This window comes from Euprymna scolopes, chromosome 46 (assembly GCF_053919585.1).
Source record: "Euprymna scolopes isolate OS-2025 chromosome 46, ASM5391958v1, whole genome shotgun sequence".
NCBI classification, from domain to species: Eukaryota; Metazoa; Mollusca; class Cephalopoda; order Sepiida; family Sepiolidae; genus Euprymna; species Euprymna scolopes.
In genome coordinates, this window is record NC_136527.1 from 66,998,191 (window position 1) to 67,070,279 (window position 72,089).

Consider the following 72,089-nt stretch of genomic DNA (forward strand, 5'->3'; position numbering starts at 1 on the left):
TAAATAATATATTCAAATTTAAAACAAAAAAAAGTAGTGTTTTTTAGAAATTTACCTGTAAAGTCCGAAGTTTAAAACCCTTTTTTTTAAAAACCCACGTTGTTTTTTTTTGTTTTTTTTTGTTGTTTTTTTTTTAATGTAACCTTGGTCCTTGCACCTTTAATGAAAAAAAAAATTAGGGCTTGAATGACATTTTTCGAGGAGTTATAAGCTTCGAAAGACGGGGTGGAATTATTCACTATTTTTCACGAAATTTCTGACACACCTCTGTCCAATTGATGTAACCTCAGCTGGGGCTGTGGCTGTGCTACTGAAACAATAATAGTTCTACCGATTCAAATCTTACAACTGGGAAGTACTGGGCATAAACAATTCCGTGCTTATGGGGAAACGAGTTACTGGTTACTTTTAATGCATCAAAAACCAAGCTTCTATTTTTACATCATCAACGCTCTGATCCACATCTGGCATCAATTGAAATGAATGGCTCTCGTCTTGGGAAGGCCTCATGTTTTGATAAGCTTCTGGGCTTGACCTTTACTCCTGATCTTAAATGGAACACGTACATCAAATCTGTTGCCAGTGCCGCTGGGAAAATGGTAAACTCCAGTAGATATATCACTGCTTATGCAATTCTCTATCTATATAAGAGCCAAGTACGTCCAAGAATGGAGTACCGTTGCCACATCTGGGCAGGAGCTGCTAGCAAGGACTTATCCTGCCTTGACAGAGTTCAAATTAGATTTCGTATCCTCATAGGAGATGTCCTTTCCCTTCCCTGCAACCTCTTTCTCACAGAAGAGATGTAACTAGTTTGTCTTTGCTTTAGCGTTATTTTCATGGCAAGTGCTCGACTGAGCTTCAATCTATGGTCCCCTTCTCGCCAAACTTTCACAACAAAGGATCAGAATAAAATCGGTACCATCGGTTTCAAATTCAAAAAGTTGATCTGCTTTAACGGATTCTCCTAAGTCTATTAATGCATGTCTCAATGGCAAACAATGGCTCGCACGTTGTGTGAGTTTACTTCAGCCCAATATTTATTAATGCAGCGCCGCAGCGCCGTCCAATTGATGTAACCTCAGCTGGGGCTGTGCTACTGAAACAATAATAGTTCTACCGATTCAAATCTGACAACTGGGAAGTACTGGACATAAACAATTCCGTGCTTATGGGGAAAGGAATGACTGGTTACTTTTAATGCATCTAAAACCAAGCTTCTCTCTTTACACCATCAACGCTCTGATCCACATCTGGCATCAATTGAAATGAATGGCTCTCTTTCTCACAGAAGAGATGTAGCGAGTTTGTCTTTGCTTTATCGTTATTTTCATGGCAAGTGCTCGACTGAGCTCCAATCTATGGTCTCCCCTCGACAAACTTTCACAACAAACACTCGTCTAGCTGAAAACACTATCAATAATTCCAGCCTCTCGTTATCTGTGCCTAACCATAAACGTAGATTCCATGAACAAAGCTTCTTTCTTACAACTGCACCCCTGTGGAACTGTCTTCCGTTTTCCTGCTTTCCAGCTGACTACAATATTGTTGTCTTCACGTCCAATGTAAACAAGTTCTCGATAAGCCGTTCCCCTTAAGTTAACAAATTTATTGAATTTCCATTACTGACAATTACTATATTGTCCAATTGACTACTGTACACTCTTTAACCCTTATCCCCGAGTGGCCCCTTGCCCTTGATAAGTGTAAAAACAAAAAAAATGGTATGTTTTGTTTCCGTTAGCGTTATACTTTCGCTTAAACACCCGCTTATATCTACAGCTTTTCCTTCAATGTCAGTTCCTTAAAGTCTCACACTTCAATGCATATAGACTCATTCACCATAACGATCTGTAGTTTTCTTAATTCTTGCTGATGTGCAAGGTCTTTTTGCCTGCGAGTTGTCATCGAATCGTGTCACTTTCTGCAAGTCGTCGTCGTCATCATCATCATCATCATCATGTCTTGATGTTCGATTACCACTGAAAATGGGTTTATAATTTCCTTCCGCCTTTGTTCATCTACTAAATCGATTTTTGTTGTAGATGGCATGCATCACTGCTATATAATACACTCGATTTCATTGTATCATAGTCTGTAGTCCTTAATCCAAATACCATGAGTACTAAAATTCATACACATGTTTATTCATCATCAATAAATGTAAAAAAATATTTAATCCACCAAGCAATTTGTTCTCTTTCCTTCCACAAACATAGCTATGTACAATTCATGGAAATTGAGTGGCTCGCCTTACACCGGAAGTTAGAAATAAAAAAGAATGTTGTTTACAATCTAAAAATGGCTCACAAAAGACTTGTTACTAAATGGTCTTTTACTTTTTTCTGTAAATTATTTGTTCCGTGGTGAATAAAATTTGTTCTCCTTTTTATTTAAACCTGAGTTTGTAATTGCTTCATATGCTGCTTCGTTTACTTCAGTGCAGTTTAAAAAGTTTATGCAACCAATTATTTAACCTGCTGCTATTATTTTCGTATTGTCATCCAGTCCACAAGATGACAATCTGAGTCAGCAAATATGCAGATCTTTCCAGATTTCGTAACTCAAGACACACTTAATAAATTATAGAATAATTTGAAACATTGAGTCTCATACAACCTTCAAGTGTGATATTTGTTACATTTATTAAATGCGACAAATTATTCAGTCCACCAAGTCATTTGTCCCCACAGAAACAGCGATGTACATTTCACTCTAAACATGGCTCACAAAAGTTGATATCCTTATTTATATCATAGTCAAGGCTAGTCATTAATCTGTCTTTTACAAGTTTGTGTAAATTATTTGGTCCATAGCGGCATAAATCTTATTTTTACTGCATTTTTAAAGTTTATACTCCCAATTCTTGAACCTGTAGACACTAATTTCTGCTTGTCATTTAGGAGTTGACATCCTCAGTAAATATGCAGAACTTTCTAGAACCTGTAGATTCATTCTAGATTAAGAAATACATATTAAAATATAAAATTATTTGAAACTTTGAGTCTCATACAACCTGCAACTTTGATATTTCCTCTTTTGAAAACTCACTTCCAATTGTATTGTTTCTTATCCTAATACTTTTTTATTGATGATTCAATTTCTTCTAAATGATCATCAGGTTGTTCTCATCGGTCAATAACCTTTGTTTGATAATTATTATAGTCAAGCATCAAATAAAAACCTTCATTTGAAAATAGATTAAAGATGATAGACTTCGTACTAGAAGACAGATAACCTTGTTTGAAAATTAAAATTTATAAACTTTATAGTGTTGAATAATTATTAGTCAAGACTCATTCAAATAAAGCAGACTTTGTTCAAAAATAAATTTCAGATTGTACAATTCATAATGAAATACAGAGTATTTAAAAATAAAACACACTTAAGGAGACTTTTCGTTCAACAAAGACACAAAGATGTCTGCACTTTATTTACATTACTAGCGGGGGTACCCGGCGTTGCCCGAGTGTTTGTTTCCGGGACGGGGGGGGGGGAGGAGTTTTAAAAAATGTTATGGTAGGTAAGTAGGAAGGATCAAACCCGGAGTCATGAGTAAAAGTAGGAAAATAAAGTGTGAAAAAAAACAAACATCTGCAACGTTAACAGTTCGGTCACCAAGAAAAGTACATTCCAGTTGTTTAGGAAAAAAAAAGACTACGGTAGGTCGGCGCGAACGTGAAAATATAATGTGAATTGTCCAGCACGCTAACAACTACGCCACAGAGCACTGCAGCTTAGTTTAGTGATTTTAAATAACTTCACATGAAAGAACTACGAAGCCAAACCAGTGTTCTCTTCTCAACTGTTCCTTGTGAACGATCCCCAAACGGTGTTAAGTGGTGGCAGGGGGAGGAGGAATTTATTAGAGATAAAATATTTTACCACTTCCATTGATCTTAACCGATTTTGGCCGTGACTTCTCAGCAGAAAAAGTATAGAAATCTAAGATTATCGAGGTATTTGAGAAATAATAAGCCTATAACACACCTCAGATATTGTTCTGCCGTTTGTGCATATTATATTTGCATGAAATATCTTGATTTTTAATCCTATTAATGTCAAAATCAGACGGGAAAAAATAAGTTCATTTTATTTATATAGAGATGAGACTGTACATGCATGTAATATAATTGCTTATGACAACGAAAAATAAGAGAGTTTCATCAAAATAAGAACAAGTAGAAAACTACAGTTAAAGGGGAATAACTCTTAAAAGTAGTTTATAAATTCTTAAAGAAAGACAAATCTAACAACATTGATAATTTAAACATTTAGGAATTTTATTTCCACACTATTATTTCGGGTCTCCACCAATATAGTGTATCTCTGTAAAAGCTAAAAAGAATGTAGCTTACAGGAACATAATTTTGATAATGTGTTCACTGGTAATATATTGAAAAAGACGACACAAATACTTAAAAAGAATATAGTTTCTCTCAAACATTTGCATATGTTGCAATAATTTTTAGTTGTAAAAGAAGAGCCACATATTTGACAAGTACATGGTTTCTCTTTTTTTTTACTCATCACTTTATTTAGGTTGAAGACGGGACATTCAACCTGCCCCCAGATATATACCTGCTGTTACATAAATTCAAACTGAAATGTCTTTATAAGATCCTTACTTTTCATTCAATAGCAAATGTTTTAACCTCTTTTGAACTTGGTTATCATATAATCAAACCGAGTTCAATTCCTTCTAGAATTACTGGAATGATAAAAATCTTTCTAAATGTCCAGTTTCTTTGCATGTCATACATAATAACTTGGTATATCGTTATATAATCATTTTCAGTTCTGTTTCACTCAGCATCGAGTTTTCCTTTTCCTGCCCAATATCATTCTATCATGGTAAGTTCCCAGAACTTGCTGTTGCATTCGATATTGAACTTTGTTCAGATTGTCCGACGGAGTTATTTACACACACGATTGTGTCATATTATATAGTAACGGTGTTTCATCAAAAACTTACAGCTGGATGTCATCTGATTCACATTAATTCTGCATGTTGTCATTATTCAGATTACTCATCTTAAAAGCATGACTCATTTTCATTTTTATTGTCCTATCATGGTAAATAGCAACGGTTTCAAGATAAATAACTCAAGTAATTGCATAGAAATAATGGATGCTGTTGACATTTCCAACTGTTCTTTCTTCCAGCATTTCCAACTGTTCTTTCTTCCAGCAAAACCTTACAGCTGGATGTCAGGTGATTCGCATTCTTTAATTCTGTGTGGACGAACATTTACAGATTACTCATCTTTTAAAAACACTTTGGTCATCAAGCCTTGATCGTGATCATCTATTTATGTGTCCATACATGAGGTTTCATTGAAAATAAATAGCAACATACTTCATAAGAATATGGTTTCTCTCACGTATGCATTCACACATGTTGTAACATTGTTTTTGTGTGAAAGAAGAGGCAAACACTTCACAAGAAAAGCAGGTGGTTGACTATTTTGTTCGTGAGCCTAGGCTCAGATTGTAGTCACTCCCTTTTCTGACATGGCGCACATACTCTTTCCTTATTTTTTCGCTCATACTTTTTTTTATTTTTCTTCCTTTGGAGATTGTAATGCTGGGTATGGGGCAGCCAAACTAGCTGCCAACATTGCCCCACTTTTCATTGAAACCAACCGAGAGCTCTTTTTAGTATGCATTTGCATATGTCGCGATACATGGTGTTTCATTCTAAAAGAAATACCACAGATTTTACAAGAATATGGTTTTTCCCCTGTATGTGTGTGCATATGTTTCAACATATGTTCTTTTCTTGTAAAGGAAGAGCTACACACTTCACAAGAATATGGTTTCTCTCTAGCATGTGTTCGCATATGTCGGAGCATGGACCTTTTTATTGTAAAGGAAGAGCCACATACTTCACAAGAATATGGTTTCTCTCCTGTATGTATTCGCATGTGTTCCAACATAGAATGTTTGTGTGTAAAAGAAGAGCTACATACTTCACAAGAATATGGCTTATCCCCAGTGTGTATTCGCATATGCTGTACAACAGCATGTTGTTGTGCAAAAGAAGAGCCACATACTTCACAAGAATATGGTTTCTCTCCAGTATGTGTTCGCATATGTTCCAACACATTTTGTTTCCGTTTAAAAGAAGAACCACATACTTCACAAGAATATGGTTTCTCTCCAGTATGTGTTCGCATATGTACCACCATATTTTGTTTCCATGAAAAAGAAGAACCACATACTTCACAAGAATATGGTTTCTCTCCAGTATGTGTTCGCATATGTACCAACATATCTTGTTTCCGTGTAAAAGAAGAACTACATACTTCGCAAGAATATGGTTTCTCTACAATATTCATGTTGTTTCCTTCTGCACGTATTTATTTCTAAAAGAATTACAAAAATATAGTTCTTCTCAAGTTTTAGATATTTAGTTAATTCTTGACGTAAAAATATGTCACATCTTTAGTACAATTTGCCTGTTCGTAGTTTTCCATATTGTGCACTTGTAGAATAATTGGAATCAATTATGAGATATTCACATTTGTAGAAAGAACATTTTAGATATGTTTTAGTGAATTGTTTAGAAGAATTGTGTGTTCTTCGATGTTTCAGCTTTTAGATTTATGAATTTGAAAGATTGACCAATCTATGCAGATCGGTTTAAATAGAATAAAATAATAACTTTTATACAACTAGCCAGTTGATACTTAAACTCTACATAAATAATAAATAATCAAAGATTTTTATCCAATTCTCAAAACTGACGATTTGCAATATCAAGCTACAGACATATTATTTAGTATTTACAATATGTAGTCTTTACGAATCCCAATATTTACAAATGTATGATTCTTCCGTTTCAGTCTTTTTGACTTTAAACAATGTACATAAAAAATTGCAGCATATTTTTTCAGAAATCGTTTCCATATTTCAAATCTCCAAGGAATGTACATCTGTTCGAATCTTTAAATACTCATAAATGCGAGATATTCTGAAAAATAAAAAAATATATATGTATGCATGTTTATTGCAAATAAACTTATTACTCATTGTGGGTTAAAAGACAACATTTCTATTATATATTATGTACAATTTTATTATTATTTTGTTCCCCAAATCATTATTTAACAAGCTTACAATACAAGTAACATATTTGTTGAAATATTTATTAATTGTTGTAGACCCGTGCTAAGGGTCAGAATTGAAAGAAACCATAAATAGTGTAAAGTGTATAAAATATTATATGTGTTTATCATAAAGAATACAGAAGCCATACATGTTTGTAGCATGCGTTTAAACATGGTATGAATGTCTCCATTTAGTCTCAGAAACCAGTGGTTAATTCCACTTAGTACTCAAATAGGGGTGATTTGTACCCCACAACACCCTTTCCTTCCCCTGGGATGATCGTATAGCTCTTTTTACTGGGGTTGATCTCTTTCGGGCTGGTCAGTTTCCTTTTTCTGGAGGACTGGCATTGCCTAGCTACTTGTGTTACCAAGTTGAACGTGTCATATATCTGGTCCATTACTTCTTGTTTAGCAGGAGGTTGTCTTTCGTGATCTGTGATATGTTTTCAAATTTGGTTTAAATAATTCTTGTGAGTATATTTTGGACCTTCCATAATGTAGACCATTCACTCAATCCTTTTCTGAATCTTTCCTAGTTCCCACATCATACTATTATTTTGTGTAAATGGAAAAATACCTTTTCACCAGGTAAATACCTCTTTTTAGGAACTATAGTATTTGGCGGTTTCACCTGTTTTGGTAAAAGTTTCTTGAAGACCAGCCTTATTTTCCTCGCGAACATTAACTCTGCTGGCAACATCTTCACTGAAGTGCTTTCATTTGGTGTAATTCGGTAAATTTGTAAAAACTGCTGTAGCACCTTTTCTGAGGGCGTTCCTTTTGCCTTCAGGGCTCTTTTCAATGTGTCTACAAACCTCTCTGATTGACGGTCTTATCGGCAGTGATAGGTGTGTGTTGTTATGTAGTTAACCTGGAAATCCTCGCAGAAGCTTTTAAAATTTGCTGAAGTGAATGATGTGCTATTGTCTGACACTAGACCATCAACCACACCAAACCTAGCGAACAATTCGTGAAGAACACTGATTATAAAATCCATCAGAATACCTCAGACCATTTTGAAAAATGTCTACCACTATTAAATAATAGTTTCCACCCAGTGGACCTGTGCAATCTACGTGTATTCTTTGTCATGGGTGGTCCGTTTTTGGCCACGTACTAAATTGTATTGGGGTCGATTTTGACGCCAATGTGCATCCCTTACACAAGTTTACCATGCCTTCTTTATCAGTGTTCATACTCTTCCAGTAAACGTCATGAGGCTCTTCATTCGTGTAGCCTCAGGGTTCCCCGTAGGGAAATCCTTTAGAATTTTCTTTTGTAGTGTAGCTGGGATTACTACTCTTTCTCGGTACCTCATTGCACATAGAATAAGCTTCTGCCGCCAATTTATCTGATTGAACATTTTATTTCATTTCTTTGATGAAACTATCTTCTTCAGCCTCCCTTATTATATCTTCCAAAGTAACTGGTAGTTTCTTGATCGTATTACATAGTATTTTTGTATAGTCCTTTTCACTTTGTAGTGACACTATTACTGTCTTCTAGCAGTTTCCTTGATTTCGGGATTAATCGCGACAATCCGTCTGCATGACTTAACTTTGCAGATGTAAGAAATTCCATATGTAAATCGGAATTCAGTAGAATGGCCCCCATCTGTGCAATCTGTTGGCTGTGTAAGTTGGCAGACATTTTTAAAGCCAAATATGGTTATAAAAAGCTGATGATCAGTTTGCAATTAAAATTTATGACCGTGTAAAATCTGTGGAATTTTGTAACACCGAATATGATTCCCCAGTGCTTCATTTTCGATTTAGGAGTAATTCTTCTTGGCAGGCAGTAAAGTTCTTGACGCATGGGCGATCTGCTTAATGGACCCATCAGACATCTTGTGTAGAATGCATGCCCCGATCCCATAAGAACTTGCGTCAGTTGCGACAATAATATCTTGTTTCCGATTGAAATGAGTCTGTGATAAATCTGACGTTAATACGTCTTTTAATTTCTTAAACGCTGCCTGGCACTCAGACGTTCAGTCCCATTTTTTGTCCTTTTTTAATAGTACATTCAATGGCGCACACAATTCATGCATGTTCTTAACGAACGTCTGATAATAGTTCACGAGCCTTAAAATAACTCTGCAATGTAGTTACATTATGAGGTTCTGGCATGTCTTTTATAGCTTTGGACCTGTCGGTATCAGGTTTCCTCCCGTCCTTATCAATGATATGATATGACCCAGGTATTTAATTTGTTCAAAAACACCCTGCATTTTGCTTTCTTTCAATGTGAAGCTGGATTCTTTTATTCTGTCAAACACTTGAAATACATGATCTCTGTTATTCAACATTTTAACTTCACATAAGAATATCATCCAGATAGCCTATTGCAAAATCCAAACCATTTAGCAAAATATCGGTTACCTGTTGGAAAATTGCAGGTGCTACTTTTATACCAAATGCTAATCTATTCAATTTATAAAGTCCTTTGTGCATTGAGATACACAAAACTTTCGAGCTATCTTCATCTACTGGTCTTTATAGGTATGCCTCGCTTAAGTCTATTTTGGAAAAAAAATTTCTGCTATTTAACATAGCGAATATTTCTTCTGGGTTTGTGAGCAGGTCATGATGGTCCTTGAGTGCCGCATTCAATCCAGTCAAGAAGTCTGCGCATATCCTAATCTCTTTAGATTTTTTTTTCATGTATACGGTGAGGACGGCCCACTCACTATAGTGAATAGGGGTAAAAATCCCAGTGTTACATAGTCTTTCCAATTCTTCTTCAATTTTTTCCCTCAAAGCAAACGGTATGCTCCGTGGCTTTTTGAATATTGGTTTTGTTTCATCCAGCAATTGGAATCTCGCCTTTATTTTAGTGCAGCATTCAAGCTTTTCAGAGAGACAACTTGGGAAAGATTTTTTTTTAGATATTTTTGGAGTTTGTCACCTTCGACCGTTAGGTTTCTGACTTTGAAACAAAAAAAACTCATTGGCTACTCCCATAATTGAAATTCCTGAATCCAATCGTTCATGTTTGTTGTGTTCCTTAGAACGAAACTTTTAGCTTTTTAGTCGTTCTTTTTAGTGACACATTAATAACCACCTCACCCTCAAAATTTTTTTTTTTTTACCAGTTACCGACCTTGAGACTTTATTCGTCTTCATCATTGTGGGCTTTCCTGTTCTCTTCCACATTTGAAAATTTATCATTAATAAATTCGACCCTGAATCGAGTTTTAGTTTTACTTCTTTATTTCTGATTCTCACTGTAACATGCTTCTCTTATGTTCTCTATTGGTGAAGGATCCATTTCTGCAGTTTTTACGTAGCTCTTTTTTGCTACTTTTGCTCTGCAATATGAGGCCTTGTGCCCCGTTCTCTTGCATAGGTCACATATTAATTTCCATTTGGTACTGACATGCATTGTACCCATGAGCTCCACATTTGATACGAGGGGTCCTAGGATTTTGTCTATCCTGATAATTTTGTGAAGGGTTCTTTTTGCCTCTTGGTTGCTAATTGCTGGCCAGCAGGTATCCTTTAGTTTTGAAGCATATTTTTTTAATGTGAGCGATACCTGCTTCCTCTGTGTTTCGGGAATCTTGCGTCATTGCCACAAACCGCTGACAATCTTCAGCCAGTTTCTGAAGCGTCAAATCAGGTTCTAATTCCAATTTATTTAGAACACGTCTTATATCGGCGTCTTTTGTGGCTATCAAACCTTGTGTGAATATGAAGCATTTGAAATTCTCCGCCATTAATGAACACAATTTCAAATTATCACAGTTGATAGTGAATAAAACTATAGATGCAAAAGTCGTATAGTCTTGACTCTCCTGACATGTAAGTTTCATGTATTTCTATCTTTTATGGAAAAGGCTTTGTTTTGGACAGTATAACTCCATTAATAGTTTGAATGCATCGTCAAACGACAATTCGTTGGTTTTTCTTGGTAAAATATAGTCCAACCATTTGTTATGTTCGGATGTATATAACTTCCATAGCAATAAACGAACCTTCTTTTGATCAGTCCATGCACTGAAATCAATCTTAAAAAGGTCTTCAAATCTTCTGAAATATGTCCCAAACGTTAGGTCTTCCTCAGAAGCAGTGTGAAATGTATCAATAGCTGACCAGATCGCATTTTGGAAAAAAAAGCTGTGCTGGTTTCTTCTCCACTATCCTTATTCACTAAAACTTGCGTTATCAACCCCATTTTTTTTTCATCTGACTGGTGTTGTTGCTCAGAATGTAATTTTTTCAATTCCAATATTTGTTCGATTCCAATATTTGTTCATTCATTTCTTTCTTTTCTCTTTCCTGTTTTTCCTCGAAGTATTTCATTAAATCTAACAGCTTTTCCAATATACGTTCGTTCATTTCTTTCTATTCTCTTCTATGTGTTCCTCGAGATATTTCATTAAATTTAACTGTTTCTCTTCATTTTGTTTCTGTATTGCCAATTGTTTCTCTTGTATAGCTAATTGCTCTTCTCGGAACCTTTTTTCAAGTTCTAATTATTAACTTTGTTGGAATTTCACCATTTCCCAAATTTTTTTTTGTAAAATCGTCCATTTTTTTGTCAGAAACAACAAAATTCATTGATTTACTTTTTCTATAGTACCAACTCAAAAGAAAACAACACAAATTTACAAAATTCGTACCTGGTTATTTACGAATATTTATTTACTTCCCTATGTGGCAATTTTCCTGAGAAAATAATTCTGCGTTTTTCATTTTTCAATTTCTGTAACGTATAGGTACTGCATTCAATTCCTTGTTGATTCTACACATTTTTCCTCTTCTTTTCTTTAAAGAGAATTAGTTACTTATGTGTGAAAGAGAGTTTATAGTATTTAATATTCGCTACTCGTTTCGATTTCTGTGCGAAAAAAATGTACTTTTATTTAGATAAATAATTAATAGTAAAATAAATGTACTTTTATTTACAGAAATAATTAATAGCAAAATAAATTCGGTTCTTATTACAGAAATAATTAATAGTAAAATAAATTTGGTTCTTATTTACAGAAATAATTAATAGCAAAATAAATTCGGCTCTTATTTGCAGAAATAATTAATAGTAAAATTTGGTTCGTTAACAGAAATAATAAATAGCAAAATAAATTTGCAATTGTCTGGAGTTCTATTTCAGCCTGTAGTTTACGCTTTTGGTAGCTATTTTAACAGCAAGATAAGGCTTTTTGATGACGTCTTTGTTATATTCTTTTTTTTTTTAGCCAGAATTCTTGTCCTTTTTCAAAATGTTCTTCATCCCGTGTTTGTGGATTTTTATGCTCAAATGTTTTTTTCCCAATGTTGACAAATAATTTTTCCCGTTCTTCGCCAAACTTTTGAAAAATAAATACTTTTGACGCTTTGAATTTCCCCCAAGTGTAGGAAAAATTATTTCGAATATCCACGTGTTCTTTTTCCTTGAATCCTTTTGGTCGTCAAATGTTTTGAAATGGCTGTTTACTTTTTAGAGTGAGTCCTTGCCTGAATATTCGTCATTCAGTTGTTGTAAGCAATTGTTAAGACTGATCCGGGAAGTTCTTGAATCATCCTTGTCGCCAGTTGTTGTAGACCCGTTTTAGGGGTCAAAAATGAAAGAAACCGCAAGTAGTGTAAAGTGTATAAAATATAATATGTATTTATCATAAAGAATTCAGGGGCCATTGAAGTGGTATGAAAGGTACGAGTTCATAGCATGCGGTTAAACATGGTATGGATGTCTCCATTTAGTCTTTGAAACCAGTGGTATGCATAGGACTGGTTGATTCCACGTAATTCTCAAATAGGGGTGATTTGTAACGCACAACATTAACAAAGTGAGTTCATATTTTATATTAGACCATGGAGAAAATAATTGTTATTTTAATTATTTACATAACTTTTTATAGCAAAGAAAATAAATTCTTTCAAATATTTTGCGAAAGGCAGCAAAGCTTTATTGATTATCTTCAAAAGCGAATCATAATTATCCAATTTTGTTTGCAACACTATTCAACTAATGTTATGCAACACTATTCAACTAATGTTATGAAACACTATTCCACTAATGTTATGCAACACTATTCCACTAATATTCCTATTTACACTGCCTCCCCACGGGACTGAGTTAGACACCTGGGTCGTTTTTTAACGTGGAGAAAAGGAACAAAAATAAAAATTGTCTCAGTCGTGAAGGATTTCTCCTCCACTGACAGAGAACAAGAAATTGAAGTGCAGCATCTGAAGAACAGATACTACACTTTGATCTTATGAAACACTATTCAACTAATGTTATGCAACACATATAAATCTGACAATTCCCTTTTAGCGCTCTTGTTTCAACAAATTAATCGATAAATATTTGAAAGCTAATTTTAGTGACACTGCTAAAATCGACTTTTACTTAGCATCTTAATGATGTTTACAAAAACAGTCAGAAGATGCTGAATGGCAACGTTTATATGCTACAAAATCAACATGGAACAACACTAGCAAACAAATAAAATAATACACTTTTGTAACAACAGGAAACAGTCACGAAATGAAATATTTTTACTAAAATAAAATTGTTTTACCGCTTCAAAAGACTTCCAACTTTTATACACACAAGTGTATAAAAACATATTGTCGTTTATCCTGCCATTACGCAATGCATCAATTCACTCAAATTCTTAATTCATTCCCACCAATGTGATTTCATCAAAAATAATTTGTTGAAGTAAAAATGCACTTCACACTTTTAACAACTCCTACTGCTACTCTTATATCAACAACTGTGCATCGTTAGATCGATTTCTTGAACAGACTGTAACATATACTTTTCATTTTTTTCTTCATCTACTTTCTTCGTGTCTTTTTATTTATATTACTTGTACATAATAGAAGTGTTTATAATAATTGTTCTTATTACTTTTTGTAAGTGTTATACCGCTTAAAATTCTTATTGTTTTTTGTTAATGTTATTCTCCTTAAAATTCTTTTTTTTTTTTTTTTTTTGTTAATTTTATTCCCCTTAGAATTCTTATTGTTTTTATTGTTAATGTTATTCTCTTTAAAATTCTGATTGCTTTTTTGTAAATGTTATTCACCTTAGAATTCTTTTGTTAATGTTATTCATCTTAAATTTCTTCTTTTTTTTGTTAATGTTATTCACCTTAAAATTCTTATTGTTTTTTGTTAATGTTATTTACCTTAAAATTCTTATTGTTTTTTTTTTGTTAATGTTATTCTCCTTAAAATTCTTATTGTTTTTTTTTGTTAATGTTATTCTCCTTAAAATTCTTATTGTTTTTTTTTTAATGTTATTCTCCTTAAAATTCTTATTGTTTTTTGTTAATGTTATTTACCTTAAAATTCTTATTGTTTTTTGTTAATGTTATCCTTAAAATTCTTATTGTTTTTTTGTTAATGTTATTTACCTTAAAATTCTTATTGTTTTTTTTTGTTAATGTTATTTACCTTAAAATTCTTATTGTTTTTTTGTTAATGTTATTTACCTTAAAATTCTTATTGTTTTTTTTTGTTAATGTTATTTACCTTAAAATTCTTATTGTTTTTTTTTTTTAATGTTATTCTCCTTAAAATTCTTATTGTTTTTTTTTTAATGTTATTTACCTTAAAATTCTTATTGTTTTTTGTTAATGTTATCCTTAAAATTCTTATTGTTTTTTTGTTAATGTTATTTACCTTAAAATTCTTATTGTTTTTTTTTGTTAATGTTATTTACCTTAAAATTCTTATTGTTTTTTTGTTAATGTTATTTACCTTAAAATTCTTATTGTTTTTTTTTTTTAATGTTATTCTCCTTAAAATTCTTATTGTTTTTTTTTTAATGTTATTCTCCTTAAAATTCTTATTGTTTTTTTGTTAATGTTATTTACCTTAAAATTCTTATTGTTTTTTTGTTAATGTTAAAACAAAACAAAAGATATAAGCCGAACACCAGAGAAAAAAGCTACGAAAATTCTCTCACTTGTGCATTGTGACTTAGCAGGTCTGGTCAGCCCGATGGGGAGAAACAATCTAAGATACGTTTTGAACTTTATTGATGATTTTTCCAGTTTAATTATCATTTACTTTCTAAAAAACAAATCCGACACTATCCTCGCCACTAAGAAATATTTAGCTGATGTTGCCCCGTACGGTTCAGTAAAATGTATTCGCTCAGACAATGGGACTGAATTTACTAGTAAAGACTTTGAATTTCTATTAATTAACCATCGTATTAAACACGAGAAATCGGCACCATACTCCCCCTTCCAAAATGGCACGGCTGAAAGGGCATGGCGAACCCTTTTTGAAATGACAAGATGCCTGCTTATCGAATCGAAATTAGCACATAGTTTATGGACATACGCTTTAATGGCAGCAGCATATATCAGAAATAGATCGTTCAATAAGAGGCTAGAAAAAATGACGTATGAAACATTTTGCGGTATAAATATATATATTATAGACGTATGAAACATTTTGCGGTATAAATATATATATTATAGAAAATACTAGTAAACTAAATACTAAAAGCGAAAAAGGTACTTTCGTAGATTACGATAAATATAGTCTGGCATACTTAATCTACTTTGCAGCTAAAAATGCCATAAAAAAGGTTAGATGTGTAAAATTCAATGATACATTATATATTAAAAATGACGATCCAGTGAATGAAAAACGTGAAATATTGCCTAGCATCTTAATCGATCACAATGAAAATATTAATAACAACGACAATTACAGTACTTCTGACGAAAACAGTAACCAGACACATCGATACCCAATAAGGGAGCGAAAAAGGCCAGACTTCTTACAAATTGAAAAGATACAAGATTACGCCATGGATTATTGTTATTCGTTGAACAGCGCACCGGAAAGTTATAATGAGGCGATTAATTCACAAAACCACCAAGAATGGGGACAGGCTATGGTATCTGAATTGAAAGCTTTATCTGAAAATAACATATACGAAATAGTGGCAAAACCAACAGATAAAAATATAATTTCTTCACACTGGGTTTTTTCCAAAAAAAATCACAGCTTCTGGCAGTGAAACTTTTAAAGCAAGATTTGTAGCGAAAGGTTTCTCACAAATTCCTGGAGTGGAATATTGTGCAACATTTTCAACAACGACAAATTTAACGACAATTAGAATTTTATTACAACTTGCCACGCAATACGATTTAAAAATACATCAAATGGATGTAAAAAATGCTAATTTAAATGCTCCGATTGACTGTGAAATCTACATTTACCCTCCAGAGGGATTTAAAATGAAAAATAAAAATTGAGTGATGAAATTAAATAAATCGTTATAAGGATTAAAACAAAGTGCATACAATTGGAATTTAACACTCCATAATTATTTAATAGAACAAGAATTCAACAATGTCTCGTAGACGCGTGCATGTATACCAAAAATATAGGTAATAAATTGTTGATTTTGTTTTTTTGGGTTGACGATATATTACTCGCCTGAAATTGTGAAAACACTTTAAGAGATGTTAAAAATGAATTAAATAAAAAATTTAAAATGGCCGACCTTGGACGACTGTCATGGTTCCTCGGTATAAAATTTACCTGTGAAAATGAAACTATAACTATGAACCAAACATGATACATTGAAAAAATTCTGCTCAAGTTTGGAATGCAAGATTGTAAGCCGCGTTCAACTCCCGTCGAAATTGACATAAATAAAAATATAGGGACTGAAACAAAATTCATAGATAACCAGATATACAGGAAAATGGTAGGAAGCCTCATCTACTTGATGACCGCAACAAGGCCTGACATATGTTACACTGTAACAAAGCTATCTCAAAACTTATCGAAACCGACAATTAAAGACCTTAATCGTGCAAAACAAATCCTTCGTTACCTAAAAGGAACCAAGGAACAATCTTTAAGATTTAAAAAATCCACATATCCTCTAAATTTAGAAGGCTTCTCGGATTCAGATTGGGCTAACTCTGATAGAAATGTATAGCGGGGTATTGTTTTAGACTGTCAAAGGCTGGACCTATGATCTCTTGGAAAACTAAAAAGCAACAAATTGTGGCACTTTCTACTTGTGAAGCAGAATATGTGGCTCTTACTCATTCCGCGCAGGAGGGATTTTTCTGAACACCCTTCTAAAATTTATTTTAAAACCAGATCTAAGTAAAAAACCTATAGTAATTCATTGTGATAATCAGAGCAGTATCTTATTAGCAAATAATTCTATGATTCATCAAAGGTCGAAGCATATTGATATCAGATATCATTTTATAAGGGATGAAATAAGAAAAAAATCTATTACTCTTATGTGACGTCTGAGAATAATATAGCCGACATTTTCACTAAACCTATAAAAAGAATAAAATTAAGAAATTTTATAACCGAACTTTTTAGAATCTAATTATGAATAAATCTCTTTTCAGAAACATAAAAGGAGAAGCATGAAGAAGTTAAAATCACACCAAAAAAAAAAAAGAAGAAATTGTAAATTGTCCCAGGCACGACGTTAAACTGCGAGCATTTCTACCTTACTAACCAAATTAACCAATTAATACCTAACATAATGTTTCCAGTTTTTGTTACAAAACAAAAAAGCCACTTGTTAAAACCCTTTTGTAAACTTCCTACTTTGTCAAATAGTTCTTTTAGTGTCTTTTTTTGGCAAACATTTGTTAAAACAAAACAAAAATGTATATTTGTGAATTTTTGTGCATATGTTTATATGTATTTGAAAAGTATTCTATTTGTATGTTTATATATATTTGAAGTGTTTATTTTTATATGTATCCCCCCCCAAAAATGGCTTCTTTTTGCATACATTATACCAATATATTAATTCTTTCTGACCGATGAGAATAAAGACAAATTCCAATAAAACCAGATGAAAAAGAAGAAAAAAATTATTTTATTGGCGTTCTTTTCTTTGTTCATTTATTTTTTCTTTTTCTTTCTTTTTCTCAAGTGAAACAAAAATTGAATCCGAAAGGATTTTTCCATTATATCAAAAAAGGGGGTGTGTAAAAAGTTTTTGACTTGTAATGGGGGTATGAGACGAATGGATTCGCCAATCATTTTTATAACCAACAACTGTGCTAAACAACAAATCAAAACGTCACAAAATTATTATAAAAATCGTCGAATTTTAGATTCAATCAGTTCGCCATTTGCTACATCACGGACCGCATTTAATTCTTCGCCGCCATCTTGGTTACTGATCTGAACTACGCCGCCATCTTGGTTACTGATCTGAACTATGCCGCCATCTTTGTTCAACATAATATCTCAGAACTTAAGAGGTTACCTACGCAACAGACCGCATTTGATTCTTGGTCGCCATCTTGGTTACTCATCTGAACTACGCCGCCATCTGTGTTCAACACAATGTCTCAAAACTTAAAAACGTTATTCTTAAAATTCTTCTTTTTTGCTAATGTTATTCACCTTAAAATTCTTATTGTTTTTTTGTTAATGTTATTCTCCTTAAAATTCTTTTTTTTTTGCTAATGTTATTCACCTTAAAATTCTTATTGTTTTTTGTTAATGTTATTCTCCTTAAAATTCTTCTTTTTTTTTGCTAATGTTATTCTCCTTAAAATTTTTGGGGTTTTTTTGTTAATTTTATTCTCCTTAAAATTCTGATTGTTTCTTTAGTTAATTGAAGTTCTTGAAATTCTTGTTTTTTTGTCAATGTTATTCTCCTATTTTGTTTGTTAATGTTATTCTTTTTAAAATTCTTATTGTTGTTTGCTAATTTTATTCTCCTTAAAATTCTTATCGTTTTGTTTTGTTAATGTTATTCTCCTTAAAATTCTTTTTTTTTGTTGATGTTATTCTCCTTAAAATTCTTTTTTTTTGTTGATGTTATTCTCCTTAAAATTCTTTTTTTTTGTTGATGTTATTCTCCTTAAAATTCTTTTTTTCTCTTGTTAATGTTGTTCTGCTTAAAATTCTCGTTTTTTTTAATGTTATTCTCCTTAAAATTCTTATTGTTTTTTTTTTGTTAATGTTACTCTACTTAAAATTCTTATTTCTTTGTTATTTGTATTTTCTGTAAAATTCTCAGTTTTTTTTGTTAATGTTATTCACCTTAAAATTCTTATTGTCTATTTTTAGTGTTATTCTCCTTTTAAATTCTTATTGTTTTTTGTTAATGTATTTCTCCTTAAACTTCTTATTGTTTTTTGTTAATTTTCATCTCCTAAAAATACTTAGTTTTTTTAATATTATTCTCCTTAAAATTCTCATTGTTTTTGTTAATGTTATTCTCCTTAAAATTCTTATTGTTTTTTTGTTAATGTTATTCTCCTTAAAATTCTTATTTTTTCGTTAAAATCCTTATTACTATTTGTTAGTGTTATTCTCCTTAAAATTCTTATTGTTTTTGCTTATGTTATTCGCCTTACAATTTTTATTGTTTTTTGTTAATTGAATACTAAATACACAACTAACATCTATTCGTTTAATATTGCATAACTATCAAAGTCCATTGTTTTGCAAACATCACCTTATATTGTGCAGATTTAATATTAATTTGAAATCATCAAATTACTATCATATTTACTACTAAAAGAGTAGTAATTAATATAATCTTGTTTGTTTGGTGTCGAATGGTGTGAATGTGATTCAAGCAAAATTTGATATTTTGAATTTTCAAATGGAAAGTTAGGTTAATACAATGATTTTTAAAACTTTAAAAACACTCCATCATCATCCTCCTCATCATCATCATCATCACTTTAACGTTTGTTGAATTGAACAACTTTTAGAAATTGACTTTCAAATCTTTTTTGTCATTTGTATTTCTATGAAGTTGATTCTTATCGTTTTCTACCTTGGTTTTCCCCTGTCGTATTTATTTACTACACCAATTGACTACGAAACAAACAACTAACATCTATTCATTCAATATTGCAAAAGTCCATTGTTTTGCAAACATCACCTTATATTGTACAGATTTAATATTAATTTGAAATCATCAAATTATTATCATATTTACTACTAAACAAACAACTAACACCTATTCATTCAATATTGCACATACTATCAAAGTCCATTGTTTTGCAAACATCACCTTATATTGTGCAGATTTAATATTAATTTGAAATCATCAAATTATTATCATATTTACTACTAAACAAACAACTAACACCTATTCATTCAATATTGCATAACTATCAAAGTCCATTGTTTTGCAAACATCACCTTATATTGTGCAGATTTAATATTAATTTGAAATCATCAAATTATTATCATATTTACTACTAAACAAACAACTAACACCTATTCATTCAATATTGCATAACTATCAAAGTCCATTGTTTTGCAAACATCACCTTATATTGTGCAGATTTAATATTAATTTGAAATCATCAAATTATTATCATATTTACTACTAAATACACAACTAACACCTATTCATTCAATATTGCATAACTATCAAAGTCCATTGTTTTGCAAACATCACCTTATATTGTGCAGATTTAATATTAATTTGAAATCATCAAATTATTATCATATTTACTACTAAACAAACAACTAACACCTATTCATTCAATATTGCATAACTATTAAAGTCCATTGTTTTGCAAACATCACCTTATATTGTGCAGATTTAATATTAATTTGAAATCATCAAATTATTATCATATTTACTACTAAACAAACAACTAACACCTATTCATTCAATATTGCATAACTATCAAAGTCCATTGTTTTGCAAACATCACCTTATATTGTGCAGATTTAATATTAATTTGAAATCATCAAATTATTATCATATTCACTACTAAACAAACAACTAACACCTATTCATTCAATATTGCATAACTATCAAAGTCCATTGTTTTGCAAACATCACCTTATATTGTGCAGATTTAATATTAATTTGAAATCATCAAATTATTATCATATTTACTACTAAACAAACAACTAACACCTATTCATTCAATATTGCATAACTATCAAAGTCCATTGTTTTGCAAACATCACCTTATGTGCAGATTTAATATTAATTTGAAATCATCAAATTATTATCATATTCACTACTAAACAAACAACTAACACCTATTCATTCAATATTGCATAACTATCAAAGTCCATTGTTTTGCAAACATCACCTTATATTGTGCAGATTTAATATTAATTTGAAATCATCACAAATAAATTCTCTTTAAAACTCAAATTACTCATCCATCATATTATTCTCACATTTTTATCGATGCAACATTATTTCTTAACCCACAATGGTCATATTTAACTTTCCTACTTCATCACATTGCATGTACATGTCTAACAAGCACTTCCCTTTTAATGTGTGAATTCACTCAATATAGTCCATATGCATATTGCTGCTGCAATTCAAGAAAACTGACATTTAGGGACTATTTATTGTTATCTAATAGCTATTGTTAATTTCGAAAAATATTGCATTCATTTGATTTTCATTAAGTGATAACATTCAATTTACATGCACATAAATTAAATATACCCCACATCAGACCACTTACATTTTGCAACTGTATTCCAAAATTCATAATGATTGTTTTTTTTAAGAGTGAATTTTGTACATAAAAATATCTAAACATACACAATTTATATATATATATATATATATATATATATTTGTACAAGATTTTGTTGAAATTCAAACACATTTTTTCTCTTATAACTTTTGTTTATTTCATCTTGGATCTCTTCATTATATGACAATTCTATGATTTTATCTTTTCATAGAAATTTTACTTTCATCAACTCACCAGATGTGATTTCCATTAGATATTATTAAAAATGAATTAGTTTGCCCATGATAAATCTGGTGTGTCCATTCAAGAAAAGAAATTCCATCCCCACATTGTTACAGTTCGGTCATCTTAGATAACTTTAAAATGTTCCATTATCATCACCATCATGATTGCTTTAACGTTTGTTGAATTGAACACCTTTTTGAAGTTGATTTTCAAACATATCTTTTTGGCATTTATTGAAGCAGTATAAGTTGCTGGGTGCCAAATCTGTGAAATAGTATGAATGCAGAGTTCAGTTTTGAAATCGTTACTTCCTACAATGGTATTTTCGTTCCTTTTCATTTTTTTTTTCACATGTGGGTCACCACTTATCAAGGCCCGAAGGCCACTCAGGGATAAGGGTTATTGCATATACAGTAATCAATGAGATAGTATTGTAGTAATCATTAGTATTGGAGGCTTTGGCTTACTTAAGGGGGTGGTTTGTCAGAAGTTTGTTTATGTTGGACTTGAAGACATCAAAGTTGTAGTCAGGTGGAAAACAGGCAAGCGGCAGAGAGTTCCATTGGCGTGCAGTTCTAAGAAAGAAGCTTTGTTCATGGAATCTACGTTTGAATTTAGGCACAGATAAAGAGTGGGGAAAATTACTGACAGTAGTTTCAGCCAGACGGGTGTTTCTCATGAAAGATTGGCGAGGGGGGACAAGGGATTGGAGCTCAGACGAGCACCTGCCATGGAAATAGCGATAAAACAAAGACCGGCTTGCAACATCTCTTCTGTGGGAGAGAGGTTGCAGGGAAGAGAAAAGGGCATTCCCCACTAAACCACAAAATCTATTTTGTACTCTGTCAAGGCAGGATAGGCTGCTTTTAGCAGCTCCTGCCCAGATGTGGCAGCAGTATTCCATCCTTGGACGTACTTTGCTTTTATACAGATAGAGAATTGCATTAATAGTGAGATATCTTCTGGAGCGGTAGAAGGATCCCACCATTTTCCCAGCGTCCCTGGCAACAGATTTGATGTATGTGTTCCATTTCAGATCAGGAGTAAAGGTCAAACCCAGAAGCTTGTCAAAACATGGAGCCTTTCCAAGACGAGAGCCATCCATTTCAATTGATGCCAAATGGGGATCAGAGCGTTGTTTATTTAAAGCAACTAAATACCTCTTAACTTTATTGTTCTTGTAATCTGTGTAAGTTTTTGTTGAATTCCATGATCAGATTTCATCAGATCTGGTAAAACATTCAATTTTGTGTTGTTATTCCTGATGATATTACTAAGAAAAAGTTGATCATTAATCAAATGAATTGTCATGGTGAGACGATCTTATGTGAGCGTTGCATTTTTAAAAAATATTTGGTCAAAGTTTACTTGTGATTAAGCACTCTTATATCAATTTGTCATGACAAACCATATACAGTTGTGATTAAGCACTATCATATAAATTTGTCATGACAAAACCATATACAGCGAAAAAATATTTGGTCAAAGTTTACTTGTGATTAAGCACTCTTATATCAATTTGTCATGACAAAACCATATACAGTGCAACTGAAGAGATTTAAGTGTTGTGTCAGTTAGGCATTCAAAATTTTGTTTTATTTTACGCTGTCTCAAAAATCAAGGGGATCCTTCCTGAGGCTGACATTCAATCTCTATATAAGATTTATAAATATTCAAATATTCCATTCTTTCTCACTTATTGACCAGTTAACTACCTTATAACTTTTTTTGGTCATTTGGTCTTACTGGTTACCAGGTAAAGTATCCATCTAGTCTGGAGAAGTAATAGATTGGTATTGTTATTATAGGCAACATACCTTAGAGCAGGCACACTAATCCTCATATAAGTCATACGAAGGAGAATTTATTTGGTCTTCAGAAACTTTTTTAATATTTAGTCATGGTTTACTTGTAGGAGGAAACATTCTTATGTCAGATTCTCTCCCTTTTTATGCATTTTCTTTTGTGTAGTTTTATTTTGTGTCTTTTCTTTTGTTTATGTTTTTGCGTATTTTCTCATGAGTTTACTCCAGCTTTTGATGGAGTATCCTGCTTGATGCCCAATATTAACCCTCTAACTCAGTATATTGCAAGTGAGAGATCTTTTTAAGATTCTGACCGTCTTTTTAAATACGATCACCTGAATCTCGCTTGCACTTGGTTTACTGGGAATATTTGTGAGGTAGTTTTTGAAATTCGTTTTCATGAGTTCAGTTGCTCCTATAATTACTAGAATCATAGAGATCTTCCTAAGATTCTAGTTTCTTTTCATGTCATGTTGACATTTTGTTCTTTTCCATTTCAGCTCTGTTTAACCCATCATCGTTGGGACTAACTTCTATTAAGGTTGATTCTTTCTCCTTCTTCTCTCATATTACTATGTCAGCTTTTATGGCTCCGTGTTTTAAGTACTTATCTGTAGCAATTGGATAATCATACTGGATGGTGTATGACTTATTTCTCTTCTTTTTAGTATAGGTTCCTGGGATTTGCTGCTTTTACATTCGATATTTAACTTTTTACACATCATCTGCAGTCGATATTTAACTGGTGGATATAGTTACACACTCCATTGTGTTGGATCATATAATAGCAATCTCTACGTAGAACTTTACAGTTAGATGTCATGTGGCTCACACTCTTTAGTGTATTTGCTATCATTGCTTAGACCACTCATTTTCTAAAATGCATTGATCATCAAGCCTAGATCTTGGGCTGCCATTATAATTATTATCATAGTGGAGCAATCGTCTTTTCAGTCAGTTTACTGAGCCTTCTTGTGTGTATTCATATGTTGTTTCAAATGATGACTGCGTGCAAATCTACATCCACATATGTCACATAAAAATAATTTCACTCCCGTGTGTGTGTACATATGAACTTTCAAAGCTGATCGATCAGAAAATGACGCTGGACAAATTGTACATGCATATGGCTTCTCTCCTGTATGGATGCGTGCATGTTTTTTAAAGTATGATAAATCAGAAAATGCTTTACAACAAACATCACACGAATAAGGTTTCTCTCCTGTGTGTATTCGCACATGTGTTACCAGATTGCTTTTCTGTTTAAATGAAGAGCCACACACTTCACAGGAAAATGATTTTTCTTCAAAATGGGTTCGCTTGTGTGAAGACAACTTAGTGTTGCTTTTAAAGGAACTTCCACAAATTTCACAGGAAAATTTTTCTTCAAAATGGGTTCGCTTGTGTGAAGACAACTTAGTGTTGCTTTTAAATGAACTTCCACAAACTTCACAAGAATACTTCTTCTCTGTGTGTATTCGCACATGTGTTAGCAGATTGCTTTTCTGTCTAAACGAAGAGCCACATGTTTCACAGGAAAATGGTTTTTCTTCAGAATGTGTTCGCTTATGTACATACAACGTAGAACGGTTTCTAAATGAACGTCCACAAACTTCACAAGAATAAGGTTTCTCACCTGTGTGAATTCGCATATGACTTTTTAAAATTAATGCACTAGAAAAGACCGAGTCACAAATTGTACAAGCAAATGGTTTCTCACCCGTGTGACTACGCACATGACTTATCAGCATGGATTCATAGTAAAATGAACGTCCACACTGAACACAGGAATGTCGTTTTTCTTTAATCTTCTTTTCTCCAGCGTGTTCTTGCATGTGTTTTTTTAAATGTATTTCACAACAAAATGACGATCGACACACTTTACAGATAATTACTTTCTTTTCAGTATGAGTTTCCATGTTGACTTTTAACTGAAAATGTTAAAAAAATGAAAATCTACAAGGAGATGTCAAGTAAATACTTTTGTTTACATATATTTTGCAAAGTTAATTTTTTTGGAAGATGTATTAAATTTACAGTAAATTAGTTTCACTTTAGAAATTATTACATTTTGTTTACATATATTTTGCAAAGTTAATTTTTTTTGAAGATGTATTAAATTTACAGTAAATTAGTTTCACTTTATAAATTATTCCATTTTGTTTACATATATTTTGCAAAGTTAATTTTTTGAAGATGTATTAAATTTACAGTAAATTAGTTTCACTTTATAAATTATTCCATTTTGTTTACATATATTTTGCAAAGTTAATTTTTTTGAAGATGTATTAAATTTACAGCAAATTTCACTTCAGAAAGTAATGCATTTTGTTTACAAGACGAAAATTAACACAGTTTACCTGAAAAGAAAACTTTTTGTTCAATATGAGATTCTTTATAAATACATCTGTATTTTTTTCTTGATAGATACTTTTTTTGTGGTTTGTATTAAGATCTTCCTTACCTGTTTTTATAATGTCAAATATTGTAACAATTGGTAAGTCTGCTACATTAAATACAGACTAAAAACTCATCTTTATGGAATTTGACAACCTCGTTAATATTTTCATCCACCTATAAATAAACATAAACATATTAATATATATACTATTAAAATAGTTTGTTATAAAATAAATATGTTTTTTACTAAACTTTATTTTTTCATAGAACGTTTTGAAATGAATAAAAAATGAATTGAGAAATAAGGATAAAGCATAAAATTTGTGTTTGATGTATTTAACCATTTGATGTTTATTTTGTTCTGCTGATGAGCAACATATCACAATCGATGTATCGATCAATATGATTTGCAAAACAACAAAATACAATGATGTTTACCTATGTCCCTGATCAAAACCAAACGTTTGACCCATTCTTTTGGAGGTATGAAGACCTTTTATATGTTGATTGCAAAGATTGGCCTGATGTTAGAATTTTGCTTTTATGAAACAAACACAATACATTCTATCTAAAAAAAGACCCTGGCTCTTTTCAGAAACCATTAAATTACTGACAAAAATGGTCTACAAGACAAAGGACTTTAAAGAAATAATTTTTGGATAACCGAACCAACATCAACAGCAAGCTGTAGAAAGACAGAAGAATGGAAGAAAACATGTTTCAAAAACAAGAACTTCAAAAACAAGAGATGCTTTAATAACCAAAAACTGAAGAAAGACTGATTCGATAGAAACAATACAAAGGAATCAAAAGTTTAACCAAACTCAAAATCTTAACCAATAAACCAAACACAGACAATAACACAACGTTTTCACAAAATATGGTACAAAATACAATTATGTTTACCTATGTCTCTGATCAAAACCAAACGGTTGACCCATTCTTTGGGAGGTATGAAGAGCTTTTATATGTTGATTGCAAAGATTGGCCTGATGTGAAAATTTTGCTTTTATGAAACACACACACACTACATTCTATCTAAAAAAGACTCTGGATCTTTTCAGAAACCATTAAATTACTGACAAAATGTTTTTAGTCTCAGTACATCTTTTTAATAAAGATAATGATGTTTCAATTTAGATATGTGGGATGACAAACATTATTTAACGTTTGTGTCAGTCATTAGCAAGCACTGTAACGACTTTAGTCTAGTAGAATAATCAGCAGATGATTGTAAATGTCTCGTTTTTTGCTGAAGGACAAGTGTTGGAAAAAAGCTAAGAAAAAATGTCTGTTCAAATTTTCAAAGCGAATGGACTGATCAGAAACAATTAACCATTGGACAATGTTATTGCTGATGCAGTAAACTTTACTGTGAAAAAATCTACCCATTTTGAAATAAAAATCATCAAAATGTTGGCAAAGTTGGTTATAAATGGTAGAGTCCTAGAATCACACGCAAACCCCAAAAATAGATTCAGATTGTCAAAATCCAGCAAAAGTCAGACAAAAATTTACGTAAATACATAATTTTCAAGATATTTAATCAAATCGTGTAATTACAGTTAGATATTGGGTCAGACATTAAAATTATAAATTTACATTCATGGAAGAATCTCAACAAAGTGTTTGCAGAAAACACTAAAATCAGACACACAGTGATTTGCAATAAGATCAATTTTATTGGAGAATTATATTTTTTAGTAAATTTAAATAAAATATATAATTTGAATAGAACTATTAAACATTTGTAGGCATACGTTAAAAAAAATCTGAAAATCTGTGGTGAAAGTGGTCCGTGTTTTTCTCGGGATTTAGCATATAAATGAAAAAAAAGATTAAGTACATAAATTTAAAAGAAAAGACTAAAACAAAACAAAAGATTAAAGATAATAAATTAACTAAAACAAACTAACACAAAAGATGTAAATGCTGAATTGTCAAAAACGAAAATCTTCAATTAATAAAATATTTATATGATTAAAATAATATATCTTTAAAACATCGCATTCTTTCTTTGTACATACGAGTTGCATATTACATTAAACAAAAAGATTAAATTAAAAAAAAACATTACAATCAGATTTATCTGTCCATTTCTATATATCACTACGGGGGTTCTTTTTATGGTAACTTCATATATTTAATTGACTTCCTCTTTTAAAATCTAAAATAAGTTACATTACCTATAAGAAAGGGTACTATACTTATGCAACCTATTAACAGCGCTATTTATAGGCAGTATTTTCAAGTTAAAAAATAATTGAATTTATTTAAGTGAAAGTAGAGAATTGTTTGAAAAAAGTCACCGACTCCACGTTAAAAATGGATGTCTAAACTTCACTGTGAAAAAAATCTACCCATTTGGAAATAAAAATCAAAATTTTGGCAAAGTTGGTTATAAATGGTAGAGTTCTTGAACCACATGCAAACCACAAAATAGATTCAGACTGTCAAAATCCAGCAAAAGTCAGACAAAAATTTACGTAGATACATAATTTTCAAGATATTTAATAAAATTGTGTAATTACAATTAGATACTGGGTCAGACATTAAAATTATAAATTTAAATTCATGGAAGAAACTCAACGAACTGTTTGCAGAAAACACTAAAATCAGCCCACACAGTGATTTGCAATATGATCAATTTTAATGGAGAATTATATTTTTTAGTAAATTTGAATAGAACTATTAAACATTTGTAGGCACACGTTCAAAAAACATCTGCAAATCAGTGGTGAAAGTGGTCCTGGTTTTTCTCGAGATTTAGTATATACATGAAAAAAAATAATACATAAATAAAAAAGGCTTAAACAAAACAGAAGATTAAAGATCATAAATTAACTAAAACAAACTAACAGAAAAGATGAAAATGCTGAATTGTCAGAAACAAAAATCTTCAATTAATATTTATATGATTTATCTTTAAAATATTGCATTCTTTCTTTGTACATACGAGTTGCATATTACATTAAATAAATAGATTAAATTAAAAAAAAACATGACAATCACATTTATTTATTCTATGTATCACTACAGGGTTTCTGTTAACTTCATATATTTAATTGAATTCATCTTTGAAAATCTAAAATAAGTTACATTCCCGATAAGAAAGGATACTTATGCAAACTATTGACATTAATAAAATTAATAAAATATTTATATGATTTATCTTTAAAATATCGCATTCTTTCTTTGTACATATGAGTTGCATATTGCATTAAACAAAAAGATTAAATTTAAAAAAAAAACATGACAATCAGATTTACCTGTCCATTTCTATTTACCACTACGAGGTTTCTGTTTATGTTAACTTCATATATTTAATTGAATTCATCTTTGAAAATCTAAAATAAGTTACATTACCAATAAGAAAGGATACTTATGCAAACTATTGACAGCGCTATTTATAGGCAGTATTTTCGAGTTAAAAAATAATTGAATTTATTTAAGTGAAAGTAGAGAATTGTTTGAAAAAAGTCACCGACTCCACGTTAAAAATGGATGTCTAAATAATAACATTATTAGTTTAGCACGATTCAATAGGAGTGTCAGAATTCACCATTAAAAAAGGAGAGCTTACACAGACTCACTATCTTCTGAAGCTTATAACAATATGAATAATGTAATTTAAACCCTAATTTTTTCAATAAAAGGAGCAAAGACCAAACTTTAAAATAATAAAAGGTCTTATCGAAAAACATACAATTTTTTTAAAAATCAGTTTTCTTTAAAAAAGATTTCATGAAATTCAACGAATTTTAACTTAATCTAAATATAACAAATATATATAAATTCAAAAAATGACTTACCTATTTAATATACTAATCAATGGATGCGTCCATTCTTCATTCTTGAGAATTTGTCCATATTTATATTTTATATTCCATATATTTTTAAATAAAATAATTTTTTTAAACAACTATTTGAAAAGACCACCATTACGTAAGTATTAACCGGTGTTAGCGAAGTGCCGAAGCGGTGTTTTTTTCCTGTTTTGAAATACAGATGGACAGAAGGATGTAAAAACAACACATATGCGTTAAGTCATCAAGCCTTGTGCATGAAGAAATATGTGTCAATATGTGTCACCGTACTGGAAATATAATCACATTTTACTTATCAGTTTTTGCCTTAAAAAAAAAAACAACACTCGACGAATATTTGATTTTTTTTCTCAAAGAAATACATAAGTTTTTGATTTAACATATTTTAATTCTTCTTTATGGAGTGAATTTTTTTAAATATCTAAAAAAACATTGAATGAAATAGAAAAAATTGTCGTAATTCTCCGAAAATTTCTGGACAATATAACAAGATTATAAGGTTTCACTTAAAAAAAAAAAATTTTTAACTTTGTGTAAAAAAGGTTTTAAACGTTGGACAAGTAAATTTGCAAATAACTGTTCTTTTTTGTTTTAAATTTGCTTATTTTATTTATTGATCTTTTATCTTCAATTTGTGATATATAAATTTGAGGTGAGTAAATTATTTTCATTTGAATAGACATTTCCAAATTGCGGGGGGGGTGAATAAAAAAAACGCTTGTCTAGAATATTATATTCAGTTTATTGTTAAGATCATAACATTTCACACTGAACCTGAAAATATCCTAAAAATTGAATCAATAGAAAAAGTTTGATAGATTTTTTAAAGTTTAAAAATTGAAAAAAATTTAACTCGTAAAATTCAATTGATTCCATTATGTAGAAAAATGGCACTTTGTAAACACTATTTTTTTTTAAATAAAAAAATAATATTTCTATTATTTTATAAACAACTTTAATAGTTTATTTTGGAAGTACATTCCACAAAGAAAATAAACAACCCACTTTAAAAGGAGAAATTACGATTATTTTTTAAAATATTTTATTTGCAGTTTTGTGTTAGGGGTGTCAAAAATTCCCCCAAAATTCTGACACACCTAACAATTCAATCATCTTCATAACTACACACCAAAATGTGCAGCTGGTTTACAAGTTAAATCAAATTTACTAAAAAAACGTATAAATATAAAGCAATGTTAACATGCTTACCTTCCTTTCTACCAAATATAAACAAAATACAACATGAATTTCGTTGTAAAATTAAAAATGTAAAACAAATCTAAGTTTATTAATGCATCCTTTATAAAAAAATATATTTTGCAGTAAATACTTAAATTTTAGTTAAAATTATGAAATGTGATTTTGTTTGATGTTTCAAGTAATAGCGGAGAGGAGGGCTTTCTGAATCACATCTCCAGATCGTTATTTTGGTTCATTAGATTTAATCTCAAGGTACATAATAATAATAATAATAATAAACAAACTACGCATTTACATCGGTTGTCTAAATCCTCTCCAGGGAACTCCTAAAGAAAACATTAAACTATTAAAAAAAAAAAAACCTATTTAAAAAAAAAAATATTGGAGACAATTGTAAAAATTATCGTTATTTGTTTACATGCTAATTTGAGACGCTGAATTTATATATATATATATATATATATATATATATATATATATATATATATATATATATACATATATATAGGGTAAAATCCATTGAAAGCGGTCGGTGGTTCTATGAGAAAATAAACCTGTGTACGCATTATAAATGTTTCTTTTCTGTGTCTTAAGTTATACATTAGTACATTAGGGGTCATTTCGAGTTAAAAGCTTATTTACTGCACCCATCTGGACTAGAGAAAATCATGATTTAAATGTGTATGTCTCGTCTAAATAACTAACGATAATTCTCTGATATGGCCGACCAGACGGGTGATCAAAAAGTCAGATCGAGCGTACCGGCAAACGAAATGAGATCAAATGAGGTCTCATTTCGTTAGTCTCATTTCGTTTTCCGGTACGCTCGATCTGACTGTTTGATCACCCGTCTGGTCGGCCATATCAGAGAATTATCGTTAGTTATTTAGACGAGACATACACATTTAAATCATGATTTTCTCTAGTCCAGATGAGTGCAGTAAATAAACTTTTAACTCGAAATGACCCTAATGTACTAATGTACAACGTAAGACACAGAAAAGAAACATTTATAATGCGTACACAGCTTTATTTTATCATAGAACCACCGACCGCTTTCAATGGATTTTACCATATATAGATATAAATCATAATGATTTGAACTTGCCCTTGCATGAAAAAAAAAAATCCCATAAAAGCAACAAAATTCAAGAAATACTTACTTATTGTTTGAAAAATTGCTTTCAAAAAGAGGAAATTTTGAGTCGTGTTAATTGAAATGATAAGAGTTTGAATGTTGGAAATCTAAATTAAAGATGGCAGCCGGAAAAGCAAGTTCGCAGAAAATTAATGCTGAACTAATTTAAATGCATCATTGTTAAACGGTTGATCTCTTCAGTGAATATTACGCGTTAAAATTATTATTTTATTTACCACAATATTTTAATAATTTAATCGGGGCAAAACAAACGAAATATAATGCCCCGTTGCCTCGAACGTATGACGGTGTGAATCTTGTATTTAAACTGACGAAAATGTAGGTCAACATATATATATATATAATCTGAAATGTGATGTATTTTCATTGAAACATGTTCATTTACAGAAATAATTAATAATCAAACTATTTTTGTTTTTTGCATAAATATAAAATAAATTCAATCAAACGTCATTAAATGTGTTTCCTTTTACAGACATTAAAAAAAAATTCTGAACATATTTGAACAAAATATATTGAAATAAAATCTATCGAAATTTCTATTTATTATGGCACATAAGAGTTCAATTAAGTAAAACATTTTATTTAAAAATTAAAATACACGTATTGAACAAAAACTTAGCTTAAAGTTGCAATTAAAAAATGATATCAATTTAATATTATTATGTTTTTTTTTAATAGCGTTTTTTTTTCTAATGTATACTATAATCAGTTGAATTGCCAAGAAAAAGAAACTTCCTAAAAATTAATTTATTCTTAAAAGAATAAAACGATTAAAATTCAATTATTTCAAAATGTTCCGTTAGAACATAGATTTTTAGTTAACTGGATTTATTTTTTTTTTTTTAATATTATGTTTTAATATAAACATGGCTCTTATCAGCTATTTTATCGCCAGATTAAAACCGATTTGAAAAGATTATTGCACACATATTAGACATTTTGTAGCCGTCCCTTCATATTTTGTATCTCTCTTTTTACCGAACAAAAGTATGGAAGCCGGTAGTTAACCAAATGAACATTCAATAAAACCGTATTTCAGTTTTAATATACAAAGGTTTATTAATATTATTAATCGTTAAACGGTGTAAATTTTAAAACCTAGCAAAATTATAACAAATATTAATTATTAATTGTCGTTTGAAGAAGATAATCAAAGGGTTTAAAAAATCATTAAGTCGCTTCTACTTTTCCATAGTTTGTATAGTTAACATAACTCTGACGTCACGGAATCATGCTTTCTTCTTTTTTTCACATTGTTTTGGCAGCGCCTACAGTAAAGGATATTATATGCAACCTGGCAAGTTAAGTGATTATCATCTGCAGTAACTTAAAGCGGAATCGGAAGTAAGCTAATTCTCTCTCTCTCATATATATGTGTGTGTGTGTGTGTGTGTGTGAGGCTACTGCTATGATTTTCTTCCGGTCGTACTCATCCTCTTGCATGAGTATAGCACCACATGCGATATCGCTGGCGTCAGTGGTGAGAGTAAAGAGTCCGGAGAAGGCGGGGAATGAGATGATTGGTGGTGAAGCAAGGCACTTCTTAATTTTCTCGAAGGCTTTGTTGGCACTTTCGGTCCAGACGAATGTCCGTCCAGGCTTGTTTAGTTCGTTTATAGGGGCCATCAGATTGGAGGACATATCCGTTCGGATGCTCTTATATAAGCGTGTCTCGATGAATTGTCGAATCCATACGAAGCGTCCAATGAGACTTTGTAACTCCTTTCTCGTTGTCGGGGGTTTCATGTCGATGATGGCACGTACATATTCGGGGACAGCCTTGAACCCGTCGCTATTCACAATGCGGCCGAGGAATTTTGCTTCGGATGCAAGGAAAATGCATTTCTCTGGGTTTAGTTTTAATCCAAACTTGCAAAGAGCGATAAATAATTGTTCCAGCGCAGTTATATATTCCCCAAAGGTTTTGGCATGTACAAGATTATCGTCAATATAAGATGATATATTTGTGCGTGAAGCCACTGTGTCTAGAGCAATCGTTATGTATCGGGAAAAGATTTGACCAGTGGATGTTAAACCGAAGGCTAGATGGGTGTATTGGAAACAACGTCCTTTCCAAGTAAAGACTGTTTTATGGCGGTCAAGTTCATCGATAACAATTTGCCAAAAGCAATTGCGGAGGTCGAGCGTCGAGAAGTACCTGTTACCTTCGCCAATCTTGTTGAATGTGGAGTCAATGATAGGCATCGGATATGGGTCAAGATCGACCAATACCTTGTTGAGTGTTCTCTTAAAGTTTGCAAGCACTCGGATTTTTTCGTTTTTCTTACGGACGGCGAAAACGGGACTGTTAAATCCCTTAGGATTATTGCAAGGTTCGATAACGCCCTCAGTCGGCATGCAGGTGATTTCCGCATCCACCTCATCTTATAGTGCTTGGGCTATGGGATGTTGTTTTTGGCTTCTGGACTGGCCGTTGGTTGGAATGCGTATGGGTCTGATTAAAGTGCCCCTTTTATTATCATCGGTGCCAATGATGTCTGCATATTTAATGAGTAAATCGGCAATGGCTTCTAATTCACTACGGTTATGATGGTCTGGAAGTGATAGGCCCGCAGTTTGTTTCAGCCAGTGGAGTTTTTCGTTGAGAGTCAACCCACATCTTGCGGTGACCCGTGGTTTCTCATTGGAATTAGCTTGGTCGCTGTGTGCAAAGATGTGATTCTGTTTCTTTGGATTGACAGCTGTAGAGAGTGGAATGGTATGTGATAGCTTGCCAGACGGGAGTGTGCGTGCAAGTTCAACAGTAGCCTTCTGGTTATTGATAGTGTAGGATGACAGTGTGTGGTGGCTGAGTATGTTCTGACCAATCAGGATGGGAATGTCTGCTGTCGTGATCAGTGCGTTGATGTCGTGGAAAGCGGGGGAAGTACCGTTGCCCAAGGTAATGTCGCAGGTCAGCTTGCCCAAAATAGAGACGCTCCCTCCGATTCCCCTGATTCGTATGTCGGATCTGGGCATGTGCTTTTTCACATCTTCAGGTAAGAGAGAGATGGGGATGATACAAGTTGTGCATCCGGAATCCAGCATACCCATGTCGGAGAACATGATGCCATTGCTGGACAAGTGGTGATCGGAGATTAGGTTGGATTTGGAGGTTAAATGTGTGATGATGCTCAGTGGAGTCAAGGACCTGGGGACGAGTCATCACATCTGGCTTGGTCCCAACTGAAAATCCAGTTCATTGAAGAGCGTCGCATGTTCACAGCTATTCTGATCACTATCACTATCACTAAACCGGTGTCAGTAGTCGCTATGTGTGCTTGAGCAAGGTGAGGGTGAAAATACGGACACCTGTCACCCATGAAGCATGCACGGCCTTGTAAAAGGTTTCTGCACACTGCCTGTTGGCTGGGTTGGCCAGGGCCTTTTCTTGCCCGGCTGTGCTTCATGTTGGAGGAGGGGCCGGTCTGATCGTTCCTATTGCCAATGGATGGGTTGTTTTTATGCGTTTGGCGCAGATGCTTGTTTAATTCTAGTAGCTGTAGCTTTATGTCGGCTTATATCTCGTCACTTTTAAGGCTGTATGGCTTGTCGGAATGTGTAGGGTGGTGCGCCATTAATGCATTGGTTTCATCGGCAGTGGTAATGTCCGTTTTGATGCCATAATCAAGATAGCGTTGGGCATCACTGGCTATACCGCCCGCAGTGTAGTGTCTGTCCATGGTTTTCACGAGGTGTGGGTAGATGTTGGGTGCCCATGCCTTCATCTTTTCGCTCATGAGCATAGCCCTCATTAAGGAAAAAGCCGTTTCGGCTGACATCTCTGCATTTTCATTGAATTTAGCCATGATGTGGACTGTAGCCTCTCGGATTGTTTTCCAGTCAGCCTACAAAATCAGTGAGCTTCTCTCCCTCATGGCGCTGAAGGTCCCACGCTCTTCTCAGATACTGAAAGCTCGTCATTTGTCTACCATGGGTGGAGATGAGGTAAGCCTTTAGTTCCTCGAACGATGATGTGGACTGTCTGGAATATGCCTTCGTTAAGGAGCTGTTTTGCCAGCTTGACAAACTCCTTCTCCATCGCTGGATATTCCCTTAACTCTGGCTTAACATGTATGGTGGAAGCCTTGTTAAGGTCAGTAATGAAGCGGTTGACATCATTACATGGTTCAAAGATCCGGATGGATTTTGTGGCATCCCGAAGTGACTGCTATCGTAGCAGAAGTTCATAGTGAGTGGTGTGCTGTGGCGACGTGTGTGACCGGTCGAGTGCAGTAGTTTGCAGGGCAGCTAAAAGTTCGTGGAGGTCTGTTTTCAGTTCATCGATGAGGTGTTCGTGGGTCATCGGCAAGCTCCATTTCAATTTTCGTTTGAAGAATTGCTGCTTTTTGTTGCTTAATGAGTTCTAGGATTTCTGATCGAGAAAGGCTGGAATATTCCATTCTTGTTTTGCTGCATGCTTGACACCAGAGTTATATTCTACGTATTGTAATATTCTATATATTGTTATATCCTATGTATTGTTATATTCTATGTATTGTGGACGAGAAATGCGTATGTTTGCAAAAACAAGAATACAAGAATACAATAACTGAGTAGATTGAAATATATTTATTTACCACAAATCAGATGAGGTATTGTTGAATCCTTCCCGGCATCTATAATAGCCAAAGTAAAGTCTTGTTAAGTTGTAAGGGTCGTCTAGAGGCGAGCGGAGGGTTTAGAGATGGCTCGTCTTTTATGACGTGGGGTATAGGGGCGGCTTGTCTGATTGTGACGTTGTGTAGATGACGCGTGATACGGTAACTATCGAATAAACACAAAAGTACACAATAAAATACCTTTCCCTTGTGAATGGAAGATCCCGCAGCGGCTGTGATATTTTTTCTGTCCGGCCACCTGTTGCCTTTTTTTCTAATCCCTTTCTTTCTTTCTTTTTCCCGGAAGTGCTGCCTGAACTACCCCGCAGATGTTCAAAATCCCCTTTTCTCCGCACTCGATATGACAAAAACTTTCGTTTCTCGCATCAGGGCAAGATCTCGTCTTGTAACACAGACAGGTATCAACCTTGCATATTACTTGCGATGGTAAGGCACATCGTCGTTTTGTGTCTTTATCGAATTCTAGCTACGACAAGAAATTGTTCTTGTAGTTTTTAATGAGCACGTACACCGCATGTGAGACATCTGAAGGCCCCAAAAGCAGCGGCGCAGGTTTATACCGTGTTATCCTGGTCTCATAGTTTAATATAGTTGCAACAGTTCTTTGTTAAATGCCCATCGGTTTTGCAATTTTTTTTTTTTTTTTTTTTTTTTTTTACAAATATCAACTGTCTGTTTTGAAGATTTTAGAGACAAGGATTCACTCAACGATTCTTGTTTAAACTTAGGTTGCAGTCAAGGTTTTGTAGTCAATATGGCTGGTTTTCTTTGAACATTGTTGATAACATTGGGTAGCTACTCAGAGTAATCTGATGGGAATGTTGCAAACAACACTTTACATAACTATATCGCTGGTTGATTTATCCTCGAATAAATCACGATTATAGGTAGCCCTGAAATCTCACATATCTGTCTGTGATTTATTATTCATCTTCAATTATTCTCGGATTGTCCAATTGCACGTTTAATATTTCGTCAATAATTTCACCTCTTATCTCCTTCTCATCCAAATAACGTAATTGATGTGACACAATTTGCAAATTATGTTAAAAAAAAATCATTGAATTACTTTTTATTGGTTTCAGTCTTTTTCATTAACTTCAGATTTATTTTAAAATGTCCAAGGAAAACGAAGAATGGGCTGCTCGTTTAAGAAAAGGCGTGCCACTGCCACAATCGTCGATAGTAATCAGGTCGTCTCTATTTTGAGTGGGATCGACATCTACTCGAAGTGGCTGTTGGGATTCCATTTTGGATAGGCTTATTCAGAAGACTAAACAGTTGTCGAACTTAAAGAAAAAAAGAAGTTTGACTTTATCTTGTCGAGGATCCATAGTCTCCTTCTGTAAATAATTGTTGTGACTGCTTCAAATTCTTGCAACCAATTTTCTATTTCTCACTTTCCTCTTTATCCTCTAATCCTTCCAAGTTAGTCTGGATATTCATTTGAAGAAGTACAGGGTGGGCCAAAATAAGGGTCCTATCTTTAAATTTGAATAACTTCCACAAAAAAGTTAAACTCACCAAACTTTATGTGTGTGTAGACTGGCCCTTCCGAGATTTTTTTTGAAATAAACAAAACAAATTTTGTCCGAAAAACACTTCTTAAAACTTACATGAATTAATGAATTTTTAAAAATAGGACCCTTATTTTGGCCCACCCTATATTTGCTTTAGTTTGAGGTTTTCCAGCAAGAGAATCCTTCTTGTCCTTAAATCAAACAAAATCTCGGACGAAGTGTGGAAAAAGGACACCAGAAGCTGTGGGATTAAAGGGGTAAACTTCTCAATCGACACCGGTTGACTGCTTGCTCACGTGACTTTTGTAAACAGACATGCACAACCTGAATTATTTGTTGATTTTAAATATTAAAGAAAACATTTAAGAAAAGTAGGCGGAATATTTTTATGTAGGATTATTTTTGGGGTGAGGGGGATTTTTTTTTTTTTTTTTTTTTTTACAAAACTTTTTAATAAACGAGAATAGAAATGATATCTATCAAGTAATTTCTCATTTTAAAATAAGTACATCTGAGATTATTCAATTTCTTTTCAATTAAGAAAAACATTCAATATTAATTTTTAATGTAGATTGCGTTTTTATTTTTTATTCTTCTGTATTTGTTGCATTCTTGTTTTTATTCTCGTTTTTTTTTCTCTCACGTGGCCATATTCCGAATTCGTAGCAGAAGGCAACCGTCAATTGAATTTTGTTCTATTTATTTTTCTTGTGTTCCTGATCTTTACTTGTCTTTAAAATGATTGGTAGAATTCGCAGGTAAGTAGAAGTATTTCCTGACAGGGATCGCGACGTGAACGCTTCTACCATGATCCCCACCCTAAAAACTGACTCTTTTAGGAGCAGACAGCATGCATTACAGATAAGCAAAAATTTATGTAAAAAAAAAATATATATATATATACTTAGAGATATGCAAAAAGCAACCCAGACAATACATATTCATTCGTAGTTGGACATCGTTTCAAACAATTGTACGATGAAAATTATGGTAAAATATATTTGTCAAATTTATGAATAAATGACATAAAATATGTAATTTATGTTATATAAAGCGTTTTCTTTAATCAGATATTATGAAATAAAAATATTAAAACTAAAAATCTAATTTTGCTTATTTACCACAGAAAAGTATTTGAGCAATATAAAAGACCATTTGCTATCCTATTCCAACATAAGCAATTAAAAAGATGTCAAGAGTACGAAATCAACCACAGTGAAAATATATATAACTTTTAAGTAGACTGATTTTAAGAAGAGTTCGTCATATAATTCAAAAATATTTTCATATGGTACATATTGGAAAATAACGTGATAACGAATACAGCTAAAGAGAAAAATAACTACACTTACATGTTAAGCAATTATAAAAATGTGGTCCATGAATTTTTCTCTGCGCATGTGCATTGTAAAATTTTTTATGTGACAATTCTGAGCAACACAAGTCACAAGATTTTTTACAATTATTTTTCTTGATCTGTTATTTAAAAACAAGACTTTCCTTTGCGGACAGACGCCACGCTAGACGATCTAAAATCACCCCTGCTCAGGTACATGCTATCATAATAAATCTTGACACTTCAAAAGCATGCGGACCTGATCTCATCCCAGCTGTGCTATTAAAAAAGTGCTCAGCCGAAGTAGCTCCAGTTCTCTCCAAACTCTTCAACAAATGCCTTAATGAATCATGCTTTCCGGGCTGTTGGAAAACCGCTTCTGTGGTACCAATATTCAAGAATTCTGGCGAAAGAACTGACCCATCAAATTATCGCCCCATTAGCCTCCTCCCACTTTTCGCCAAATTATTTTAGACCATAATTTACCATGCTCTAGTCCGGCACCTTACAGACGCTAAACTTCTGACTGACAAACAATATGGATTTAGACAAGCCCGTTCCACAGCTGATATTCTCACTGTAATCTCTGAACGTATATACCATTCAGTGGACAAAGCGGGGGAGGGCAGAGCGGTAGCTCTAGATATATCTAAAGCTTTTGACAGGGTGTGGCACAAGGGTCGCCTCAGGAAAATTAAATCATACGGTATCACTGGTAGAATACTTAGCATAATTGAATCCTTCTTAGACAAGAGAAAAATCCAGATTGTCCTCGACGGTCGAACATCTAAACAGTGTGATATAAATGCGGGAGTGCCTCAGGGGTCTATTCTTGGACCTCTATTGTTCCTGTTATTAATAATCTCCCCGACAAAACTGCCTCTGAGATGGGTATATATGCTGATGACACTACACTCTATAAAAGGCATGACAGGAAAACAAATGAACACATATCTAAAGAAATGGCAAAAACACGAGAGGATGACCTCCAATCTGTAGTGGAATGGGGACATAAATGGATGGTCACATTCAATGCAGCCAAAACCAAACTGGTTTCCTTCAATAACCACAAGAAACCTTCTCTGCCACCAATAGCAATGGCCAGTGACTCCCTGTCTGAGAGTACATCTTTCAAACTGCTTGGCCTAACGTTCACAGGAAACATGAGCTGGAACAATTATATTGAAAACATTGCCAGGGCCACTGCAAAAAAAAAGGTAGGCTCTCTCTGCCGTGCCAGAAAACTACTGACACCTGAAAGTATCCTGTATCTCTATAAGGCCACCATTCGCCCATGTATGGAGTATTGTTGTCACATCTGGGCTGGTGCGTCTACTACTAGTCTCTCGCTCCTAGACAAGGTTCAAAAAAGAGTCGCCAATCTGATAGGCCCTTAACTGGCATCTAAGCTTCAGCCTCTGTCCCATCGACGAAACGTTGCATCCCTCTGCTTGTTCTACAAGTATTTTAATGGTGAATGCTCTGACGAACTGCAGACACTTGTGCCCCCACGACGCAGACACCCTCGACAAACCCGACAGGCAGCTAAATCCCACCCCCACACAGTAGAGATCCCTAGATGCAAAAGATCCTTCTACTCCAGTAGTTTCTTCCCCAGAACCGCTAGACTCTGGAATTCCATTCCAGGATCATGCTTCCCTAACTGTACTGACATGCAGAAGTTCAAGTGAAACATGAACCGACATCTTGCTGCCCAAATCCCTACATAGTGCCCCCGTAGTTGCTGACCCTGATAGTAGCCCCCTACACCGGAGTGGCAATGTGCCTTGTTTGGGGTGAAAATGTAATAAAAAAAAAAAAAAGAAAAAAAGTTAAATGATTTTTTGTGGGTGAATGGACGATCACATGTATTTCACAAAACTAAAATGTTTCTCAATTCCATGTATGCACATTTAACAGTAAATTGAATTATTCTGAAAAATTTTAATATAGAAATTTGTAAAATACTGAACTTCAAAATTTAGAGAAAAAAAGATAATCTAATGCACGTTTCTTTAAATTTCCTTGCGATTTCAGTGAAATAGTTTATTTTGTTCAATAAAAATTTCACGAGAAATAAACGATCTACACTTGACAAGGTTTTTGACATTTTCAAATGTTCTCCTTTTGATTTGGATGAGTGTACATGGCATACTACAGCCATTATTTCTGCAATGTGTGTCGGTATTTGGATTATAAGACATTGTTTTGCATGTGATGTTTTTACTTGTGTTTAGTTGTATATGACATACGTACAGCAGTGTATATTCGCAAGCGTTTTTGTTTAATGTCTTTACTTGAAAATGCTGAGCTACAAACTTGACATTCATGAGGTTTCACAGTGTTTGCGTGTGGATTCTTAGGCTTACTTTCTGGGAAAATGCGGAGTTGTATGCATCAGACATAAGGCTTTTCGCATTTTTGTTTTATTTTACTTCAATCGCAGGAATCAAGGGGCCCAATACCTGGGCCTAACACTTTAACTCTATATGAGATATATAGATATTCAAATGTTCAATTAAAGTTCATTTTTTGTTTTATTTTACTTCAATCGAAGTTCGCCACTGTGTATTTGTAAGTGTCTTTTTAAGTCGCGGTTAATTGAAAATTCCGAGCCACAAATGATACATTCATAAGGTTTTTCACTTTTTTGTTTCATTTTATTTCAGTCGAAGTTCTCAGAAATCAAGAGGCCCACAACCTGGGGCTAACACTTGAAATCTATATGATATTCGAATCTTCCATTTAAGTTCTTTATCTCTCAAACACTGAATTAGTAAAGAAATTGAGAACATAATTTTCCTCTCCTCAATTAACCATTTTTATACGATGTAGTGTATCTTTCATGTTGGTCTCTTAGTCTTACTGGATTCCAGGACAAAAATTTATCTAGTTTGGTGGAGTATCCAGCTTCGTGCTATTACTTGAGGTAACATCACTTGGAGAGGTGCACCATTTCTCGTAAAAAGCTAATGTGGGTTAGCCATAGTGAGATCTTATTTGGGCAGCGAATACTATATGATTTTGAAGATTTGTTCAGGGTTTACTTTTATGGAAAAAGTATCCTCATGCCAGGTTGTTCTGACAAACCCCTGTACCAGTGTGTATATGCCTATGGGTATTTAGATTATACTTGTGGGAAAATGATATGCCGCACTCTTGACAATGGTAAGGTTTCTCACCAGTGTGTATACGCATGTGGATTTTTAGGCTTACTTTCTGGGAAAATGCTGAGTTGCACACAAGACAGCCATAAGGTTTTTCGCCACTGTGTATACGCCTGTGGGTATTTAGATTGGATTTCTGAGAAAACGTTGAACCACACTCAGCACAAAGGTAAGGTTTTTCACCAGTGTGTATACGCATGTGGATTTGTAGATATGATTGTTTACAAAATGATATTCCACACTTGTCACAGACGTAATGTTTTCCAGAAGTTTGTATACACATGCGAGTTTTAAAGATTTTCTTTTTATCCATTTCTCTGTAAATAAAGAAATTTTAGTTAATCAACATGGGATAATAAATAAGCATAGTGTAGATATCGCAGAATGATACAACTATTATTAAGCAACGTTGGCAACGAATATGATTTAAGTTGTTCTTTTAAGGTTTAGAGTGAAGTTAATCAAAGCAGGAGACTTAATTGAATTGAGAGGCATTGATTGCAATTGGTACAAAATGAGATAAAAAAAAAACGTTAATATAAAAAGAAGTTTAAGTTTAGACATATTCAAAGTAGCAAGGCAAATTTTCTCTATTGGATGACTTGCTCTGGAACTGGAAAGATCTTGATCTGTAATTCTCTTCGAAGTGTCCCCATAGATCATAGAATTTGAGAATATTTATAATTAGAAGAGGGGTTGCGCTAGAAATAGATCCCCGAGGCACGCCTGTGATGATACGTTAAGTTTCAGACTACTATCGTTCGACTTATAAAAGTATAAGTCAGATTTGATGGTTAAGAGGACATTTGCAAATATGCCATAGCTAGAAATCCTGTGAAAAACTTTTACAAACCTTTTTAAAGCCTTCGTTATAGAAAAAAAACTTATCCCTTTTGTACTTCCGCTTTCTCTTTCATGCTGGTGTATACGAATAAAATTTCATGATTACTTAATTTTAGTTTAAATTCTTAATATTAAAATATTTCCCTTGATATCATTTTCAAAATTATTTTATCTTTATTATTTTAAATATTTTTAGCTTTAATGTGAAAGGTTTTCCATCATATATAACCTTTGCTTAATATCTGACCTGCTAACTCTCTGCATCCAACTTTTCATTATCTGACCCGATATCTCTTTGCAGAAATAAGATTAAATCAAAGAAAGATTTTCATCGCATAAATGATATAGAAAACTGATATTTTGACTTAACTTTTATTCTTTTTGTTTTAATTTAGGTCTTCCTGATGTGTTAGTTACTATCGCTTTTAGGGTGGATTGAACTTTCAACCTCTAGATAACTAAATCTGAACTAATTGTTAACGATGTCTTACACATTATGCGACATGTCTTGTTTGAATGGTTACAACTTGCTACAGTCGATCTTCTATCCGGTTATGACTGATAGAACGAGAACAACATACCCACTCGGATTAAAGGTTTGAGAAATTTCGGTGCACGGTAAAAATTGCAACGGTAAAAGTTACACAACTGAATCAAAAGGAAATTAAAAGGCGCAAGAGTTGACTTGCATTTTTATTTAATTGATTACTTTTCAATGAAATTAGAATTTTATTTTTAATCCAAACATTTTGGTAATATTATAGATGAGGATTCGCAGTTAAAAAAAACAAAAACAAAAACACTGCCTCTTAAGTGAGATTTCGTTTGAACACTCAATAGACCTGGAGGAAAATATGTGTTTAGAATTTTCCCGGGGAAGGGGTCAGTTTCGCATGTAAATGCAATGTAAAATATTCACATTCTTTCCGACTAGATATCCGTTACAATTCTGAATTTTTCTAGATGAAGATTGATTATTCATAGGTTTTTGATTCTTCAGACTATTGTTCTCATCTTGAGTTTTATTTGCACAACGTTTGAATCGATATCACTTCGGAACTTGATCAGATTTTTTTTGTTGAACTTTAGAATCTGCACGGAATTTTTTAACAGAATCGGTTATTTAAGCCACGGCGATAGCATGCCCTCGTTTCTGGCAGCCATGATTGGGTAAAAGTTATAATTCACAAAAGCATCGAACTTGTAAATTAAGTACTTGGTAAAATTCAGTTGTAAAAATACACTCTTTTATGGAAGTTGAAGACGTTATCGTCAGTGAGAGCAACAGCCAAAATGCTATCGTGAATTATTTAGTATTTCTACCCGGGAATGGCTGAAGGAATAACATGCTACCAATGTTGATTAAATAAAAAAAGATCCATTTGAAATGCTGTACAAATTCCTACGTTCAATAAGAAATACACAAATAAGATTGGAGATTACATCGACTAAAACGTTTTGCAAAGAAAACTCAAAATGAAATTAGTAATTCGAAGAATCCAAACAATACAAATGTCTGTTAATCGACATAAGCTGTTTTAGTAAAATGAAAGATTTGATAACGTTATGTTTTTTTTTTTTTTTTTTTTTTTTTTTGACGAGAGGCTGTTGCTACAAGGTATCATGGTTAAAGGTAATGAAGGTTACTTTTATGGGAGGGGGTTTATAACAAACATACAGCATTAACAAATTGCCCCCAAGAAAAAAAAAATCTTTTTAAAATGCCAGTATTAGGGTTGGATCAAATACTGACTTTTAACAATTGAAATACAAATACTTTCGTTTAGGTTACCAGAAATACAAATACAAATACTTTTATTCCTAATTCTAAAAATACAAATACTTTTATTCCTCAAGCTCAAAATACAAATGAAAATACAATAACTGATTTAAACAAAAACAAATGTTAGTACTTTTCAAAGTAATAAAGAAATCTGAAAATTTGCAAAAAAAGAAGAAAAAGAAAGAAATATTTCCTTCCAAATTTGACATCTACAGGGTGCTTACAAAGTCTGGCTACATTATGTTGCCAGACTTTGTAACCACCCTGTATATATATATATATATATATATATATATATATATATATATATAGCAGCGGGCTACTTTAGTCTTGGACAGACTATGGATACCCACTCAAAGTTGCTTGCGCGTGAAATTTTTGTGGTTACAAAGTCTGACTACATTATGTTGCCAGACTTTGTAACCACCCTGTACATTACATTCTATATCATGTCCTCATTGCATTTTATTATCATTAGAGCTCTGAAAGTTTCCTTCTCTCTCTCTCTCTCTCAAATATAAATACAAATACAAAATACCATTTTCCTGGATGACATAATACAAATTACCTTTTCTTGTGATGTTAAAATACAAATACAAGTACATTAAAATTGTATTTAAATACAATTGAAATACAATTGTATTTGATCCAACCCTAGCCAGTATATATCCTGAGCTTTTAAGAGATTTAAATGCTATTCGTAGTGGATGACCATTTTACGTAAAACTTATAAGTGAAAGTGATTTGTACATTAATTCTAAAGTAACTGCTTCCGCCGTTAGTTTCTCATGATGACGCCTAAAAAAGATAGAATCTCATTTCTGAAGGGGCCGTAAGCAAAAAAATTCTCATCTATTAATTTAATTTGTTTTCTTATATTAGAGATGGAAAAACAAGCATCTGCTCTATTGAAATCAGAATAGTATGTGTATAACTTTAAAAAACAAACCGACTAAAAAGAAAAGAATAGTATGTGTATAACTTTAACCGACTAAAAAGAAAGAATAGTATGTGTATAACTTTAAAAAACATTCCGATAAAAAGAAAAATAATCCTATATTAGAAACATTAAAAAGATGAGTATTTTTTTAAAGAATGTCAAATCGAAGCAAACCATTTCATTATCCCCCCCCCCTTAATTGTTCAATGTTGGCAGGTTTTTGACACCGAATGCTTAAAGAAACAATTGTTAGAAGATTCCTTGTTGATTAATTATTTCGGCAAATGTTACCTTACACTACAATTCTAATTTATTTTTTAGGGGTATTCGTGGTTTTTCTTACATGACACGTTCGCGTGCGAAAGGGCGTAGAGAAGTGTCTTATCACATCGCGTAGGAATCTTTAAGTTTTAAAAAAGATGTGTTTTTTTGTTTTTGTTTTTTTTTTGTCTTACGTACTTTTTAATTGACCTAATAAATAAATAAAGTTTTCACGAGCGGTTTACAAAAACATAAGCACCAAACATTTTATGTTTTTCGTTCTGTTTTTTTTTTGGGGGGGGGGTATTCAATTAAAGAACTTTTGTAGTTTAACAGGTGCTTCTGCAGTTTAATTAACCGTTTTTCCATAAGTAACGTGCCGACATTTACCGAGTTGCACACCGTTTAGAATTAAAAAAAAAAAAAAAAAAAAAATGTTAACATTGGAGAGGGGAGGGGCACGAACGTTCCAGCACCACCTCTGCCCCCTTCTCCAATGTAAACAGAATTTTTGTGAAATTCTAAACGGTATGCAACTCGGTAAATGTCGATGCGTTACTTCCGGAAAAACGGTTAATTAAACTGCAGAAGCAAGCACCTGTTAAACTACACAAGTTCTTTAATTGGCCCCGCCTCCCAAAAACAAAAAACAAAAACAAAAAAAAAAAAAACGAAAAACAAGGTTTGGTGCTTATGTTTTTGTGAACCGCCCGTGAAAACGGGTTTTCCTACATGATACGACGACGTTCGCACGCGAACGTATCATGCAAGAAAAACACTGCCGAAGGCGGTGAAATGGCACAGAATAGTTCCAAGGTCCATGGGTCAATACCTTGCAAACAGTAAATTTGTGACGGGTTTCATTATCAGATTCGTTGTCAGTGGCCTCGAATACCTCAAAAAAAAAAAAAAAAAAAAAAAAAAAGAGTGATCGATGTGCGTAAGGTAACATTCACCTTTAACATTTTTTTGTTGAACTGACTTTGGAAATTTAAAAAGAAATAAAATATTGCCCGGCAATAATTTATTAGTTTTTTTTTTTTTTTTTTTTTTTTTTCCGGCGCTCTGGGATAATTATTTGCTTAATTTTTTACGTGTGCAGTGGATAACTGGTGAGTGGTGCACTACTGCACCAGTAAAAAGTAAAAATAGATTTTTAAAAACAAATCTATTTGTAAAACTGCTCAAATGCTTTATTGCCTGGGGATGGGCCGAGTAATGAAATTCTATACTTAAAAATAAAGCCCACCCCACACAAAAAAAAAAAAAATGGACAACATTTTTTCTTCGAAGTCTGACTTTTTTTTTTTTTTTTTGGGCTCCAGACATACTTGAAGAGCAATGTGACTTCGTAAAACGCATAAAATTTAATAGTTTATCGAGCAGATAAACTTTTGTTCAACCATTTATGTACTCAATCTTAGATTTTTATAAACTCGTTGGATTTTCTATTTTTCTCCCATTTGTAATTTGGTGTTTAACTTCTGAATAATTCACATTTAATAGTTGGAATATACGCCTTCACGTTCGCGAAAACTGCAGCTGAAAAAGTTCGGAGGTTTAATCAGCCTAAAAATTGTGAATGCAACAACGAAGATAAGAATAAAAGTTCTATAAATTCAAATAATATAAATAGTTTTATTTTGATCGATTCATATTTTTATGAATTTTTCATTGAATTTTTCATTAGTAACACAATCACGAAGACAGGAAAACTTTTCATCAAATTGGAGCTATGCACTATGCAGTATTTTATTTTTTGGGTTTGTATTACTGTACACAGATTCGAAAAAGTTGTCAAAAAACAAATGTATAACAAATAATGTTATCAAAAGGTAAGGAAAGTTACTTTTCTACCCATATGGATAGGTTTTCAGTGTTTTTTATTTAATGTAACATGTTTATTCAGCTCGAAAAACATACAGTGTTTACCGATGTATTGGAAAATTCAAAATGGTGCCCGACTATCTCTTTAACACAGTAAGGTTGGGGAAAGGTGCTATAAATATAAAACTAGACAAAATACTGTTAGAAACTCACTCAATATATGTTACCGTGACATAGGTTGACATATATTTGGTGGTTTCTTAATAGTATTTCGTCTAGTTTATTATTTATAACACCTTTTCCCGAACTTACCGTGTTAAAGAGAGAGTCGGGCGCCATTCTGAATTTTCCAATACATCGGTAAACAATGTATGTTTTTCGAGCTGAATAAACATGTTACATTGAATAAAAACACTATAAATATATCCAGTTTGGTAGAAAAGTAACTTTTGCTTTTGATAACGTTTATTTGTTATATATTTGTTTTTTGACAACTTTTTCGAATCTATGTGTACAGCAATACAAACCCTATTTTTTTCACATAATCTTTTAAAACATTTCATTCAATAAATTATTTTGCAATTTGTGTTACTGTTACAACTGTTTCCTGTTGACCGCACGCACAAGTGCAGACGAATAAAGATAAAGAATTAACTCCGAATAAATATATCGAATGTCAACAGCTTGCGAGATATGGTACTATTAAAATACCAAAAATGTCTTTGAAAAACATTATGGTACTTCTGCAGTTTATCACCGAGAATGGAGACGCTACTTTTTCGGGCACTTGTTATTAGAAGGAGAGGGAGAAATCAGTATTTTAAACTACGACCGAACTAGGAAATAAATAACAAAAAAATGAAACTAGATATTAATTTCCTATGGAAAGAATTATGAAAAAAAGTAAATAAATAATATTAAAGAGAACATATATCCGTAATTGTTTAATTGGAAATGTTTCGATGTAATTAATGAAACAGGAAAACTTTCACGAAACGTATATATATATTATTAAAAACAGAAACTGAAAATGACATTCATAATTATTTAAACTGGGCTCGCGCCGTTTGAAAACCAAAACATTTATTGTATAGAAATATATCAACATATAATTGTAAAGACATTTATTTAAAAGTCTGCGTAAGAAAATATAATTTTAATAAAACAATTTTGTAATTTTTTTTTTTGTTATTTATTTATTTCCTACTGCGATCAGAGTTTAACGTACTGATTTCTCCCTCTGATTTTCACAACAGGTGCCTGAAAAAAATGCCGTCTCCATTTTCGAAAATAAACTAAAGTACCACAATTATAAAAAGAATTCCGATTTCGTGTTATTATAATTTTATTTCTTATTTTAATTCAAGAAATGTGTAACAAAAACTTTCCAAAAGAAAAAGAAATGAAAAAGAACACGCTATTCAAGACGGTTCTGAATTATTTATAAATTTAAAATCATACATTTGTCGCCTGGTGGATCAAATGAAGTCTTACAAAAAAAAAAAAAAAAAAAAAAAGGTGGATTTCTACGGGTATTCGGGTTTGTCATTGAAACTTGTCACGGACAATTAATTCTTACAATATATGAGCCTTTATTTTCTGATATTTTACCTATGAATTCACTGGTCGCCATTTTGATTATATGTTGTTTACAAGTAAAACATTAACTTACTGACTTACTAATTGCTGAATGTGTAAGTTAGAAACAATCATAATAAATAGCTTGATTTTGGAAGACGGTCAATTATTTTCAGACCAGTTAGAGTTTGAACGACATACAACTAGCTTAGATTAACATTTTTTTTTCCATAGGGAAGAGGAACATCACGTTGAATTCATTCGAAGAAATCTTTTTTTACCTTCTCATCATAAAAATGTCTCGAAAAAGGTTATCATTTTAAATTTTTTTATTCTATAAGGTTCGCACTCTAAAATAATGTTTTGTTTAGTGTTCCTCCAAGGTTTTCATTGTGCTTACAGGTAATTGTTTAAAAAGTAGAATCTCATTTCTTTTGATAGCTGATGGTCGTAATCTACAAATTTATCTTGTAACTGTAGATATAATTCTCTTTTCGATTTAATTTTTTTTTATTATTTTGCTATAGCAGGTAATCTTACATTTCGTTAAATTCATTTTGATATTTCCATTTCTATATGTGACAAGTTTTTTTATTTTATTATCTATTCATCCACTTGTGTTATTATTAAATAAATTCGGGAGAAACAATTTGAAGGTAAAAGTAATTCTCAAAGAAGTTACTTCAAACACTAATTTATGCTTTTAAAGGTTTTTGCCAAAAGTAATTATAGTAATTACAGCTAAGTAAATTGTTTTCACCTAAAGTTTTAAGATTATCATATAGTTATTATTTGCATCGGATCACCCCATACTCCGACTTTTCAACATGCAAATAAAATAAAGCGTTTGACAAGAAAATACATAGAAAAGTTGGGAGGCCTTTTAAATTTTTTCGCTGTAAATTTTTACGACGTGTTAAATTTTGGACGCCATATTATTACTTAGAACTAATAAGTTGTGAATATAGAAACAAAATTGTACTATTATCTTTTTAAAATTTTTTTATTACATTTTCACCCCAAACAAGGAACATTGCCACTTTGATGTAGGGGGCTACTATCAGGGACTTAAGCTACAGGGGTACTATGTAGGGAGTTGGGCAGCAAGATGCCTGTTCACGTTACACTTGAACTTCTGCATGTCAGTACAGTTGGGGAAGCAGGGACCCGGAAGGAAATTCCAAAGTCTAGCGGTTCTGGGGAAGAAACTGCTGGAGTAGAAAGCTCTCTTACATCTAGGGATCTCTACTGTGAAGGGGTGGGATTTAGCTGCTTGTCGAGTTTGTCGGGGGTATTTTCGTCGAGGGGGTACAAGTGCTTGCAGTTCCTCGGAGCATTCGCCATAAAAATACTTGTAGAACAGGCAGAGGGATGCAACATTTCGTCGATGGGACAGAGGCTGAAGCTTAGATGACAGTTCAGGACCTATCAGATGGACGACTCTTTTAAACCTTGTCTAGGTGGGAGAGACTAGTAGCAGATGCACCAGCCCAAATATAACAATACTCAATATGTTGGCGAATGGTGACCTCTTTCGGCGTTAGTAACTTTCTACCACGGTAGAGAGAGAGCTTACCTTCTTCAAAGGGGTCCTGGTAATGCTCTCAATGTAATTGTTTTAGCTCATGTTTCATGTGAACGTTAGGCTGTATAGTTTAAAAGAAGTACTTTCAGATAAAGAGTCTTTGGCTATTGCCATTGGTGACAGAAGTTTCTTGTATTGAAGGAAATAAGTTCAGTCTTGGCAGCATTGAATGTGCCCATCCATTTTTGTCCCTATTCCACGATAATTCAAAGTACATGTGCAGTTTACGGACCATGTTTTTATTAGATAAGATTACTAAGTTTAATTCAATTTTTACGGCATCATTTTTTATTAAATTGTTATGTGAAGGTAGAGAATATGAAACAAAGCTACTCTTCGCATGGTTCGTATGTTTGGTTGTCCATCTTACTTCTCGCAAATCATTAATCCGATCTGGTTGAAATTCTGTATAAATCTTTGTTATTATAACGTGCTATCAAGTGTTTTAGTATCCGTTCGATACACACTTTATGGTTCACAGAGATTAGAATTTAATGCAAAACATGAGCAGAATTTGAACCATATCCAACCAACAACTCAACATAAAAGCACTTATTAGAAATTAAGGTGCAAAAACAGATTCTTAATAATATTGTTTTCCCCAGTTCATTAATTGAACAAGTGATAAATGAAACCTTCAAAGAGATTAAAGCCAATTTTAATCAGATTTTTAAAATTAATCACAGAAAAGTTGTTTTTTTAATTTTGTAAAACATTTTTATTCAATAAATGTAGGATTAAAAATTTGATAATTATTATTATTAGAATTTTAAAGTTTCAGTTTTATACACTTGTTAATGCGAACATTTACTTCGTTTTAATTTCAATCGTTTTACTTTTATTTTGATAAAAAATATTTTTTTAAATTTTACATTTTTTTTATTTTGATAAAAACATATTTAAATAATTATGTCATATTTTTCTTAATTTTGATAAAAATACTTAAACATATATTCTTTGTTGAGTTCGTTGTTGTTTTACTTTGCATTTGTTTTTAGAAATGTCAAGTAAACATATTTAAAAGAAGAGTACAATTATTCCAATAATATTATACTTACTTTTAACCAATATCTTTTCAGTTTGTGGTTAAGCCTTTCCCAGTTTATTGGTCGCTCGTGTGTTTTACCTGTTGTGAATGACATGATGAAGTGAATTTCGTCGAGTTTATATTGAAAAGATTGGATGGCGCATGCTCCGTCGGTCAAAACGAGACATTCATGAATGTAAATTGTTTAGCTCAGCAGTCAGCACAGCATTCGCTCTTCCCCCTCTCTCTCTTTCTCTTAAAATATAAGCTTAGTAAATAAACGTTTGTCGATTTCTGATTCCTATTATAACATTAAATGTCTTAATCAAATCAACATGCTGCAAATAAAATTACTAACTCGAAATATAATACAACAATGCCGCGTATTTAATATTGTATTACCTTCAAAGCTAACAAAAACTATCTCTATGTCATTTTGGGTTTGTATTACTGTACACATAGATTCGAAAAAGTTGTCAAAAAACAAATATATAAGAAATAAATGTTATCAAAGACAAGATAAGTTACTTTTCTTCCAAACTGGATATCTTTTTCGGGTTTTTATTCAATGTAACATATTTATTCAGCTCGAAAAACATACAGTGTTTACCGATGTATTGGAAAATTCAAAATGGCTCCCGACTTACTCTTTAACACGGTAAGTTTGGGAAAAGGTGTTATAAATAATAAACTAGACAAAATACTGTTAAAAACCCACCGAATACATGTCAGTCTATGTAACGGTAACATATACTGAGCGGATTTCTAACAGTATTTTGTCTAGTTTTATATTTATAGCACCTTTTCCCAAACTTATTGTGTTAAAGAGATAGTCGGGCACCATTTTGAATTTTCCAATACATCGGTAAACACAGTATGTTTTTCGAACTGAACAAACATGTTACATTAAATAAAAACACTGAAAACATATCCAGTTAGGTAGAAAAGTAACTTATCTTGCCTTTTATAACAATTATTTGTTATATATCTGTTTTTTGACAACTTTTTCGAATCTATGTGTACAGTAATACAAACCCGTCATTTTTTTTTAGAGTGTAACTTTTCCAACATATGACCAATTTGTCCATCTTCGCATTTCACTAATAAAAAACGACGCGTAACCAATATTACTTGCTTCTTCATTGTTAGAACAAAACTATAATTTCTAAACCAAGTTATTAAAACAATTATGAGTTCAAATTAATGAAATTTCTTTGTGCATGGTTGATTTTACAATATGTTAGTATCAAATACAAAAGTGATTTTTAGTTTAAAATTCCATAGAAAAATAGTTTTCGATAAAGTTAATTTTAGGATTTAGTTAAAATTTAAATAATGCTTAGTTTTAGGAATTAAAAATGAATATTTTCTTGAATAAAGATGAATTTAATGGAAATAACTTAAATTTTACCTTTTTTCGAGCTACAAATTACAATATTGAAAATTAATAAATTGTTATCAAAAAGGAAAATTTGCCACTTAAGTTTTTCCATAGCTACCGCAAGTTAATTGTTTTAAGTGTTGTCTGCTTAAATCTTATCCATTTCTTTTTGATATAACCGCCTATATCTTTTTTTCATAATATTTCAATCTAAAGGTAAACTTTGTAATATTTCACTTGAATAATGATTCAACCTAAACTTTAACAAAGTATATGTATTTTTGCTGAGGTTTCCTTCCTATATTTTTAATGTTTCATTTGTCTCTTCTCCGATGAATTTGACGACATTGTGTAGTTTTATCATATTTTTTTTCAATTTACGATTTTCATATCAAATTTAACCGGTTTTATAGAATGTAAGATAATTAAAAAAATGTTTTTATGCGATTTAAACCCTGATCCGTGTTTTTTCAATATAAAGTAAAGATTACGATGAACTAATTTCATTTTACAAGTTTTTACTAGTATTTTCTTGTTATGTGTGTCGAGAATTAGTGTCATACCTACAAGTTGCGTCAGTGTCAACTGTTCAAGAACAGTTTTGTTATTAATCATCAGTTTGTATTTATTTCCTTAAAACTGTAGGATGGTGTGATGCAAAGCTGATAGTTGGAGAAGTTCAAGCCAGCGCCAAAAAAAGATGATTTTAAAATTGCATCGACAGCAATGTCGGTATTACTTTGTCGAAGTGCCTCAGGAAGTAAGCAATAAACTTACATCACTCGTGATGGAAGGTAATGCCTGGGATAGTGAATCTCCTAGAACTGCACATGATAAATGTCATGCCGCAGTCAACAGAGAACAAACGGTCTCAATAATGCATGCAGCAGAGGTTGAGAACAAATTAGAAAATATCGTTTTTACCGATTGAGCATGCGTCGACTATTCCAATATAAACTCAACGAGATACACTTAATCATGCCATTCATAGCAAGGGAAACTGGAGAAGTCTACACAACGCAAGCAAATCGAAAAAAGACAAAAGTAAGTATAATATTATTTGAATTAGTTTAACCGTTTGTAAATATGTTTTTTATTAACTTTTCAAAAGTTATTACACTTTATTCTCTAATTGTGAAATTTAACTGTTGTAAAAAAACGTAAAAAAACAGCAAACCTTTTCACGTGTATAAAATTGAATTTTTTATTTAATTTTTATAATCGGATTTTGTTATTAGTTCAATTAAATATTAAGTTTTCGCTGTTAACAAAGAGCCAGTTTTTTCGCATATTGATTTTTTAGAACTCATTTTTAACAATCGTATTAAGTATTCTACTTTAATCGAAATGGAATTCGGTTTAAATAGAAAATACCGGTAATTTGGATTCATTTTTTAAAATATAATTAAAACTGAATTTAACATTTTTGAATATTTTATTGTAGATGCATTTTGTAGAAAATAGCAAAGTTCTTTATTACTTATTTAATTTAGAATAATTAAATGATATTTAAAAAATGCGAGTAAAATTAAACACATGGAAAAAAAGATTCCTAACTTTTATAATGTGTAATTTATCATCAAAAACCATATTTTATTTGCATGTAAAAAAAATCGGATGAAAATCTGATAAAAGTAAGATTAATATTTATTCTATAATAATTATAAAATTGAATGCAAATAATTAAACTATCTGCAGTGACTTTATAGCAAAACCATTAAAAATAAAAATTAACGTTTACTATAATTTCTATTGAATTTTAACTTTGAATTTTTAAGGAATTTTTTACTGACGCATAATGAATAAATTGAATCTGGACAAAAGAGATGGAAATAAATTTTAAAATGCCATTAACAAAAATATAATGCATTGAATACATATTAAAACAAAAACCATTAAAATAACATTTAAGATTAAAAAGATTATTACAATATATTTACAATCGAGATAATTTTTAAATTACCTTTTTATTTCCTTTCCATCAAAGGAAAAAAAGTTTTTAAATTTTAATTCATTTTTCACAAGTACGTTTTAATACAACGAAAATCTTGGAGACTTGTGACAACTACTAACAATTATTTGAAACGGAAAGTCAATTTGGCAAAACATTTTAACGCAAAATAATAACTCATTTCCGAACCATTATGTAATCAGATAGCAGTTTAAGAACATAAGTCAAAATTTGTATTTATTAAAAAAAAAAAAAGACCATTTTTGAGCTTCTAGGCGAGGCGGTAAAAAAGTCAACTTAAATCAATGTCTAATTGGTACATCCCACAAAAGAAATAAAACAGGTTCATTGTTAAACTACTGTTGGTGTGGTTCCTAAACATTTGCTCAAGAAACGATTGTAACACAAAATGATACTTCCAATTCCAAGGACAAGAACGACAAACTAAGACATTGCCCAATTCAGTTTTTATACAGAACTTATATTAAAAAATTTTGACTACTGTTCTATGTTTTTGATTAACAAGATTTTTATTTACAACTTTATATTATTTCAATTGAATTAAACAATGCAAATGGCGTCGTACTTAGAAAATTCATGATTTATTTTGCCTTCAATTTTTATAACCTGGTGATATATATATATATATATATATATATGCGTGCTTATATTAGTTTTATTATATAAAAAAATAATTGAAATCATAAAGTTTCGCTTGGTCCAAATCTAGTTTTATTTACTATTTTTGGTTGTTTCTTTTTTATATATAAAATATCGGTCCGTCATAGGCAGACGTACTACTTAACACCTGCGTACTTTAATTGGACGTTGTTTCACAAACTCAACGCTCATATTAATATTCACATAATCCTAATTCTAAGCTTAATGGAAATTAACAATATTTCAATAGAGAAAAAAAATCTACGGCGAGAATTTTAATCAAACTTGATTCACTTTAACAAACAATAGTTATTCATATCGTTTGATTATTCAAGACGTTTAGAATGATTTATCTTTTTCAATGTGGGAAATTAATTGTTGAACTCGGAAAAATATACGGTTTTCGGGCTGACCATTATATTTCATTAAAAGGGTAGATTGTCCTTATTTCATCAGCCATAATCAGAATTACAGCTTTTATATTATATTTCACATTATCACTTATACGAGAAGCGTTCCAAACGTAATGACTCCTATTTTTTATTCCGCCCGAATGGATCAGAAGGGATTACAAATTGCCTTGTTTTGATGACTGAACTCAAGCATTCATGATCTGAAAGTTTTCAATCTCTCTGAAAGAGACCCCTAAGAAAGCAACCCCTGTGATTGATGTGCGCCGGAAGCAGAAATACTTTACTTAATTCTTGGCATAAGTGCGTTTCCATTGGTGCTCACTATGTAGAAACAAAATTTGGACCGCAAAACGTCGCTTGTTTACACTCGCGTCTTCGTAGCGCTTAAAAATTTCATGTTAAAAATGGGAGGCTTTACAATTGGAATGACCCTCGTAATAAAGATTGAAACTTTAAACTATTGTAAAGGTGCACAATAAAATTTACACATATCTCTGAAAGAAATAAACATTATACCGGTTGTGATACGAGCAACTTAATGTTTAATAAAAAAGAATCTTCAGAAATACTTAGAAGCAATCCCTGGAAGACCAAGCTGTAACGAAATACAAATAGCAGCCATAAAGGGAACAGCATCTATTCTTAAAAGAGCCCTCGGATATAAATTTAAATCATAACAGAATCAAGTGTTAGCTCCAGGAGGGAGCCCCGTGATATCTTAAAACTTACTGAAGTAAACTAAAAAAAAAAAAGTAATAGTGGCACGTGTAAAAATGGCACACGTAAATGAGTAATAAAAAGAAACGTGTGAACAAACAAAGTATAATTCAGAAACGAAAATAAAAATCGTTCAAGGAAAAAATTCTGAGCTGCATTAAATATGGACTAAATTCAAGATGTTATTATTTTTTTTTTCGAAGCACCTGTATTTCACTTGTTTTTTTTTTTGGGGGGGGGATTGTGTGGTTTCTTAATAAAAAAAGTTGTTGGAAAATTACTTATCTGATCACTAAACTTAAGTCTCAATGGCAACCACCATCCCCAACGCGAAATTCTAGTTGGTAGGCAAGTAATATTTTTCTGAGATATTTCACTAGCATGGTCGCATAACGATTAAGCAAATCGCGCCAATTTTTCAGCTATGTAAATTAATACGAAAAATATAAATAATTAATATAGCAGAACATTTTTAAACAATTTCTGCACATTAAATATATACAGGTCGGTATATATATTTTTTTTACGATTGCTATACTATTAGTTTTTTACTCAATAAAAGAATCGTTTTTTTTTCAAGATTTCTTAGCAGAATAAACTCTCTTCCCTGTTTTTAAATAGCAGCAACATTAAACTAAAAATATCAACATTTTTTTTGCTTTTAGACATAAATATTTTGCAGCGATTTACTAATCATTATTAACGTTTACATGTCATTTGTTTTTGGTAAATAAATAAATTATAAATAAATATGATATTACTGTAAAATCACAAATCGCAGCGAATTCAACTGACTTTACTTATAAGTAAGTTTCTAATTAATAATTCGCATTAGGATCGGATTGGTTTTCTTTACTATTTTACGTTTAAACATGTCAGGTCTTTCTTTTGCAACAAGTGTTATTTTTGGTTCGTTTGAATTTTTAAATTAAATGTAATAGTTTTTTTATATTTGTTTTATTGTAACATTTACAATACGAAGAAATTTTACGAAATCACACACAAGTTAGATTGTACTAGCGGGACCTGTGGAAATTCCATAGCGGAGTCTTTCATATATAATATCTTAATGTTGGCATTCTGTGGATGCTTAGCGTAAATGGAGACACCCTGATATTATTGTAGCTCTTTTGTTAAAACTGCAGAAGTATTTATCTAAGCAAGAGGGTACATGCAGCCTGCAGCGTATCCCGGTTGTTAAATGCGCTTAAATATGATATTTTAATTTAATGCAGATTTCGTATATATTATTATAGAGTAAATATTCCATAAATATTAGAAAGTTGTGATTAAAAAAAAATCTATATATCAATATGACTTGGATGCATCAGTTTGAATCGAAAGAAAAACTTATTAAAAATATATATGCATATTAGGTAAGGGCAAAACTGGCGAGAAAATAGGCGGACATAGTTTTGAAAGCCGGTTTATGATAATTGTTTTGAAGGTTTTCGACTACTTTTGATTGTATTTGAAAGATTAATAGCGAAAGTTTATTTCCAAAAGTAAAAAAAATATATTTGTACACGTGAAAAACAAATTATAATGAAAAATGTTTTCACGGCAACATTCGGACGCTGACAAATTCAGCTACATTTCAAGTGAATTGTAAAAATTGTTTGAAATATAAATATGAGTTTTCTGGGTCTATTTCAAAGATAATTCGTAATTAAATAAATAAACATCTTGTTTGTACAAAAATAGCTTAATTAGCCCCTAAAAGCGAGAGATTCTGACCTCGCAGAATCAGAACAAACAAAATCTTGTCTACGTGTAGATTCTACGGAAGCCTAAAATGTCAGAAAATCAATAGGGCGTCTGAAAATGACGCCAGGTAGTTAGATAAGGGTTAGGGAGTGCTGGTTTTCTTTTTTCCTTAGCCTTGTGTTCGTACATTCATACCGTAAACGTTTGTATAATTTTAAAAAATTTTCATTTAATTTTTTTTTTTTTCCTGTTTTAACATTTTTTTTTCAAGATTATATAAGAATTATGTTACGCCGAAAGTTTCACATTCATTCAAGTGAGGGAAATATTAGAATCTTACATAAAAAAATTATGTGAAATATATAACTTTTAAAGAAAGGTAGAAATAATTTTTGAAATTATTATTTTTCGTGTGAAAATATTACGTAAACAATGTTTCATTCAATGATAAAATCGGTATTTCGAAAAATTAATTTTCTTCGAGTTGTATCGAATTCATTAATACGGAATTTATGGGCTTTTTCCGTAATGTTCCTGAAGTGTTTTTTTATTTTTACAATTTACGATGGATAATTTTCATAAAAAACAAAAATAAAATAATTTTCTTGTTTACTACCGAAACCCATAAGTTTAGTGAATTTGTTATTTTGTTAAAACAAAATGATACATTTTCAGTAAGATTTAATTTAAATAAATATAATAGATTCATTATATTTTGTGATCATTATTTTATAAATACTGAAAAATTCATTAACATTGGTCAATTTTCTGATTTTTTAAGTAAAAGGTGAGGTTTATACATTTTGAGCATCGGCTATTCATTTTGCACGTAACTAATATAAATATAATTCAGCTACATTTCAAGTGAATTGTAAAAATTGTTTGAAATATAAATATGAGTTTTCTGGGTCTATTTCAAAGATAATTCGTAAAAGCCTTAGATATTGAATTAAATAAATAAACATCTTGTTTGTACAAAAATAGCTTAATTAGCCCTTAAAAGCGAGAGATTCTGACTTCGCAGAATCAGAACAAACAAAATCTTGTCTACGTGTGGATTCTACGGAAGCCTAAAATGTACGAAAGTCAAATGACGCCAGGTAGTTAGATAAGGGTTAGGGAGTGCTGGTTTTCTTTTTTCCTTAGCCTTGTGTTCGTACATTCATACACTAAACGTTTGTATAATTTTTACAATTTTTCATTTGTAAAATGTTTTTGACTTGTGATGGGGGGTATGAGACGAATGGATTCGCCAATTATTTTTTTCCTGTTTTAAAATTAATTTTTGGGTTTGTATTACTGTACACATAGATTCGAAAAAGTTGTCAAAAAACAAATATATAACAAATAAATGTTATCAAAGGCAAGATAATTTACTTTTCTACCAAACTGGATATAATTTTCGTGTTTTTATTCAATTTAACATGTTTATTCAGCTCGAAAACCATACAGTGTTTACCGATGTATTGGAAAATTCAAGATGGCGGCCGATTCTCTCGTTAACACGGTAAGTTCAGGAAAAGGTGTTATAAATAATAAACTAGACAAAATACTATTAAAAACCACCGAATATATGTCAAGTTATGTCACGGTAACATATATTGAGCGAATTTCTAACACTATTTTGTCTAGTTTATTATTTATTACACCTTTTTCCAAACTTACCGTGTTAAAGAGAGAATCGGCCGCCATCTTGAATTTTCCAATACATCGCTAAACACTGTATGGTTTTCAAGCTGAATAAATGTTAAATTGAATAAAAACACGAAAATTATATCCAGTTAGGTAGAAAAGTAACTTATCTTGCCTTTGATAACATTTATTTGTTATATATTTGTTTTTTGACAACTTTTTCGAATCTATGTGTACAGTAATACAAACCCTAATTTTTTTTTTCAAGTATTAGTACCTTTAGTTACTTAAGTTGTAACCGAAACCAAAACTTATAAAGAATTTTTCATAAAAACAAATAGATAAGTTGAGTGCCATCGAACTCTAAACTATTACTGACTAAGATTTCTATGTAAAGTCATTTATTTTAATAAATGGAAGGTCATACAATTAAACGACAGTCACTTGAAAGAAAAAGATGAAAAAAAAACACGCTATCATATAATTATATAAATTGTTTCTGTATTAACCTATGTGTGTTAGCCATTATATCAAATCTCAAAAAACAATCTACCGCCATGTATTAAGTGAAGTCTTTTTCTTTTCGAATTCTTATAGATATTCATTTTCAACAATTAAATAGCTTAATGGAGATGCCCCGAAAAAGGTTGAATATTACATCTACCAAAACTACATAAAATAACAACCAAATTTAGAATGGTTATATAAACAAACATACAAATTATAAGTACTCAACGTTAGGACTCACGGCGGAATCACAAAGTTGCATGTGTACTGTGGCTCTGAGGTAGGTGTTACTAATTGTAGCTATTTACTATGCCTCCCCACGGGGCAGAGTTAGACACCACGGTCGTTTTTTAACGTGGAGAAAAGGTACAAAAATAAAAATTGTCTCAGTCGTGAAGGATTTCTCCTCCACCGAAAGAGAACAAGAAATGGAAGTGCAGCATCTGAAGAACAGATGGTATTTATTTGCTCCCCCACCGAGCAAATTAGGCACAAGGCCGATTTTTAATGTGAGGCGTGAAGGGGAAATGGGGACCAACTCCCCGGGGAGTAGGGGAGCTGGATAGTGACAATTGGTATGAAGGGTTTCCCCTACATTGACCAAGGTTTGATATGTGGGGTTACCCCCACATATGGTCTTTGCTTGCAGTATCTGCCGGAACAGATGGTATTTATTTGCTCCCCCACCGAGCAAATTAGGCACAAGGCCGATTTTTAATGTGAGGAGTGAAGGGAGGGGGAAGGGAAAAAGGGGACCAGCTCCCGAGAGGTGGGAAATGGGAGCTGGTTAATGGTCAGGCATGTGGGGTTGCCCCCACATCTGGTCTTTGCTAGTCATAGCTAGTCATAGCCTGCAGCATCTGCCGGAACAGATGGTGTTTATTTGCTCCCCCACTGAGCAAATTAGGCACAAGGCCGTTTTTAATGTGAGGTAAAAACCAGCCCCCCTAAAAGTAGGCAAAAAGGGGGCACTCTGGTTACCAAAAATAATAATTGTCCCAGTATAGAGGGTTTCCCCTCCATTGACTGGTACAAATTATCTTAAGTGCAGCATCTGCCGGAACAGATGGTGTTTATTTGCTCCCCCACCGAGCAAATTAGGCACAAGGCCGATTTTTAATGTGAGGAGTGAAGGGAGGGGGAAGGGAAAAAGGGGACCAGCTCCCGAGAGGTGGGAAATGGGAGCTGGTTAATGGTCAGGCATGTGGGGTTGCCCCCACATCTGGTCTTTGCTAGTCATAGCTAGTCATAGCCTGCAGCATCTGCCGGAACAGATGGTGTTTATTTGCTCCCCCACTGAGCAAATTAGGCACAAGGCCGTTTTTAATGTGAGGTAAAAACCAGCTCCCCTAAGAGTAGGCAAGAAGGGGGCACTCTGGTTACCAAGAATAATAATTGTCCCAGTATAGAGGGTTTCCCCTCCATTGACTGATACAAATTATCTTAAGTGCAGCATCTGCCGGAACAGATGGTATTTATTTGCTCCCCCACCGAGCAAATTAGGCACAAGGCCGATTTTTAATGTGAGGAGTGAAGGGGAAATGGGGACCAACTCCCCGGGGAGTAGGGAAGTTGGACAGTGACAATTGGGATGAAGGGTTGCCCCTACATTGACCAAGGTCTTATATGTGAGGTTGCCCACACATATGGTCTTTGCTTGCAGTATCTGCCGGAACAGATGGTATTTATTTGCTCCCCCACCGAGCAAATAAGGCACAAGGCCAATTTTTAATGTGAGGAGTGAAGGGAGGGGGAAGGGGAAAAGGGGACCAGCTCCCGAGAGGTGGGAAATGGGAGCTGGTTAATGATCAGGCATGTGGGGTTGCCCCCACATCTGGTCTTTGCTAGTCATAGCTAGTCATAGCTAGTCATAGCTTGCAGTATCTGCCGGAACAGATGGTATTTATTTGCTCCCCCACTGAGCAAATTAGGCACAAGGCCGTTTTTAATGTGAGGTAAAAACCAGCTCCCCTAAAAGGGGTCACTCTGGTTACCAAAAATAATAATTGTCCCAGTATATAGGGTCTCCCCTCCATTGACTGGTACAAATTATCTTAAGTGCAGCATCTGCCGGAACAGATGGTATTTATTTGCTCCCCCACCGAGCAAATTAGGCACAAGGGCGATTTTTAATGTGAGGAGTGAAGGGAGGGGGAAGGGGAAAAGGGGACCAGCTCCCGAGAGGTGGGAAATGGGAGCTGGTTAAAGGTCAGGCATGTGGGGTTGCCCCCACATCTGGTCTTTTCTAGTCATAGCTAGTCATAGCTTGCAGTATCTGCCGGAACAGATGGTATTTATTTGCTCCCCCACTGAGCAAATTAGGCACAAGGCCGTTTTTAATGTGAGGTAAAAACCAGCTCCCCTAAAAGGGGTCACTCTGGTTACCAAAAATAATAATTGTCCCAGTATAGAGGGTCTCCCCTCCATTGACTGGTACAAATTATCTTAAGTGCAGCATCTGCCGGAACAGATGGTATTTATTTGCTCCCCCACCGAGCAAATTAGGCACAAGGCCGATTTTTAATGTGAGGAGTGAAGGGAGGGGGAAGGGGAAAAGGGGACCAGCTCCCGAGAGGTGGGAAATGGGAGCTGGTTAATGGTCAGGCATGTGGGGTTGCCCCCACATCTGGTCTTTGCTAGTCATAGCTAGTCATAGCTTGCAGTATCTGCCGGAACAGATGGTATTTATTTGCTCCCCCACTGAGCAAATTAGGCACAAGGCCGTTTTTAATGTGAGGTAAAAACCAGCTCCCCTAAAAGGGGTCACTCTGGTTACCAAAAATAATAATTGTCCCAGTATAGAGGGTCTCCCCTCCATTGACTGGTACAAATTATCTTAAGTGCAGCATCTGCCGGAACAGATGGTGTTTATTTGCTCCCCCACTGAGCAAATTAGGCACAAGGCCGTTTTTAATGTGAGGTAAAAACCAGCTCCCCTAAAAGGGGTCACTCTGGTTACCAAAAATAATAATTGTCCCAGTATAGAGGGTTTCCCCTCCATTGACTGGTACAAACCATCTTAAGTGCAGTATCTGCCGGAACAGATGGTATTTATTTGCTCCCCCACTGAGCAAATTAGGCACAAGGCCGTTTTTAATGTGAGGTAAAAACCAGCTCCCCTAAAAGTAGGCAAAAAGGGGGCACTCTGGTTACCAAAAATAATAATTGTCCCAGTATAGAGAGTTTCCCCTCCATTGCCTGGTACAAATTATCTTAAGTGCAGTATCTGCCGGAACAGATGGTGTTTATTTGCTCCCCCACTGAGCAAATTAGGCACAAGGCCGTTTTTAATGTGAGGTAAAAACCAGCTCCCCTAAAAGGGGTCACTCTGGTTACCAAAAATAATAATTGTCCCAGTATAGAGGGTTTCCCCTCCATTGACTGGTACAAATCATCTTAAGTGCAGTATCTGCCGGAACAGATACTACACTTTGAGATATTAAATCTTTTATTCATGTTAAAAAAATACAGTAAAATTAACGGTGAACAAAAAACTTAGGCACATGGCCAACTCAAAAGGGGGGGATTTTGGGGGTCGTTGGTCATCCTTGTCGCTCCAGAACTAAACAAAGTCAAAAGTTTCTCCCAGCTAGTATCTTCTTTCACCATAATACCGCATTCACCCTTTCATCTTGGGGGACGTCCTAGTAACTCCCAATTTTTAAAACATTTTTTATTGACGTGTAAAAACAAAAAAGATAACAATATACTACACTTTGATCTTGGCCAAAAGTCCAAGAAAGAGGTAGGTGTTACTAATTGTACCTACCGACCGTGGAATCACTAACTTGTAAGGGTGTGAGTCAGCGTTCACCAAATCATAATTCGGAGTTATTAATTTTTAGATGCAGAAATCTCTTGAAGTCGAAAGTAGTAGAGTATCCAGGTAACTTTAACGAAATCGCGGATTAATAAAATGCCTCTCCTACATAAAAAATAATAGAAATAACTCCGGAAAATAGGGACACGTTACAAAGAACTCGAAATCGTTGCATTAATATGAAAGAAACAACATTCATATGCGTGTTAGGAATATTACTTCAAATAGTCCCAACGTAGGTATTTTCTTGTAATGAATGTTCATTATGCAGAATTAGCCAAATGAGGATTTCTTGAGGATAGCATAAAGTTCAGAATTGCTGATTTTTCTGTGTCCAGAGTGTCACACGTGGCTTGGAATAAATGGGATTATTTTCCGCAAAACAACGGAACAGTCCATAATCATGAGGGCGAAAGCGTATGCATGTTCATCACATCAAAAAACAGTAGTTCGAAATAAGATTGGTTTAAAAAGGGAGAATTAAATTCTCATTCAATATGGTAATTTTACACGATGAGGATTTAGGTGCATGTGCATAACGCGCAGATTCAAGATGGGGGATTTTAACGCCTTCCAGCGGTGGACTCATTCTGACATCCAGGCTTGGAGAAACGAGAACAAAATTGAAAAACTGATTTGATTTGATTCTTGTGGCATTCTCGGCGAAGCTGTTTAACGTCTAAATAAACGAAATCCGGCGTAGGTGATAACCACGGGCAACGGTGATGGTTACTTGAAGATGTGCATCGTGGACTGTTGGAATTTTGGCTGTTAAATCTTTATATAGGTATGTTCTCGAAAGTTCCAGTCTGTTTTCTGTATCTCTACGCGCAGAAACGTAACGTAGTTCCTTAATGCCATGCGTGTAAGTTGCTTGATCACGACGTTTTTTTTTTTTTTTTTTTTTTTTTTGCGTCCTGGTGCGCAGGAGTGCTGAAAACGGTGATTGCTATGAAATGTTCCTGCAATGGATTGGTTCTAGCCATATGTAGCGGTTGCTACATCAACCACTGAAATTTTACACAACTACTTTTCAATTGGCAAGGTTTATTGTTACAATCTGATGTAAAAAGAAATGGATAAACGCTTGTTTTGTTAAAAACTTGTTAATTAAGAAAAATGTTTAAAATGGAGCAAATTCCAAAGAGAAACGCGTTTTCATTCTGTTTTTTTTTTTAATCAAATACGGTATTTTCGCACTTAAGTTATTATGTTTTAACTTTTGAAATCAGCACCAAGTAATTATTTTGTAACTTTTGAAATCAGCACTAAGTAATTATTTTGTAACTTTTGAAATCAGCACTAAGTAATTATTTTGTAACATTTGAAATCAGCACTAAGTAATTATTTTGTAACATTTGAAATCAGCCCTAAGTAATTATTTTGTAACATTTGAAATCAGCACTAAGTAATTATTTTGTAACTTTTGAAATCAGCACCAAGTAATTATTTTGTAACTTTTGAAATCAGCACCAAGTAATTATTTTGTAACCTTTGAAATCAGCACCAAGTAATTATTTTGTAACTTTTGAAATCAGCACTAAGTAATTATTTTGTAACTTTTGAAATCAGCACCAAGTAATTATTTTGTAACTTTTGAAATCAGCACCAAGTAATTATTTTGTAACTTTTGAAATCAGCACCAAGTAATTATTTTGTAACTTTTGAAATCAGCACCAAGTAATTATTTTGTAACTTTTGAAATCAGCACCAAGTAATTATTTTGTAACTTTTGAAATCAGCACTAAGTAATTATTTTGTAACTTTTGAAATCAGCACTAAGTAATTATTTTGTAACTTTTGAAATCAGCACTAAGTAATTATTTTGTAACTTTTGAAATCAGCACTAAGTAATTATTTTGTAACTTTTGAAATCAGCACTAAGTATGTTATTATTTTGAAATAATATAGTGGATGCCATTATTTTTAGAACAACGTTTTTCGTCAGAAAACGCATAACATTTTTTTCGAGGGCGTTTTAGATTCAAGAATTTTCACAGACAATAAAAAAAAAACTATGCCGTTTGTAACATTATAGGCACAAATATATATTAGGGACAATATAATGATCAACAGAGAATTGGCCTGTAATAACAACTACAAAATCTGAATGAATCAATATTTATGAAAGCGTATTTAAGGACCTGAAAAAGCCAGTTTCAACCGATCTTTCTGTATTGGTAACCAATCGAACAAGCCGCTAAACTGGGCTATATCATGCTTGTCTGTTTTCAAGTTACATATGTCATTATGTGTTGGCTGATTTAATATTTAAATATAACCCTAACACCCTCTCTTGTCCGAGGGCCGAGCCGCATCCGTCGCTATGCTGGTTCACTGGAGCATACTCGTGATGTACTTCTGGCCGTGTTCGTCACTCCCAGCTCACAGGACCATAGATGCAACCCAGCAGGGCTACATTCTTACTTGTCTAGTGGTGGACCCCTCAAGGGTGACCAGACTCTCACTGGTCACTGGAAAATATCCTTCTGCTGCTCGGGGCACGCGAAATGTGCATGACCCCAAGTCCGTGTGGCAACATTGTCGATTTCGGCCGTCACTCTGGCTTCGTGCTGGATCCAGTCTTTCTCTTTCATCTTCTGGCGTCAGGGCATACCTGAAATAAACTGTATCCTCATTCAGGCCGGCAATCGATAAACAAGGAAAAACGCTGGGACATTTTTATATAACGAAACAAAATAATTATTCATACATCGTTTTACACTTGCTTATAGTCGAGTTCTTTGATCTAAGTTTCATGATGCAGGTTGTATAACTTAAGTTCCTCTAATTAGTTTCCCAGCTAAGAACAAGAGCTTTTCAAATTAGCTCTTATGGATGTTTCGTCACCCCCCGGGTGGGGTGAGAGCGATGTGGACGCCTCGAGGCCAGCCAGTAAAAAGGACTCTAACTCTAAAAAAGCCAATCGTTTTTATCAAATCAGAAATTCCCCTTCCACCTTTCTGGAGTTATTCTTTCTTTTCTCTTAGAGCTTATCTCTACCAGACCTCAACCCCCATCTTCACTGAGGTTTTTACTTATTACCAATTAGGCATGATTAGTCACCCCAGGTCGAACAATGCCTGGCGGCGGCCCCTCCCCCCAAGCTGTACTTCATATCGCTCAACAGAGGTTTTAAAAACAACCTTTTCGTTGTAAACAGATATATAACAGCCGTGATATAGGACAATTCTCGTTTGTCTTTCTATTAAAAACCCCACCCCCGGCACTGATGTGATAAGCGATAACTATTTATTTCCCATTGAAATATTTTATTTCTTCTGGACATTTCTCATAAACATCTGTTTTTCCTTGATCAAGTGTCAGCATGCCACCCTAACCATACCTCATCCTCTCCCATCTTCTCTTCCTCTATTTGAAAAGCAAGATCATCTGGTGTCGCCAGGGATCTCGTCATATCCGCCCCTTCCTTTCACTTGTCAATTAGTTATAATTGGCATATATGCGACCTGCACCAGAAGCCTGACCTGAAACTAGTAATTCTACAATCAGTCAATAAAAAGCAACTGACAAAAATTGTCGATTCAGCATGCAAAAATATTCCGGTGCAATGGTTCTGGTTGTACTGCTGTATATATTATAATGTAGTATGTATGCGTGCATAAATACTTGTACGTAGTTCATAGTTCTTTTCATCAGAGAAAATGGCACTCATTCAATAACTAAACATGCACCCATGGTCATGGATTTTTATATTTGCCTACACATGCATTTTTTCAATTGATAAACTCATTTTTTTTTACTTTACTAGTCCTATTGAGTGACTAAATCACGTACATGCAAAACAGTTTCTTGTTTCCCCTTTATTTTCAGTTTTTCTCTACAACTGGCCATGGTGCATGCAAAACATGTGTTGCTTTTTTTTATTTTTTTTTCATTTTCGGTACTTCTCTATGACTTAACCTATGTGCATGCAACTGAGGAAAGATAACCATGCTCAGTTCACTATCAAAAGAGGGTTCATACACCCTTTAAACTACTTGCTCATTTTCTCTTTCTCATAAATCATAAAACAATCAGAAAGTATTTGCGCTTTTGATATTTGTTTTTTCATTCTTTTTCTTTTTTAATAATGGCTTATGGACTGACTTTGGAATCCCTGCTTGTAACCTTGGGTTTTGTCGATGGTCGCAGCTCATGCACGCTATCCAGGTTTTGGTAGAGGGCACTCATTGGTATCCTCACTCCGCTCAGGTGTGCTGTTGTCAGTTGTCAATAGTTTGTGGTTACCTGATTTCTTCCTACATTTAAAACTGGGAAATTCTTTCATTATTGACTCCCACATTTTTATCCAACCATCTGTTAATTAAAAAAACAAACAATATCCAGATTTCTCTCGCACCTCATTAAGTAAAAGAAGGGTCAGATCCTTTCCACATCCATTTTTCTGATATTTCTTTTCTTTTCCAAATTTAGTTAGTCCTATTTCTTTTCAGTCAGAATTCCCAAATACAATACAGAATTCCCAATACAATTAATTCTCTATCCTAAAAGATCGACAGAAGTTTCCAGGTACACTACCCACATGCACATTTTCCATTGCATTGAGCAACTGATGGTAATAAGATCTTTCATCTCATAATTCACACGGACTCAACCAGAGAACTCTATTCATTTCTGGTGTGATTTACCCTCTTTAACTTTGTCTTCTTTCAAACACTGTATTTCCGCATGACTAATTTATTGTTCATCCGTGGGTCTAATTGCTCCCCTTCAAATCGCTATCTTCAAAAAAATCTCACTTAATTCTCACGTGATTGTCCCAAGTCAACAAAATGAAAATGGGTAAATGTGGTATTCTGGTGACTGAAATAACTCCAACCAAACGTGGCACAGTCAAGTCACATTTACGCCTCTATTTATTTATCTCTACTTGCTCAATAGCAATCCATTCTTCAGCTATACAAAAATTCAAATTTACCATCAATACTGTCGGTTTTAAATTTGAGCGACATATTGGGCACATAAAAATTATTAGCTCTACTCCAGTAGAGTGCTCGATTACAAAAATATCTAAAAACCAGGAATGCAATATCCTTACTCATAACATGATAAACCTCGAAGTTTTTTTCTTTTCTTCAGACGCATCTCTCTCCATCCTTTACACGAAGGGAAAGAACTGACGTCCTCAGCTCATGCACACCTCTTGGCATAGAGGCACATTTCCCAATGATATTTCATACCTTCACAATTTCAAAGCCTTCTCAACGACTGCATATTTAATTTTTTCAAAACAGAATACTATCAGCACCGTTAGTTTCTTTAAGACATTCTACTTGACAGTTTAAATGCTTCAAAACAGTTTAAATGCTTCCAAACAGTTTAAATGCTTCAAAACAGTTTAAATGCTTCCATGCGATTGATTTCATTTTTTTATGTAAATTCCCAGGCAAAATGATTTTTTCTTTGACAGCCTAAATGTTTTAATGCTACTTCCAACCAATTTACCACCTCGCACCCTGTGAAAACTCTGACCAAATAATTTTCTATTCAACAGTTTAAATGCCTTAACATCACTTCCAACAATATATTATTCACATTTCATGAAAACTCTCAGGCCAACTGATTTTCTATTCAACAGTTTAAATGCCTTAACATCACTTCCAACAATATTTTATTTGTATTTCATGAAAACTCTCAGGCCAACTGATTTTCTATTCAACAGTTTTAATGCCTTAACATCACTTCTAACAATATTTTATTCACATTTCAGGAAAACTCTCAGGCCAACTGATTTTCTATTCACAACAGGTGAGCATGCTACACAACAATTACATACGTTATCAGTCCTCATCTAAACAAAATTTTTTTTTTTTTTTAAATTAGTACATTTCAATACAAATATTAAAATAGACGAAAAACAGTTCCCTTTATTTATTTTTCTTCAATCAAATCACGGTTCTATCAATTTTCATTTGTTCTCTTTAATTTTAATAAAATTCTCCAACCAAACGTTCCCTTTATTTGACAGTCTAAATGTCTCACAGCTAATCTCAGGCAAATCATTACTTCATTAATTTATTCTTGTGAGAGCTTCTATTCGTTACAAAATTAGAACGGCATCGATACCGCCGGTTTCTATTTCTCTAAGGATCGGTATACTTCTCTCAATCCCTCTTTGGTTTCCCCTTTTACAACCATTCTTCAGGTTATCTCGGCATGAGCGTCTTTTTCCTTATCTCACTTATTTAACCTTTCTATTTCATGGTGCATTATTCTCAAAAGTTTTCCCGTCCATCAGTGGTGCAGTGATTGCAGTGCACAGTGTCTGTCAGTGCGGACCGGGCGGAGAGATCACATATCTATGATATTTGTATTCTCACATGCTTTTTCCACGGCATCTCACACAGACACACCCAGTGTCTCGTTAAATCTACTGTCAAACTCCATGTATTACACACCGTGCATTCAGCACCTTTTCATACACCTTCCCCGGGGTTTGCATCACATTTGGGACAATTCTCTTCGGCTGCCTCGCAGCATTTTCCCAATCAGTCGGTACATTCGTGAAATTCCTTATTCATTTCTCACTATCTCCTTACAGTCCATGCCGATAAACTATGATTTAAATTATACAAACAAAATCACACATTTCG

General features: G+C 33.0%; 1 protein-coding gene across 2 annotated transcripts; it reads right to left on the bottom strand.

Moving 5' to 3' along the window:
• Positions 1 to 3,697: 3,697 nt before the first annotated feature.
• Positions 3,698 to 32,294, bottom strand: LOC145271006 (uncharacterized). Of its 2 annotated transcripts, none has more exons than XR_013865649.1 (3): positions 32,197 to 32,294; positions 26,071 to 26,180; positions 3,698 to 6,976 (listed from the first exon to the last, which is right to left on the bottom strand). XR_013865649.1 is itself a non-coding variant. In XM_080126570.1 (3 exons), the coding sequence occupies exon 3, from the start codon at positions 25,523 to 25,525 to the stop codon at positions 24,566 to 24,568; it is 960 nt and encodes a 319-aa protein (XP_079982696.1). In that variant the 5' UTR covers positions 25,526 to 25,537; positions 26,071 to 26,180; positions 32,197 to 32,294; the 3' UTR covers positions 14,857 to 24,565. The 2 variants fall into 2 exon arrangements, 1 of the variants encoding a protein (XP_079982696.1); XM_080126570.1 differs by lacking the exon at positions 3,698 to 6,976 and adding an exon at positions 14,857 to 25,537.
• Between the last annotated feature and the right edge of the window lie 39,795 nt (positions 32,295 to 72,089).

What these genes read in the sequence shown, in the direction of transcription:
- LOC145271006 (XM_080126570.1), bottom strand. Translation starts at nt 25,525, where the DNA reads ATGGAAACTCATACTGAAAAGAAAGTAATTATCTGTAAAGTGTGTCGA.